The 72,089-nt window shown below is 36.4% G+C and overlaps 1 pseudogene; it reads right to left on the minus strand.

Annotated features, from left to right (window-relative positions):
• Window positions 1–29,446: 29,446 nt before the first annotated feature.
• LOC105856865 (testis-expressed protein 2 pseudogene) lies at window positions 29,447–59,775 on the minus strand (annotated as a pseudogene).
• Between the last annotated feature and the right edge of the window lie 12,314 nt (window positions 59,776–72,089).

Consider the following 72,089-nt stretch of genomic DNA (forward strand, 5'->3'; position numbering starts at 1 on the left):
CTGTTTTGCAACATGGTCTATAAACCATCCTCAAATACATCAAGGAAATTCTAGGAGGTGTTATGTGCTCCTACTAATTTAGTGTCATGAGCAGATGTGATGAAATCTCAATCTCTTCATCCAGGTCAGAGCTACTAAATAAAATCAGCCCGTGAGGGGCTCCTGAAGATCACTTTTAATGGGTGAGCTTTCAGCTTGTTATGCACGCACTACCAGTGGTTAGGTCTAGACTTAATCTTTTTAGCTTGTAGACAAGACTGCCAAGAGTTGAGTAAGTAGCGGTAGTGAGGGAGAACTAAAACCTTATTAAAATCAGTCAGGGTATGCCTATTTTCCTTGGTCTAAATGCAGCTCACCTCTCATATAGCATGAATGCAATATTTTATAAAATGACTCACTGCTAAAAGAACCATGTATCTTCTATCTAATACTTAGTGTATTGGAGTTGATCATTGGATCATTTCTAACAATTGAAGAGCCTTTTCTATTATTTTTTAGGTTGTCCTAGTCTATATAACTATTTTAAGAATGCTTCTATAACACTGCAGCAAAAATGAAGAAGTTTACAAAATAGTGGGTGAATTTGTGGTTGAACGCCTAAAGTGATAAATGATAACCACAAAAAAACCACATGTGAAGAAATCCTCTGTTCTTTTAGGAAAAGGAAAGGCACTAAGGGAAGATTAGATCTAAAGTTTTCCCAAAGGCTTATGCCCTGAAAATTGGAAAAAGACCAAACTCTGGAAACTGTTAAGATTTTTTTTAAGGGATTAGGCCTGAAAGCAGGCTGAGGGATAACTACTCTAAACCGAAAGATGGATTGTGCCCAATTGGTATCAGATGTCTGAAGTTAAACACCAAGTAATCTTTCCATTTTATGTTTCATGATAGTGACAGGCAAATCAGAATCTATTTTTGATGCTCTTTCATGGCAGATACTGGAGAATCTGTTCTGCCTTCATACATTTGGTGTTTATGACAGGTCATATTTTCTTTGAAAGCCATAGGAATTGAATATATACTAACCCAGGAAGTGGCATAAATGATCCAATAGAGCTGTTACCAGTCCCCAAATTCTATCTATAGCTTTGAATATCTACCAAAGGAAGCTTAAAAAAAAAAATCTTTTGATACAGCTGCATTTTCACTTGAAATGAAAATACTGTGTTGTTTTGCTCATGTTAAAAATCACAGGTATTCCATGTTTAATAAAAACATCAAAAATGAAAATTACAAAAAAATCATTTGATAGCTGTCTGGTCACTTTTTACGTGTTTGTAAGCATCCTTCTATCTCTATGCATAAATAAACATATATAAAATTATGTATCCAAGTGTATATATGTAGGATCATAGTATGCAATACATTTTCATTCCATAATATTAATATATTATGAATTTTTTGTGTCAAAAATACATTTTAAAATGTATGCATAGAATTATAATGGTCATATATACATGTGATGATTATTTAAATTGTTTTTAATTTTTTGCTATTGTAAATAAAACTTCCATAAATAACCTTCATCATTTGAACTGGCAGATTGGTGGAATTGTGTCTTTAAGGTAATTTATTAGACTTAGAGTTTCTGGGACAAAAGGACTGTTTATTTAAATTTTTGATACATAGTACCTAAATGCCCCCCAAAAGATCTTTATAGTTTATTCCCCAAACCATACATGATAGAGTTTATTTTGGTAACAATGAGTTTACTGTTGTAAACACCAAGTTCCATAAACTTTTTCATTGTTGTCAACTTGATAGGGGAAAATAATATTTAATTGTTGTGTTTATATTTATTTCTTTGATTAATAGTAAAGCTTAAAATATTAATGTGAATTTTTAGTCTTTTGTGAATTGTCACTTTATTAGGTTCTTGGCATCCATTTTTTGGTTATTGATTTTAAAGAGCTTTTTAAAAATATATATATATTAGAGATAATCAATTTTGTCTGCCATGTTTAGTTCAAATATTTTCCTCGATTATTACTTGTCTTTCAAATTTGTATATAGTATATTTTAATTATATAAAAGTTATAATTGATATAGACAGATTTTTATGTAGTCAATTTTACACTTCTGGTTTTTATAACATGCTTAGAAAAATACTTCGCCCAAATAATTTTATGATTTTACTTTTGCATGTAAACTTTGTGATTCATGAGGGATTGATTTCTGTATGAGGATAGACATAGAGATCAAGGTTTTTCTTTTAAGTTTTAAATGGCTAAAATATTGTCCCAATATCCTTTATTAGGAAAAAAAATCAATCTTTTGCTCAGATACTGCAATCCCTAACCCCCAGGCCTCGGACCTTTGCCAGTCCATGGCCTATTAGGGACAGGGCTGCACAGCAGGAGGTGAGCAGCTGGGAAGCAGGCAAAGCTTCATCTGTATTTACAGCCGCTCCCCATCACTCACATCCCCGCCTGAGCTCCGCCTCCTGCCAGATCAGCAATGGCATTAGATTCTGCATTATGGTGAGTTGTATAATTATTTCATTATATATTACAATGTAATAATAATAGAAATAAGGTGCACAATGAATGTAATGTGCTTGGATCATCCCAAAACCATGCCCACTGCCCTGTCTGTGGAAAAATTGTCTGCCGTGAAGCCAGTCCCTGGTGCCAAAAAGGTGAGGGACTGCTGCTCAGATAGAATTATTTAAAACACCCTTCTCATTATATACAAAGTTGTCATATGTACATATTTATCTTTTTACAGTCTCTAGTTTAACTGGCCTATCTCTTCCTGTAGTGTTAAGATCAGCTGTAGCTTTTTGATATGTCTTGATGCCTAATGAGGAAGGACTTAAACTAAATTTAAAGAACATTTCTAGTTCTCCTTGTAATATATTCTTCTAGATGAAATATTTAGTCAAGTTCCAAAAAATTTCCTAGACTTTTAAGTGAATGTATGGTTGAATTTAAGTAGAATTAATTTTTATCCTCTGGTGGTTTTGTGATGTGTCAACTTGGCTAGGGTGAACTACATTTCTCAGAATCTTCTTTCCTGCATGTTTACAGCTAGAGTGGGTTACAGAGAGACACTTGGATGAGATTCAGGGGTGGAGGTGAAGTAGCAGCCATTTTGTAGTTCACACTATCGCTTATCTGCTGACAATCTTTGTTAGTATGAAGCAGCAGCTGGGCCTATAACTATTACACCTTTCTCAGCTTCTCCAACTCCTGGGGTAGGTGTGCGTCACTCCTGGCCCATTACGAAGGTCCCTAGCTTATGCAGAATACCATACCATCAAGACCTGAGATAAGTCCAGGACTAGGGTTAGAAAAGCAAGGCACCTAGAGCATAAAAGTTAAGGGGACACTCACTCTTAGATTCACACAAGTAACCACCCTGTATTTGTACAAACCTGAGAGTGTATGCCTACTTAAATTTATAACCTAGGAACCTTACATACCTCACCCTAGTTCTAGCACAATATAATGCAATGAGAACTGACCCAGGTTTTTGTTAGTCCCAGTGGGTTGCAGATTTTTCTTGCAGGTTTCAGATTGATCTTGCTCTGTCTCACCTTATAGTCATCCTCTTGCTCTGCCTGCCTGCCCTGTGAATTTCAAGCTCCAGCATCAGACACAAAGACAATGGCTTTACAGAGACCATCCAGCTCCCACAACTGCATAAGGTCAAATCCCTATAGCAAATTCCTTCACATACACACATGCATGCACATGCCCACAATCCAGGAAACTACACACACACACACACACACACACACACACGTTTGGAATGCTCAACTTTATCTTCTGTAGTTTCCTCGATTGTGGGCATGTGCATGCTTTCACTGATAGCTTTTAATTAATATATTATTATATTAATATTATATTATATATATAATATTTTAAAATGGCACTTCTCAACCTTTTTGGCACCAGGGACTGGTTTCATGGAAGATAATTTTTCTATGGACCAAAGTAGGGGGAGATGGTTTCAGGATGATTCAAGCACATTACATTTATTATACAGTCAAACCTCTCTGTTAATGATAATCTGTATTTGTAGCCACAAATATACATATATATGTATTATAAATATATTAATATAATATATAAATATATAATTTTATATTAATATATAATATATTATGATATTAATATATACACATATAAATGCTCTTAAGAACAAATAATAGAAAAATGGATGACCAACGACATAATAAACCAACAATTAAGCATTTTACCTACTATAGGTTTTTATTTATAATAATTCAATATTCATTCTAGCCACCAGATTATAGTCTCCAATACTATTCTCCAGCCCAACGAACTAGGTGAGTATGAGAGTCATTGAATCCATGTTTCAGGTGAAGAATAAATTCAAATGGGTCTATAATATATTGTTATTTCCAGAAATCAAGAATACTTTTTTTTAAAGTGCTTAAATGACAAAGAAGCTACTTAAAGTTGTACTTGAAGACTGGTTCCACAATTTAAATACCAGAATAAATTATAAGTGTGTGGAGCAAGTTAAGTCTGTGAAAAGCCATTAGTCTATAATAAATTTCATACAGGAGAAAATGAATGTAAAGTATATATTTTTAAGTAGTCATAAGAAATAAAGAAAAGTGGCAAGAATAGAACATGATTACTTTTTAAACTTAATTTTAATAAATTTGAAGCCTTTGTTTCTATGGATTTTTTTTCTATACTTACATGCCTGTCTACAAATTATATTACTATAATTTGAAATTCTAACATTTGGACATTTTGACTTACAAAAAGGGCAGCTTTGTATGGTTCAACCAATAAATATGCATTTGTCTCCATCTCTGTTAGAAGCACAGAGTGTAAACAGGTAACTAGGAAAGCCATAAACACTAGAAACTATACAAAGAACTAAAAGAGGCTGGGCCCAGTGGCTCACACCTATAATCCTAACACTCTGGGAGGTGGGCAGATTGCTCAAGGTCAGGAGTTCGAAACTAGCCTGAGCAAGAGTAAGACCCCTTCTCTACAAAAATTAGAAAGAAATTCATTGGCCAACTAAAATATATAGAAAAAATTGGTCAGGCATGGTGGCACATGCCTGTAGTCCCACCTACTGTGGAAGCTGAGGCAGGAGGATCACTTGAGCCCAAGAGTTTGAGTTTGCTGTGAGCTAGGCTGATGCCACGGCACTCTAGCCTGGGCAACAGAGTGAGACTCTGTCTCAAAAAAAAAAAAAAAAGAAAAAAAAAAAAAACTAAACTAAAAGAAATGATTTGCTCTAGAAGCCACCCAAAATGACCAGTTAGAAAGAAAGAAAAACAGTGAGAGGCCAAATAATGGGTTAGCCCAATGTCCTAAAAGAGATTCTCACTGCACCAAGTTACTTCCTCATCCTTCAAATGGCCCTGTTTTTAATAACAAAATAGTAAGAATGACCAACAAAGTAAACAGGGAAAGAGAAGGAACATTTGCACGAAATACTTGATTGGGGTGAAGAGAGAAACAGCATCAGTTGTCAAGGAAAGATCTGGTTTAGAGTGTTCCATATAAGTAGCAACTGGAAATTGACTACCACATGCTTCAATTTGAGGTAACAATCAGGTCCTTGTCAGAGAATGGCTCCACTGTAAGAGGCCCTGGTGACCTTGCATCAGGCAAGGCTTGATTGAAGTGTGACCAGTCTTGGCAGAATGTCCTCCCATTTCTCATAGAGCAAAAAAAGAAAGAAGCCTGGCGAGGAGCTGCCAGGATAATTTCTAATCCGTAACCTGTGGGGGACTGACACAGGCTGTCATCCATCTCCCAAGTTCCAGCTGAGCACCGATCTTTCATCTCAGTGCTCCCTTAGGGTACAGCTGCAGGCTTCTGTGTAAGTCTCTAACACTGCTGGGCTGCAGTTCAGAGCCGGCTCCTCTACAGCAGGGTGGCCCACCACTCATACTGTATGTCATCTGGCCTCTCTGGTTTGATGCCATCTTGTAGGACAAAGCATGCAGGGAGCTGACACTGTGCTGCTTGCCTGTGCTGTCTGAATCCATTCAGGCTCATTGTTTTTTTTACCAGCTCAAGCTATGGAAGTGTGTGGCAAGCCAAGCTAACAGGTGCAGTAGTAATATTTGTGGCCCTGTTAGCCACTGGGCTGCTGCTTTGGGAATATTTGACTGTTTGACAGTCCTCTAACCCAACCAAGAGCCAATTGTTCCATAGCTCAGAAACAAAAATCTCAGCTGGTCTGAAACATTATCCTTTTTGTTTTGGATCTGGCATGATTATCGACACCTGGGAAAGGTAAAGAAAGAAGTACAAATATAACAAAGAAATGAAACAAACACATAATTTTATTTCTGTGAGACAGCATGAAAGAATAAATGTTTATCATTGTAACAATTTGTGTATAGGTTTAAAGTAGCAGAAGAACTTAAGAAACTCAGCATATTAAATCGTGTTATTTTGTTCTAATATTTAAGGAGGCATGCTTCAAGTCCACATCTAAATGTTTAAGAAAAATTTATTTATAAAATTAATACATTTTGATTTATTAATAATTTGTTAGTTGTGTTAGTAGTGTTTAAATGTTTATATTTTAAAAATTTAACAGATATATAAATTATTAAGTTGAAAATTGAAATATTTAACATTTGTAGCAAGGGCTCTCTTCCCCATACAAAGAAGCCCAGGCTTTATAGATCCCAGCCGCGTCACTCTCCTCTCTCTATCCAACCTCCTTACTCTAGTGCGCACGCACAATTCTTTGGCCTAACAGTACTTGGAGTCCACCGATCTCACTAATTTACACTGCCCATCATCCCCTTCATGCTCTCACATCTGTTCTTCTGGACCTTGAGTGCACGGTCCATCACCATAATTGTTCCTTTGCAAACATGCTGCATTTCCTTGTTCTCTTTCTATACATACTCAACTGGCAAAACGTGGGTCCAAGATTAACCCAATTATTTGCCTACTCCATGGCTTACCACAACTAGCTGACTAGTCATACATTAAATTTATGACCAAAATTCCAAAGCAGGCCTTCAGCATTGTTCAGCAGTCCTAGAAAATTCATTCTCTCTGAAACAACTTTATACTTTCTTCTTGGTTTCGAATCTCCAATATCCTCTCCTCTATTCTCCGTTTCAGCTGATGACCTTTTATTTTATATCACTGGGAAATTAGAAGCAATCAGAAAAAACTGCCTCATCTTCCCGCCAGCAAAGCTGCGAAACTATCTATTTATGTAGCCGTAAACTCTGCCTTCCTCCACTGTTAGGGATGGCCACTACATCCATTTATGGATTGGATTGCATCCTCTCTTGCCTGTTCAAGGATTTTGCTCTTGCAATGACCTGCTTTATCCCGCCTACAATTATGTTATGCTTTTTCTAATAGTATAAAAATGTGATAATTTTTCACAATGGGGGTGAAAAACACTATTATTGACTCCAAATCTTCCTCCCAGCTCCATCTTTCTGGTCTGTTTTTGCTGCAAAACTCTCCTTGAGGGTTTTCTATACTAGCCATTTTTCCTTCTTAACATTTAGTCTTTCCATTTATTTAATCCAAATCACTTCACCAGAAGGGTTCATGTCCAGGTTTTCCGGGCATTTTGGGAAACTTCTTTGCTCCTATGGGAGTGATTCCAGAAGCAGCTCTATCTCTCTTTCCCTCAGTGTTGCCAGCAAAAAACTGCTGTAGCCATCTTACCACAAGTCTGAGCATAAATCTATCACAAAGAGAAATTAGAGAATGGAGAACTCGGGGGAAATGGTCCTGGGCACACTTCAACTCAGCTTGAACCCTGCTCTGCCTCTGAGCTTCATTCGTCTTTTTCTTTTTGTTCAACAATATTTACTGAGCACCTCGTATGGGCAAGCACTGCTGAAGGTGGCAAGACAGCTATGAACAGAAAATAAAGTCTCTGCCTCATGAAGCTTACATTCCAGTGGAAAAGACAGATTTAAAAAAATAATTAAAGAAGTATAACCAAGATAGGGCCAGGGAAAATTAAACAAATTAGGATGAAAAAAGCTAGAGTAATGTGCATGGGAAGGTTCTACTGAAGCAAACCTCTTCCCACCGCAGCATCCTGAATACTGTCTCTGCCATATCTGAAGCAGTGATTGATAATAAAGATGAGACTGGTCTTCACTCAACCAGGAACATTCTTGGGGTTAATGGAGTAGACTTCATTGAGCCCCACTGGCAGTATTACAGGAGGGTGGATATCAGAATAATGTCTTCTAGGAATCCAGAAGAGAACTGGAACCTGGGCAGGCAATCAGCAGGATTCCCTACAAGGTCTCAAGTTAATTATTACTTTCTAGAAAGGCTTTCCTTGGCCTTTCAATTTGAATTATATCTCCTTGTAATACTCTGGGTCATAGTACAACAGACACTTTACTCATGGTATTTATTTCAATTTTCAACTAATGATTATTTGTGCAATTATTTTATTTTTGTGTTCTCCACTAGACCATAAACTTCTTAAAAGCAGGACAGGTATTGTATTTCTTTTTCTCACCACCATATACCCCACACCTACCACCCTGCTTGGAACACAAAAGGCATTAAATAAATACTTGTTTAATGAGTAAGTATGAGGTCACTTTGTATTTACTTCACAGTCCCCTCTGATTTACAGAGGGGACTCCAGAACTCCTCATTTGCCTAATTAGAAAATTGAATAGCAGAAAAAATGGAGCCATCTGACTTCACAATTGTTTCTGCAGCCCTGCCTCCATGGCTTATGTGTGGTGTGGTAACAATGGGCTGTTCCCTGTCCCCACTGTCCCCAGGCCTTCAGTCCTGTTCCAAAGCTGGGAAATAAGAATAAGAGTCCTTCTGAATCTATACTGCTGGCTCCTTCATTTCTCTACCCAAGCAGGAGAGCTTTGGCTCCTGACATATTCTTTACCCTGGATCAATTGTGTTGCACCTGAGCAAAACATTCAGAGGTGCTCATGCATATTAGTAGAAGGCATTTTTTATATCAGCATAAATGAACTCTTCTCACAAATTGTTGGATTTTGCTGTTTAGTCACGTGAGTGTCAAAAAGAGGGGTTTGACCTGGCGATGATTGTTATATTGCCCCATATTTTCTAGATGTCTTTTGGCACACTTTAAGCTAGAATGAGAAAAATTAGAAATTTTGTACAAAAGTTAATTCTTGAGGATCTTTAATCTTAAGTATAAGTTCATTGCTTTAATAATATGAAAGACCATGGAACAAAAATGAGTACCCAAAATATCTTTTACTCCTAAAGAAGTTTCCATGGCTCTGTGTTCTTATGGGGCAGTGGGGACAGGGCCACTGGGTGTCTCTAGTTGTTACAGGGTTGTTTTGGTGGGTGTTTACTTGTTTATTTCCTGACAAAATAGAAAACCTGTTAGGGTTTTCTAAGAGGAGCTCATGGCACAGGTAGAGAAACGTTTTTCATGCCAATACTAGGATAACAAGAAGAAAAAGTTTATTTTACTTTTCCAGATGGAAAAAGGTCAACATGACAGAGGGAGAAGGGGAGTATGTTGGCCGAGAAAACTGGTTGTTCCGATTTGTATTTAGGAGTCTAAAAGGACAGTGAAGATGATTTATGGCTATAGCCAAATTAACAGGGTACTGTGAATTGGTATATCTACTCTTTCCCTTTTTGGAGGGGCAGGTAGATAACAGAAGGGTCTGTCTTTTCTTTGGAGACAGACTTGTCACTTGATTGTGATCTTGTCATTGATTCTGTCATTGAGATATGGTTTCAGGCAGGAACTGAGGACTGAAGTTTGCACTGGCTATCTGCTCAGGCCCACTAAAGGCAGTTTCTGGAGACTGTTAAGAGAAAGATTTACATTTCCTTTCTGTCTGTTAGGCTCTTTTCAGTTGTTTTGAAAATGGAACCCCACAGGGTGTCTATCAGAGAGCAGGGAGGGAGGGAGGGAGGCAGAGAGAGAGAGAAAGTTCATATGATTGATTTTAGCCCTTCCTAAAAAGCTATGAGCTAATAGTTTTTCTGTTATTTCACTAGCAAGCAAGGCCATCCTTTCAGAAATTGTGGCTAAATTCTAATAAAATTCTATGTCAGCGTTCTACACTATTTGAAATAACCTCCTAACTTTGTCTTGTTGCCAACATTATTACTGGACTAAGATCCAATTTCCAAAGAGCAGCTAATGCAGTATTTCTGAAAGACAAACATGTCTACATTACCTGCAATTTACATGCTTTTGGTGAGTTCTCCATTGTTTACAGAAAACAGTCTGAAATCACAGTAAGACATACTAAACTTCTATGATCTGGTTTATACCTGCTCTTTCCGCTTTGTTTATTCATTTATTCATTTATTGGTTCATTAAATAAATACTTATTATACACCTATTTGGTGCCAGGAACTGTTCTAAGCACTAGACATATAACAATGAACAAAATGACCAAAATTTCTACCCTAATGGAGCTGACATTCTAGTTGGCAGAGGTAAACAATTTTTATGAATAGAATTCTGTCCCCTCCCCACGAGCATTATGGGGGGGGGAGGGAATACCTCTAACTCTTCTTAGGGAGAGGCAAAGATACACAATGTAACTAAAATGTCAGAAATTTACAATGTAACTAAAATGTCAAAAAAAAACTTGATCTGGTGGTGGGCAGGTGGGAGGGGCGAGGAGAGGAAGGGTGTATATTTACATAATGGGTGTGGTGCACACCACCTGGGGTTGGACATGCTTGAAGTTCTGGTATGGTATGGGGGGGTGGCAGTGGCAGGAGCAATATATGTAACCCTAACAATATTTGTATCCCCATAATATGATGAAATAAAAGGAGGAAAAAAAAATTATGTCCCTTCCAAATTATGTTGCAGCCCTAATCCCCAATCTGACTGTATTTGTAGATAAGGCCATTAAGAAAGCAATTTAGGTTAAATTTGGTCATAAAAGGGAGCCCTAATCTGATAGGTTTGGTGTTCTTATAGGAAAGGAAAGAGACTCTAAGAGCACAGACACACACACAGGGAAAAGACCATGTGAGGACACAGTGAGAAGATGGCCATCTGCAAACCAAGGAGAGAGCCCTCATCAGACACCAGCCCTGCTGGCACCTTGATCTTGGACTTCCAGCCTCTGGAACCATGAAAAAATAAATGTCTGTTGTTTAAGCTACCCAGCTTGTGGTATTCTGTTATGGTATCCTGAGCAGTCTAATACAACAGTCAACAAAATAAACAAATAAATATAAAGTATATCAAAATAATTGCAATTCCTTTGAAGAAAACTAAAATAGGAGAGTGGGATAGGGTGTGCAAGCAAGGGCAATTCAAGTTTAAATAGATTGGTGAAGAAAATAGTCAGTGAGAAGGTAACATTTTCATTAATGCCTGAGGGGGATGAGGGAGTGACGAAGTAGACACGTGGACAAAGAGCACTCCCTGCACAGGGAGTGGCAGTACAAGGTCCTGCAGGGTGTGAGCCTGGTGGCACAGTAAGGAATACAGTGTCACCACAAGGGGGAACATGGCAAAACATGATTTCAGAAAGGGGATAGGGGACCAAATTGTGTGGAGTCTTCTAGGCTATTGAAAGGACATTGAATTTTCTTTTGAGTGAGAGGAGAAATAATTAGAGAATTTTGAACAGTGGAATGACATAGTCTGAAAAAAGTTTTTTGACGGAATCACTTTGGTTGCTGCATTGAAAATTGCCTGAGGGGCAAGGTACAACACAGAGAGAACAGTTAGGAAGCGAGGACACACTGTTGCTGGAGAGCACCTTTCTATTCCGCCGTCCGGATGTTTTCGCCCATGTAGGGGGACATAATACTCCCGACTCCTCTCTATCCCCTCACCCAGTCCTCCTAAGGATGGTGGGACTGCCTTATCTGATTACTGAACTTGTAGGAAAAAAATTGTATATGCAAAGCCCAATTCCTTCTCCTTCCATTTCTCCAGCAAGCCGGCCTACCTGCAAAGCCCGTGTGATCTAGATGGCCACCTACGTTACCCCACATAATTTGACCCGTGGTAAGACTACAAATAAAGTTTCTCCCTCTGGTGATCTAGTGCTACCTATGATTAGAAGGGTAAGTCTTCCAAATTCTGCAGTTCACATTTGGAAAGCCCAGTATCCCAGACCTATGAACAATCTACCTCAATATCAACTCATCAGTAATAAAGGTGATATTTTGATTTCCCATACCCTTTGTCTGCCTTTTAAATAGTTCCAAATTCATGTGGAAAAAAGGGGTACCATTTACTGGACCTACTTAAATTTCTAACATCAGCAATTTCCTCATAATAGTTGAGTACGAAGCCTGTGGTTACTCAGATTTAGGTAGATTTAGCCATAAATACATTTGAAAGTATGAGAATTCCATCTATTCTCATTACTTTTACATTTATCTTGAAGTATTTGCATACTTATACCAGTTTGATTATTACTGCCAAGTCTTTAAAATTAGTCCACAAAAAGTGGACTGTAGGCAGAGTTAATGTAGATTACAAAGCCATGCAAAGTGCCTTAGGCTTACTATTTTATTACTAGTACTAAGTGTGAATATATTTCCTTCTGCATATTTTAAATTATTTTTAATAGCACCAGTCTCTAGGATATATTTACATGGATGATTATACATTAAAATTAAGCCTGCAATATAAACCAGATTGAATAATTTTAATCTTCTAGGCAAAGAATGAAGTTGTTTGGCATCTCACACAAGTCAACAAAAAATAGAAAAGCAGCTGTTTAATGAGGATTTGCTAATTTTTTAAATAATTAGATGCCAAACTGCTACCTCCACACCAATAAAGCTCTGTTCTCAATAAAAGCACATCACATACTAATGTTAATGGAAGTTTTATAAACACTGGCCCTTCCAGTCCGTCACAACTTAATGGTTTCAGTAATGAAAATTCATGCTTGAGCAAAAATAGTTATTTACAAATGCAAATGAACCTCCTGAAATAAGCTTTTCTGAAAATAAATTTTATAACTTCTCCAGGAAAAGTTATATTAGCCATTTGACTTCTGTTCACTGATTATGTTCTAATACTTATCTAAAAATGCACAATGTGAGCTTCACTTGGCATAACCTGTGTTTACTTTTAATAACTTGTTCTTTGTTCATTGCACACACAAAAAATCCTTATAGAATCTTATATCAGACATCAAAATTTTCATTCCATTTTTAACATTAGTCATTATGTATTTAATCATTTCTATCAGCTCTGACATCAAAAAGACAGTGGAACAGTGTAAAAATTATAGTATCTTTCCTGACTACTGTAGACAGTCTCTAAAGTGAATATATTTGACATTAAATTTAGAGACTCTGCAATTATATCTATGATGTGGAGATACAAATTCATCATTTAGAAAGCCTAAATAATTAAACTAATTAGTCAGCCAATCAAAAGTATCCATTCTTTTCAATAGGACTCTGGCTGTGTCCAAGCTAATAATAATATTCTGATCCTTGAATTTAAAATGAAGCCACATATAGAAAGAAGCAAAAAAAAATGAAGAAAGCCAATAGGAATTATGGGACATCATCAACACTGTCACTGTTTGCTGACAACATATTCTGGTATATAGAAAACCTTAAAGAATCTACTAAAAAACTGTCAGAACTGATAAATGAATTAATAAAGTTGCAGGATACAAAATCAACATGCAAAAGTCAGTAGTGTTTCACTATACTAACAGCAAACTTTCTGAAAAAGAAATCAAGAGAACAATCCCATTTGCAATAGTTACCAAAAAAATACTTAGAAATAAATTTAACCTAAGAGGTGACACTTATATACCCAAAACTATAAAACATTAATGAAAGAAATTGAATACATAAATAAAGAAAAAGATATCTGTGTTTATGGGTTGGGAGAATTAATATTTTGAAAAGGTCTGTACTACCCAAAGTGATTTAATGCAATCCCTATCAAAATTTCAAAGTCATTTTTCATAGATATAGAAAATACAATCCTAAAATTCATGCACAGCCACAAAAATTTCCAAGTAGTCACAAAAAGAATGAGCATTAAGAACAAAGCTGGGGGCATCACACTACTTGATTTCAAACTATATTACAAAGTGATAGTAATGAAAATATCATGACATAACTGACATAAAAATAGACATAGCAACAACAGAATAAAATAGACAGCCCAGAAATGAACCCATGCATTTATGGTCAATTGATTTTTGACAAAGGTACCAAGAATATACAATGGGAAAAGACAGCTCTTCAATAAACAGTGTTGGGAAAACTGGATATTTGTATACAAATGAATGAAATTGAATGCTTATCTCACACTATACATAAAAGCCAACTGAAAATTAATTAAGGATTTAAACATAAAACCTGAAAGTTTAAAACTACTAAAGGAAAACAGGGGAGAAATTACATGACACTGGTCTGGACTGTTATTTTTTTAGATTTGACCTCAAAAACCCAGAGAACAAAAGCAAAAATAAACAAATGGGATTACATCAAAATAAAAAGCTTCTGCACAGCAAAGGAAACAATTAACAGCATGAAGACAACCTGTGGATTGGGAAAAAATATATGCAAGCCATACATCTGATAAGGGATTACTATCCAATATATATAAGGAACTCAAACAAATCTATATAGAGAAAAAAATAATCTGATTAAGAAACGGGCTGCTAATCTGAATAGACATTTCTCAAAAGAAAACATACAAATGACTAACAGATACATGAAAAAATTCCTGATGTTAAGGAGATGCAAATTAAAAATCACAATGAGATATCACTTCATACCTATGAGCATGGCTATTATCAAGAAGTTGAAAGATAACAATTGTTAGTCAGATTGTGGAGAAAAGGAAACTTAAAAATTATTGGTGGGAATGTAAATTAGTACAACCATTATGGAAAAAAGTATGGAAGTTACTCAGAAAACTAACAATAGAATTATCATATGATTCAATTTCTGGGTATTTACACAAAAACTTGAAATAAGTATGTTGAAAAGGCATTTGCACGCCCATGTCTATTACAGCAGTATTTACAATATCCAAGTATGGAGTCAACCTAAGTGTCCATCAGGGAATGAATGGGTAAAGAAAATATGGTATATATACATAATGGAAAACTCTTCAGCCTTGGAAAAGGAAGAAATTCTGTCATTTGCTACAACATGGATGGAATTGAAAAATATAAGTAAAATAATCCAAACACAGAAAGACAAATATCATATGTTCTCACATATATGGAATCTAAAACAACTGAACTCATAGAAGCAGAGAGTGGAATGGTGGTTACCAAAGGCTACAGGTTGGGGAGAATGGAGAGATGATGATCAAAGGGTACAAAATCTCAGTTACATGGGAGGAATCTTTTATTTTTTTGGAGATATGTGGCACAGAATGGTGAATATAGCTACTGATTGAGTACTGTCCATTTCAATATCACTAAGAGAGTAAATCTCAAATGTTATCATAAAAAAATATTTGAGGTTATGGATAGGTTAACTAGCTTGACTTAATCACTCCACATTATATTAAAAAATCATAATGTCACTTTGTAGCCCATAAATATACACAACTATAATAATTTGTTATAATTTTAAACATATTATGATATTTTATGCCAATAAATAACTCAATTTTTGTACACTTGTATTTCCCAATTCAGCTTGGCTATATTTTGAAGCTTCATAATTATTGAATAGGAATCACAAATAAATGAAATGTGTTTGTAATAGAAATATTAATACTTTATTAGAAGTAAAGTAATAATAGGCCTGAGTACTGTGAGAAAAGTATTTCAAAATAGCTAGATATTGAAACTAAGAACAAATAGAAAATCTCAGAAAGATACAAGAATTTGAGGCAGTGAAGAGTGCTATTTGTCATATAATCTTAACAACACTACTCTTTCATCTGGTTGTCACCTGTTCTCAGAGTTGAGTAGTAGTGGATTCGGGTTACAAATCCCCAAGTTCTAAGGATACTAAGCATGCTAAACTTTCATCACAGACTCATATAATCCATCTCCATTAGGGAGAGTAAATGCACAGTGATAGCAGCAGTAAATGCCAACAATCTGCACTGGAGAACTCTATCAGGTTTCAGGGAAGCCAATTTCTCAGAATCATTCAAACTTGAATATGTGCATGTCCTTTGACGCAGTAGTTCCACTTCTAGACAATTGACCCACAGTGCTACTCATCTACACACACACACACACACGCACACACACACACACACATTAAGCTACATGCACAGGCTCATTGATTGTATCAGTATTTATAAAAGTGAACAACTAGGGGGAGGGAAGGCCAAACCTCTAGCAATAGAGAAGTAATTAAGTTATTATCACTACAGTTATCAAAAAAGATAAGGTAAATATTTTAAACTAATAAAAAAAGCTTTCCAAGATACATTGTTAGGTGAAAATAAGCAAAGTAAAAAGTAACATGCACAGTATAATTTCTTGAAAAATAAATTGTTAATAATGTATACATATGTAAATACATAGAAAAGGAACTGGGAAAAGACATCTAAATTTTTGGCATTCATTATCACTTGGGAAAAGAGAAAAACTGGGAAGAAAAGTAAGTGAAAGGGAATATTTTCAGTTTTCTGAATATTCTATATTGTTTGAATATTTTATAATGTAAATCAACTCCTGTTCTACTTATGTATTAATAATAAAAAGACAATTATTACACTAGGACATTTCTTTTTAATATCCAAAAATTATTAAAGCATTAAGGATATATATGTTTATGTGATGGATGCATGTGTATGTATATATGTGTATATAACACTTTTTAATTAACTTGATTTTTTTATCTGAGATATATTTATAGGACCAAATTTCACTCTACTTTCAAACCTAATTAATTAAAAAAATTTTTTTGTTGAAATCATGTGGAGATAAAAAAATGTATTCAATCCATGCAACAAATCAGATGCTGATATCAAAGTGCAAAAACATTATTAAAATAGAATTCCAGAACTAAAATATTCTTGAGAATGTATTTATTTCTTCATGATGGGATCTTGATTTTAAATAATAGCATTTATAGTTTTCCCACTCTGAGTTGTTAAAAAGAAGAAAAGTTTACCTGGGGTGATCAAAACTGCTGAGGTAGGAGGAAGCCTCTGGCCTCGATTTCTATTTAAAAGTTAAGTACAAAGACCACTTTGCAAGGGTGGCACTCTCTCAGTATGAGCCATGTTACACTCCATCATTTGTGCATAGTGTTGTATAATATGACGCTTGAACTTATCATTTCAACACTTGTGGTGTGGAAGGAGCTGATAAGAATTTTCCATTTCATTAATCTAGTGTTAAAGTGCCTAATTCAAATAAGAAACAGTCTGCACCTACACTTCACAGTTTCTTAGTGAAGAAGGCCCAATAATAGAAGAATTGTTGGGTCTGAACATACTAACAAATTAATTAACCTTTAAATATTGTGATGATGGACTTCAGTGACTATTAAATAGTGATAAAAATGCAACCAAAGACTCATAAATCTACAAGTTTATCATAAGATTCTTCTACCCTGAAATATCCAGAGCTCTCTGCGTTCTTTAACTTCTAAAGGTCAGACATGACATAACTTCTCTTTGCTGTTCACTCGCTGATTTTTTTTTTTTTGTTATTTCCATTCAAAATCTTGCCTGCATTAATCCAATTTTCTCTTATTTGATCCATTGTTAATAAGCAGAACAACTCAGTTTCCTTTTCAAATCTCCTCACATGTTTCACTAAGGCATAAATGATAATTTTTTCTCATGACACCCGAGTTTCACTATAGTTAAGCTGGTGTAATCTTATCATGATCTACAGTTCCTTTGAATCACAACCCAAATAGTTGTTTTCATTCTTACAAGAGATTTATTACTTGCATGGAAGGCCCAGTAATGTTGAATTTTTCCACCCTTATGCCTCATAAAGATTAAGAGTCCTATTTGTTTCAGTTCTTTTGGGGGAAGGGGAAAAAAAGGAAGGAATAAACATATTGAGTATTTACACCTTGCACTGGATATTTTCATAATTCCCTCTGTTTAATTCTTCTAACAAGTTACTGAAGTGGACATTATTGTCTTCATTTTTTAAGTGAGAAAACAAAAGACTTAAAGAGTTACGTAAGCTGTTGAATATTATGCAGCTGTTAAAAGGCAGAGACTGAATTTCAAGCCCATAACTCCATGAGTCCATACCATCAGTGAAATCCAACTCTCAGAATATGAAATTCCAGATGCATCTATTACACATTGCAAAATTGGTACCTCCAAAATACCTGTTCAATTTCCCTTGGATTTTTTTTTATCATTACACACCTTTTCTACTGTCAGATCCCCCTAACTCCTCCTCAAATTAGAAAAAAAAATCGATCCTACTAAACAGAAATAATGAGTGAAAGAACATCTGCAGTTGCATTAGTACATATATTCAAGGAAAAACAATATAGAAATGACTTATGCAAGTATTTTGTTGTACACTAGATCCACAATTCAGAGGAGCTTTAGACAATGACCACAGGTAGCATGAGATTTCACCGTAGAGCTAATATTCAATGAAGTGTGAACAATAAAATCCATAGACAAGACTTTCAGGAAGATTACTCTTTGTATGAAAAGTATTTGATAAGTGCAGGTGTTTGATCCTAACCTACACATTTCATAAATTTAATAGAGATTTTTGCATAAAGAACTCTGATAACAACAATGTTGGGCTGCATAAAATTGTAGCCAGGTTCTCCAACCTGGGTTGGGGCTAACTAAAAGTTTCCTATGGTAGAGGTGGGGAATTATAGATTTAGGATAATGAAAATGAGAAAGATGAAGTTAGCAAAGGATATGGGATGACAAATGACTATAGGTAAGGATGACTAACTTATGTTAGTGATATCCTGAATTATTTGAAGAACAAGGCAAAGAACCAATGAAGGACTTAATAACTCACTTTGAAGCCTGTGTGTGTGTGTGTGTGTGTGTGTGTGTGTACATCTCATGACATTTACTAAGAGAAAGTAACATGAGAATTCTGCTTCAGAGAACTTAATTTTAAAAAGAATGATGAGGCCAGGCGTGGTGGCTCACACCTGTAATCCTAGCACTCTGGGAGGCCAAGGCAGAAGGATTGTTTGAGCTCAGGAGTTTGAGACCAGCCTGAGCAAGAGCGAGACCCCATCTCTACTAAAAATAGAAAGAAATTAACTGGACAACTAAAAATATAGAAAAAATCAGCCGGGTGTGGTGGCACATGCCTGTAGTCCCAGATACGCAGGAGGCTGAGGCAGAAGTATCGCTTGAGCCCAGGAGTTTGAGGTTGCTGTGAGCTAGGTTGCTGTGTTTGAGGTTGCTGTGATGCCACAGCACTCTAGCCTGGGCAACAGAGTGAGACTTTGTCTCAAAAGAAGAAAAGAATGGTGAGATAAAGGTGGAGCACATTTGAGCTGAAACTTTTGAACATAAACTTTATCGGTTCTGCAAAAAAATTAATTTCTATTCATTTTCTGAATAGAGGATGCAATTTCACAAGCATTACAAGAATTAATAATTACATGTTTAAAGAATTAATATTAGCAAAATGTTTTTGAATTTCAGATATTTAAAAGGTAATATCAAGAATTGCTGGGCTTTTGATTTAGTTTAAAAGATAATGTATGCTTATCATAAGAAATTTAAGCAATATGAAAGAATATAACATAAAAAGTGAAAGCACCTCCCATATTTCCTCCCAGGTCCCTCATGCTTAGCCTCAGAGGTAACCACTGTTAACTCTTTGATAAGCATCTGTCAACATCATGAAAATATAGTTCTGCAAGTAGCTTTGTATTGCTTATTATTTTTCCTTCCATGTGAGCACATGCAAATTCTCTTTTTTTTAACAGCTATGTAACATTTCATAACATTTCATAACATATGCCATAGAAGTGGATTATAGTTTGTATATACTGATTATATACCAAATATATTTTAATCTCTTAATAAATATATTTTATTTCTTAATAAATATATTAACAAATATATTTTAATCTCTTAATCTCTCCATAATAAAGTACCAAAATATATGTGTATATTCATGGAATTTTATGTCATTGGAAGAAAAATAAGTCATAAGGTATAATTTTGGAAATTTTTCTTTGGTGCTATTTTTAGAGCTAAATTCCTTTGTTTTGGGCTCTGTTTAATAAACTTAATGACTGTGGGATAGTTATTTAGGAAATGTGGTGAAGTAGCAAGCAAGGGAGGCTTTCAGTGTGTGTGCATGTGAATGTGGAAATAAATTTCCATGAGAAATACTGGAGAATGAACTAGGTAGATAAGAATCATGTTTGGAAGTAAAACACACCAAAGTCTTTAGCTTTAGTTACTTACTGGGGCTAGCAGAAGAAATGATTGCTGCTGCTTCCTTCATGTCTTGATGGAGAGGGGAGTGTAGAGATAGATTTTGGTGCTTCTCTCCTTTCTCCCCCAAATTTATTCTTTTAGAATTATGAATTTCTCAAAAAAACACATTCATAGAATAATGTTTTAGACTCATACTCTGACACTCAATTGTTAGTAGGATGAATTTAATGTTCTTTTAAAGTGAAAGAGCATGAACATATTTGGTTATGTACCTAGATGTCTGTAAAAGTGCCTTTTAATAATTCTAAAACATTAGAACTGGAAAAAACTGTGTGCATCATTTAGTCCATACACTATAGAGAAAATAAAGTCCAGAAAGGTTAAGTGACTTGCCCAAGGTCACACAGCCAGTGAGCATTAGAGAAAGTAGCTGAATCCTGGCACATGTACCCAGTCCAGTGCCTTTTTGATTATTCCATTTGTATAAAAAGAATAATTGATAAAAATAAGCTAATTAACCATTGTTAGTTTCTTTGCACTCACAGAGTCAGATGCGAAGAGGAAAGTTGCTGAATCTTCGGTTTGTGTGGTTAATAATGAGAGACATGAAGTCTAGTGTGGGGCCTGGACTCTCCTGACTGAAGGGGCTGCCCTACCTGCCTGGGCTTGGCGCTGGCACCCCCACCCAAGGCAAAACACAGCTGGCAAATGTCAATGCCTTGTAACTGTTGGGTGGGCTCAAACAGAATGAGCAGCTGTCTAAAATATTTCTTAACAAGTGGGCTGCATGGAAGGTGACTGGAAGAGAAATAAATAAAGCCTGAGCCATTTGTGACTCTTGTCATTGTTGAGAGTGGGTCTGCTCTACAAGATGTCCTGTCCATAACACGGAAGAGAGGATCCAGGAACACCAAAAGAAATCCAAATTAACTTTACTTTAAAACAATGTAAATAGATTATTTAACAAAAAAAGTAATTCTATAGGCCACCATGATTGCTTTTGGGTCTCTCGTTTAATCCTAGGTCTTCCTCCTACACTTGAGGTGGAAGATTTTCTCATTTACTACAGTGTCCATTCTGATACACAAATGACACCTGAAGGCAGACCCCAGGATATTCAGAACGGTGTTTCTTAACTCACATCCGACTCCATCCTCTACTATCTAAGGTATCTACTATAAGTCCCAGAATTGAGAAGAGGACTAAGAAAGGGAAGGACATAGTACATAAAATCCTTATTGTGGGCAATGACAGTAAAATTTCTATTTCACTAGAGAAATCTTACTCATTGTTCAATGTGCAATTCAAATGTTACCTCTTGAGTGATAAATCTTTGACTCCCCAGCATTGTCTGTCAATCACCTATGATTTCCATTGTATGTCTATGTACATTAGGGTCTTGTTATATTGTATAATAATCGTATGAATCTCTATCCCCCATAATTGTACATTTCTAGAGGAGAAATGTACAAATTATATTTATCATTGAGAAATGAGAACGGTACGATTATATTTAACAAATGCCAATTGCAACTGTGTAGAATATGTGCAGACATTCCAGGTAATGCAAATGTCTGGTTGATGGAATGTTGGTTACCACCTGTCTCTTATTTGTTCTTCCTTCTATAAGACATCACTTAAGTATCCACTTTGACAATTGTTGGGCTTACCCATGAGTCACACGTGTGCTCCTTCATTCCTTATTCCTAAAAATCAGGGTAGGACGTCTGCAAGATTTTCTTATCTCTCTTTCTCACTTAAAATGCACCACCCCTCAGCACACACACATTTGTTCTCACACATGCTCCACAGCACATTTTAATATCCATATTCAGCTCTGTAGTTACTCATCATGTGGAAATGAAAGTGAAATGAGCCAAGTAAGGCTTTCCCAATAGCACTCAGCTTATGTAGTTTAAAAAAATCTAATGTTTTATTCAAGCTCTGTCTCTGGTAATTCCCCTCAGAAGATGTTAAAGTATATCCAATTACTAAGGCCATCTATACAAACAGTAGAGCAATAATCTGATTTTCAGCTCAATAATGTATAGCAATCATAAAGGATTCAAAATTTCAGATATCTATCATTCTTGATTTGACTTCCAAAATGGGAGGAAAAGTAGTATTATAATACAAAATTATAATTTAAAAAATTGGAGAGGTTTCCTGACTTAAAAAAGAAAAAGCCATCTGAGCCCTATCTTGCCAGATATTTGGTAACTTCTGAGGATAATGTTTTCTATAATTAAATAAATAGCTCTGATTCTTCAGAGAAAAGATGGTCTGCTTTTGACATTCTATGGTTACAGAACATTTGGGTCCAAAGCACCAAGAATCTGCCTTATAAATTCATAAACTAGATTATCAATTTTTAACATTATTAATTGCTGATTTAGTAATAATCAACAAATCCAGAAATGCTATTTCTCTTAAAAAAAACATACATGTGACAAATAAAAATATCTTTACAATATATATATAAATTAGAATTGCCAGATGTAGCAAAAAATAATACAGGATACCTAGTTAAATTTTACTTTTATACAAACAACAAATGATTTTTAGCATAAGTATATCCCATGCAATATTTGGGTGTTCTGTATTTATCTGGTAACTCCAATATAACTCTACTAAGGAAGCAATTTATCTAGTAGATTTTGTCTCAGAGAAGAAAAAAAAAACAACCTCAGGCTTTACTCAAACATATCACTTATTCCTAAAAACAGGGATAAAAATAAAACAAGCAAATCTATTCAAAACTTTGTACTTTTTAAGAGGTAGAGAGGTTCAACCATTGAGTACCATGTTTACTTTCCTCAGTCATAGCATTCTAAACCTCAATATGATTATTAAAGAGCTAGTGTGTGATTTTATTACCAACAATCTCCAAAGACTGAATCCCCCCCTTAAAATATCACACAGACTCTTGCTCATTCTTCTCATGAAGAATCCCAGAAATAAATTTCTAATCTTTCTGGAATTCAGTGTCTGGAGTGACTCATGAAAGATGGTCTGCTTTGGAATCAGGGGGTCTACTCTTGCTACTTAGGTACACTGGTATAATGTACCCTGGCCTGCCAACCTGGAATTAGAAAAAGGCTAGAGGAAAATTGCTTTCCAAATAAGATGGAAGTTCCTTATACCCAAGAGGAATCTGTGCCTAGGAGCACTGTTGGACTCCTATTCTGGCATAAGGGACAAGTGTCCTATGACCTTCATATACCCTCAGAGGTGGGAGGACAAAGGGCACTAAATCCAGCCACAAGGTCCCTTTATGCAAACCTTTTAGGCTGTTTGTTGCCTTTTCCAAATATCAGGGCTCACTGGATACAGGTTATAAATGAACTAAGAAGTATTTTGTGAATAATAAATTGATACACAGTGATATATGCTCTCCCTTGTTAAGTAACATAATAATTAATTTATAATTTCTTTCAGGGTGAGCACTGTTCAACATGAGACTGTTTTCCTGTTATATTTAGGCTTCCACAAGAGGCTCAACCTCTCCCAGTCACACTTGAATGGCTCATCCACTAACCAAGACCTGCTAGTGTGTTAACAAGTCATTTTCCCACTTTGTCCTTGACACACAACATGGGTGAAGAACTATTTTGCTATTCTCCTCCAAAAGATGTCTCAATGGTATCTATGTCTTAATGTTATTTATGGGAACTTTGCAGCCACAATGTCTTCATGGCCTCCATCACAGTATTGCACTGGGCTCAAAAATTTGAGAATAGTGATCCACCACACATCATTAAACACACAATGCCATCAAGTGTAAGACACACCAATACTTTACCTTCCACTAAGAAATAAAATCACTGCCATTAAACTATGATACATTCTACCAAAAAAACTTAGAACTGATTTAAAAAACTCATTAAAGTTGCAGGATACAAAATCAACATATAACTAGCAAACTTTCTGAAAAGGAAATTAATAAAAATATCCCATTTACAATAGCAACAGAAAATTAAATATTTAGGTGTAAATTTAGCCAAGGAGGTAAAAGACCTATATACTGAAAACTATAAAACACTGATGAAAGAAATTGAAGAAAACACAAACAAATGGAAATATTTCCTATGTTCATGGCTTGAAAGAATTAATATTGCCAAAATGTCCGTACTACCCAAAGCAATCTGCATATTAAATGCAATACCTGTGAAAATTTAATTTCATGTTTCACAGAGATAGAAAAAACAATCATTAAAATTGTATTGAACCAAAAAAGAACCTAAATAGCCAAAACAATCTTAAGCAAAAGGAACAAAGCCATGGGCATCACACTTCCATGTTTCGATTTTTGACAAAGATACCAAAAACACACAATGAGGAAAGGACAGTCCATGCAATAAATGATGTTGGGAAAACTGAATATCCATATGCAGAAGAATGAAATTGGACCCTTGTACAATTTACAAAATGAAACATATACAAAACTCAACTCAAAATGGATTAAGCTCTTGCATATAAGACCTGAAACTGTCAAACTACTAGAAGAAAGAATAGGGAGAAAACTCCATGACAAAAGAAAAAGTAAACAAATAGGATTATATCAAACTAAAAAGCTTTTGCACAGCAAAGGACACAATCAACAAAGTGAACTGACAACCTGTAGAATGGGAGAAAATATTTTCAAACTGTACTTATGATAAAGGGTTGATATCCAAAATATGCAAAGAACTCATACAACTCAAAACCAACAAACCAAATAACTCAATTAAAATATGGGCAAAGGATCTGAATAGATACTTGTCAAAGAAAACATATGAATGGCCAACAGGTATATGAAAAAATGCTCAGCATCACTAATCATTAGGCAAATGCAAATTAAAGCCACAATGAGATATCACCAGTTAAAATGGTTATTATCAAAAAGATGAAGATAACAGGTGCTGGCAAGGATGCAGAGAGAAGGGAACTGTTGTACATTGTTGGTAGAAATTTAGATTAGTATAGCCATTATGAAAACAATATGGAAATTCCTCAAAAAACTAAAAATAAAACTACTATATGATCCAGTAATCCCACTTCTGAAGTCATAGCCAAAGGAACTGAAATAAAAATGTTGAATGGATATCTGCACTCCCATGTTCATTGCAAAACTATTCACAATAGTCAAGACATGGAGTCAATTTAAGAGTTCTATTGACAGATGAATGGACAAAGAAAATGTGGCATATATACACAATAGAACACTATTCATCCTTTAACAGGGGCGAAATCCTGTCATTTGAGACAACATGGATAGAATTAAAGAACATTATCCTAAGTGAAATGAGCTAGGCACAGAAAGATAAATACCACATGATCTCACTTACATGTGGAAACTAAAAAATTTGAACTTATAGTGGCAGAGAGTAGAATGATGCTTACTAGAACCTAGAGGGTTGGGGAAGAGATGAAACGGGAAGTTGTTTGTAAAAGGGAACAGAGTTTCAGACAGACAGGAGACCTATTGCACAGCAGGATAACTATAATCAATAATAACATATTATATATTTCAAAATAACTGAAAGAATACATTTCAAAGGTCTCACCATAAAAAAATAATACGTAAGAGAGGTGACAGATATGATTGATTAATCATTTCACCTTATATACATACAGCAAACCATCATAGTATACCCCATAAATATATACAATTATGACTTATCAATCAAAAACAATATTAATAATTAAAAAATTAATAAACTGTCATAATGCTTTCTTGAAACTTAGAATTTTCATTTTATACTTATTGAAAAACATCTTGTATACTTCTTCAGACACAAATTTTTACAATGAGTTATTACTCTTCTGCATACCTAAAAAGAAAAAAAGATAAAATTATTCTATTAAGGCTCTTCTAAAGTATTTTCTTATTCAGACTTCAGTTCTTCTGAACAGACTAATATTGGTAGTGCCCAGGTATAAGCACAAGTGGAGGCCCACATGCCATATTTATAGTAGTTGGGAGTTATTCTGATTCAGAATTTCCAAGTAGTTTTCAGTGCCTTCCAAAACCATACCACCCAGCTAGGAGGGAGGAAGCTAGGACCCTGCTCTGCCTATATACCCACGCTGCATGATGGGGAGAGGCTGGCTTGAATCAAAGCAGCCACTCTTTCTCTAGTTTCCTTGAGCAAAATCCAGAATCCACTCACCCTAACCTCAACCCCACTTCTAAAAAGTGTGGGGGCACCAGCCATAGTTCCTGAATGTTCAGGTGCCAAACTTTCCAAAAACTTTTCTACAAAACATAAAAGAAATAAGACATGTTTGTGTTTCAATGTGTAAAATATAAAGCCCTCTCAAGTGAGTGGAGTATGGGACCAATTAGGGTGGCACATGATTTGGGAAAGTTCTTCTTAGCTTTATCAGTTTATATGTAGATTCCAAGTGAATGACTGACATGTTTTTTTTAAAATAAGCTCTTTAAAATATTTGATAATCTATGTTCAAAATTGGACATAAAGACATTTACTATAACTAATATTAGTATTTTAAAACCTAGATTCTCTGGTTAGATTTGTCAAAACTTGAGAGACCTCTATTGCCACTATCATATTCTAAAGTCTTAATATAAATCTATATGCTTAATAAGTTTAATGCAAAACGAGCATGGGATTGCCCTTAGTTTAAAGGTTTTATTAATAAATAATTATATTTAAACCCTGTTTTTAATTCTTTATCAACCACTTCCTTCTCCAACCATCCTCTGTGTTGATTGATATTTCAAAGATCTAGGCCACCTGTGAACAGAGTTTTAAATGTCACTTTCCTCTTGAATTAATTATGCATAAAGCTCAAAATAGGTTTGGAAGGCACCTACTGACACATAATTAAATCAGAAAGTGTATGGTGGCCACAAAACTGTGTTTATCTTTTTGTACAGCAGGCAATTATCAGCATTTTTATTACCAACTATAGAGATATACACAATTAAATTCAGATATTTTGTGCTAAATATATCAGTTCACAAAATGTTGATGTATAAATATTAAATCAATTGAATATATAAAAATACTTTTTATACTTATGAAGGGAGTATTTAGGCAATATCTTCTTTTTTTTCCCCTGACATGTTATTCTAATTGGTCCTAACCCTAGGCCCTCTAAGAAAATACATATTAAACTAAAGTAATGATCCTTGCCCTCCAGAAATCTGCAATGTACTAATATAGAAACCATAAATATTAAGGAAATGAAAACATATAAACCATAAGCATTTAATTAATTTAGATCCAACTAGTTTGTTTTTTAAGGAAATCAGACACAATATAACACATTTTTGAAAGAATGCTTTCATTTGAATTCATATTTTTGTATATCATTTTTCAAAATGTTATCATGACTGATTTTATTGAATTTTATCATAGTTTTAATATATGCCTTTATTACTTGAAATCACATTGCTTTTAAATAGTTTATAGTTATACTTTTCATGTCTTTAAATAAAATCTTATCCCCTCCAGGTATTCATTCATATTCAATCAACATATATTTATTGAGCTCACTGTGTGCAAGACATTGTTCTAAGAACAAAGATTAATTAGGTTTTATTTTATGTCCTGTCCCCTATATAAGAACACATCCAATTGTTAAATCATTCATGAGCCATATTCAAAACCCCCAATTTTTTTTTTTTTTTTTTAGTATTTGACAAGATATTTATTTTGTGAAACAATGCAAGTGATTATACATCCCCACATACTATTTAAGATGCAATAGGGTACAGTCGTGTAATCTCTTTACACAGTAGTGCATCTAGTCCTTTGCCTTTAGTTATTGCACAAAAATTATAAAGACCAGTGAACAGGACACTGACAGGCAAATTGGCCTACAATGAGAAATTAGAACAGTACATGGACTGGAATGGTCAAACAATTTAAGTCAAATGCTTTAATGGTGCAATTAAAATAATCAAATAAGGATTCAAATATACTTTTTCATTATATTAATTTCTTTAAGGTCATGTTCAGGCAAGGTGCTGCTTTAAAAAAACACTATTAGCTTTGTCCACAGATGTAAGTTATCAAAAATTACCCAAAGGTAATTTTGACATTGCAACTTAAATAACCAAAAAATGTATTAAGTTTACTTCTCAAAACAAATAATACAATTAGAGAGCCCCCAACCTTGTAAACTAAACATTCTGACACAAATGAATAAAATTAAGCCAGCAACATTAAAGAAAGGTCACATTAATTTTGAGTATGTAGCGTTGAGCAAACTTTTGGTCTTGACTTAGAGGGCAGTTCTCCCTTTTGGCCATCAGAAAAAGAAACTGCCCACAAAACTCTCCCCAACCAATTTCATTAACAAAGCATTTAGATTCCTGTATAAAAGCTGGAGCACACAGGAAATGCCAGATGGGAAGACTGTGGCTCTGGCTTTCTGGCCCCACTCCATGACAGAACAATCTAGTTGTGTGCAGTGTTGCTGTTTTCACATATGCTCCTGTCTCAGGAAAAATCAGAATTAGTTAGAAACCAGGTGATTATAACTCATTGGTAAAGAGTCTTGGGATGGTTTGATCTCGTGGCTCTGTCTAATGTTTACATAAATCCCACTGTCCCTACCCCAGCTGACAGTGTGTTAGTGTGTGTGTGTTCTATGGCTGCTTGCTTCCAAAATGCACAATTTAATGTGGAAAAAAAGTTGCTTAACACCAATGAAAAGGCTCACAAAATTCCACTCCCCACCCTCCACACATGTCACCACACTGACATTCTCTGGGAGTGTGGAGGGCTGCATACAAAGTGTAGAAGTGAAAAAATGTTCCATTGTGCATCACTGCCTGAGGAAAAGCTTTGGAGGAGTCGAGGAGGCAAGGGGAAGCCTTCTAGCTGTACAGCTGTGCTCTTAATGCACTCATATCCTTCCACAAAAACTGGTAGACTTAAAAAAGCGATGGTGTGAATCACCTGTAACTTTAGGATTCACCGTGATGATTCTTCCATAGTCTCCTTTGCCAGGTCAAAGCTTTGCAGTAGGCAGTGCAGACACCTCTGTCACTGGATGCAGGGAATGACACCTCACAGTGGAATGGGCACCGGCAGGCAGAGGGCAGAAGCAGTCCTTTAAGAAATGGTGGCTGTGACACATTAAAGGCCAGTGCTACAGAACAGATGGCAGCCAAGAAACCCACTCCTTGAGCTTGATCTCATAATACTGGGAACGTCCAACGTCATCATGGATGATCTGCTGCCTCCAAAGATGGGTCTTTCAGGAGGCAGGAAGTGGAACAAGGGTCCATGGCTGAGTGCATTGTGGGGATATAAACATCATCCATGTTTGGCATGACAAAAACTTTCTGAAACTCCTGCTCCAGTTTCTTCTCTATCCAATCTGTCATGTGAACTAAAGTTACTCTCCAAGTTTTGGCAGAGCTTTCAGCTCCACATATGGTGGCTTCCGGAAACTATACCATATTCGGTCAGTAGGGGGTGGTGGAATGTTGACCGCCAAGGTTCCTCTACATTCCTGTACTTCAACAGTTAGCAGAAGGAGTGTATTGGAGACTTCTTCAATCTTCTTTTTAATGAACTCTGTCTCCGTTGCTTTTTGGAAATATTTTGACTTGGTAATTTTATCAACAAACCTCATAATCTTACTTGTTCGATGACCTCCAACATACCCTTCAGCTCCTGGGAGCAGCTGTTTGTCTCCCCCACTGGGCTCATTTACTTACTTCTTTCCATTCCTGTCTTTCCTATGACTTCAAATTTTGCCTTTAAGAAAATGATCTCTGATTCTTTTCTTCATCTTTGATTCAGAACCACCTAAGATTTATTATTATCATGTTACCAAATACATACAGAACACTTCCCCTCTTGTTTTGCATGGTTAAAATAAAGAGATAATCAAAGTATGATTTCATTACTTACAGTTTATTGCCATACGAAGAGATTTTTTTTTCTTTTCTTTTGGTTCACAGTGCTTAAACAGGTGGAGAATAATGTGAACAGATGTCACAGGAAATATACTCGATAGACAAAATACGTTAACCATAGTGAGTCAGTGCCAACATTACTAAAGTCTAGTTAATAAGGATGAAAGCAGGCCTCTGTGGAAAGAAAGTCTAATTAAAGTTGAGCTGCACCTTTACCAGCAGTTCTCCTCAGGACATGTTAAGGTCTTACGGTCCCAGTGTGCTAAAGGGTGGAGCCAGTTATGGCAGGCGAGGCTTTGGAGGTTAGCTCTCCTCCTGTCAAAGGCTGAGCTCTGGGTAATCTGAGAGGCGCTAACAGAGCATAGCTTGCCATGGCCTAAGCTCTCAAAGTGTCTGTCAACCTCTTGAGTTTATATGTATTTTGAAGTCCAGTAGTTCAGGCCAGTAACTCACATATGAGGTCTGATAAGGTGCGGTGTCACATTCTCTAGGGGAGGGGAAGTATGTTCCAAGTTCTTACTATAGCAAAAATATATCATTCATGTAGTAATTTATATAAGTGTTTGGAACAGGTTCAAAACTACTTAACTCCCTCCCTAAGCTGATCATCTTCCAGAACATCCTTGACATCATTTGATCCATTCTTGACTTATCACTCTCCATCTTCCCTCAGGCATAGCCCTTCCACGAGCTTTTATGTACTACTCAATAGGAGCCCTCTGGTCTGCTAAGGCAGCCTTTGCTCTGTACCATTCACAAGCCATATTCACACTATCTACTTCTTTTCTTTATCCCCCTATTCCTTTCTTTCTTTAATTGTTTATTGAGCACCAGTATGTACCAGGCACTCTTCTAAGTGAAAAAGACCCCAGTGATCCTTGTGGCGTGGAGTTCATATTCTAGTGGGGCTCTGATACTCCATCTGCTGAATAAGTAATAATAATAGCTAACCTTTATGGACTGTGTAGTTATGCACTAGATGCCATATTGGTCATTTTGCATTCAATTCAACAAATATTTATCGAGTGCCTAGAATATTCTAGAATTTACTAGGTGTTTCAGATATAACAGTGAACAAAACTTATATTCTACTAGAAGAAGAAAGACATTAAACAATGGCCATAATAAATTACTAAATTATAGAATATATTAGAAAGTAACTGCTATGGGAACAAAAACATACAGTAGGATAAGCTAAAATAGGAGCTTCTGCCATTTTAAATATGGTGGTCAAGTAATCCTCATTGCAAAGGTAACATTTAAGCAAAGACAGAAAAGAAATGAGGAAGTTAATCCTATGGATACCCAGGGGAAGAGCATGCAAGGAAGAGGAAATGGTCTATATATAGACTCTAAGGAAATAATGTGTGTTCTAGGAACATGTTCTGTCATGTTCTGGGAACAACTAGGAGGCTAATAGGTCTTCTATAGGGTGAGCAAGCGTGGAACAAGTAGTTTAGTTCATGGGATCAGGAGGCTATTTGGGTCTTTTTTGACTGTGACTCAAAGTGAAATATGCAACCTTGGAAAGTTTCAAGCAAAGCTAGCATCTATTTTAGGATTTCAAAAGATCACTCCAGCTGCAGTGTTGGGAATAGATCGTGAGAGAACAAGGATAAAAGGAGGGAGATCAGTGAGGACTCCGTGGCAAAAATCCAGGAGGAGATGATGATGCAGCTCCTACACGTTGCAGGGGAGATGTCAGAGGGTGAAGAAAGCAGAAATGGTTTGTCTTCCAGGCTGACTCTAGAAGCTGAGTTCTTACTACTTTAAGCTCAGGAAATATGTAAGAAAGTAGATATTTCTACTAGTAAAAAGGCTGGTCATCTTACAAAGTAAGGCTTCCAGTTTTTAAAGGGAAAACTGCTTTTATGACCAAATTTCAAGTTCTGCCCACCCTTCAAAGCCAATACCCACTTCAAGAGCTACCTTGGCTCTTACTTGAATTTCTATTCTATTATATTTGATGCTACATGGTTTCTCTCACATATTTATGTAGGTTTTTATGATTCCTCAACTGTATTGTGTATCATTTAGGGCAGGAAACATCTGTAGGGCAAGAGTGCATCTATCCCCAATATTGCCTAGAATAAAATAGAGATGTTGAAATTTTAAAATATTGATTTATTGACTTTCACTGGCATCCTACTTTGCAAGTAGTCTACAAATACTGTAGATGTAAAATTATCTTAAAATTCTTATATAAAAAGGAGAGAAGATAAAATGTTTGTGGTATCTATATAAACCTTGACAATAATATGTGATACTTAGATAAAGAATTTATTATGAAAGCAAAATTCCTCATATTTATATAGCACATTACTGTTTTCTTCATCCTTTCAGTCAAATTATTTAATTTGTTCATTTAGTGCCCCATGACTTTATTTTCATGTTGATACTTTTTTGAAAAGATCAAAATTATCAAATAATGTCTGATGAAAGATACATAATGTATGAAGGGAAAAGTAAACCCAAAGTTAACATTTAAATTCCATGCATTGTACCTTTAGGGTTTATATTTTATAAGAACTAGTGAAAAGAAGAAAAGATAATTAATCAAGGGTACATTCTGCTGACCTGAAAGTAGTGTTAGTTCCATTGTAAATATTCCTACTTTCTTCAAATATGTTACACATACAGTGCTTCTCACAGATGAATTAAGCATATCCTTAAAGATGACCTATTAATATCTGTCCTCTTTCAGCACCTTATCATTTAATGTGGGCTTTAAATACTTACCAGTATATCCTTTTTTTTCAACCACACAAAGACCATTAATCGTGCTCATCTGTATGTAACATTGCTCCGAGTCATATTAACTGCTATACATGCCCATAGCTTCCGTCACTCTCAGATAGAATTACTACATCTAGGTTCTTAACCTTTCTTCAGATTTTCACCATGCATTCCTTCCACTGAACTCTAAATACCTTAATACAGCTCCCTCTCTATTATCTGTGCTAATGACACAGCAGGGTAAGTGAGAGCCACAGAAAACTTGTGATCTCAATTTAGCCTTTGATCTTCCCCTTGCTGCCCTTTACATGGGTGTCTAATGAGCAGTGAAGTTGACAGATTGAAATGTCACCTCTTTCTTCCCCCTGATACAAGTGTTAATGAAAATGAATATGACAAGGGGCTGACAGGACATTAGGAAGAGGAAAGTAAGGGCCTGAATGACCTATATGACGGTCAGCTCTCCTTCATAATTGAGTCTATTTTAGTTACTTCTTTTACAAATTACGCTGTGAGTTGGGTTGAATATTGCACTCTTTTTATTTCTGACTTTATGACCAAGTATGTCATTGAGTACTTCCAAATAACACATTCTACATCTGTTCAGATCAGTCAACTAAAATATTCATGGCAATTTCGTAACTCAAAAGTATCGGACATAGCTTTCCATTTCAGATTTGGTTTCTTTCAATTTCTCACTAATAAACCCATAAAAACACAGAAAAGGATTGCAAATAATAACAGAAACTCATGACTCAAAGCCATCTTATTGCCAGGAAATGAGAGGATTTTCTACTAACTGCATGATCAATAGAGCTGACTTCAGAATCCCACATGGTTTCTTGTGTATATTTTGCTCCCACAAATAGCACATACCTACCAGGTTAAAGACAGACAGAAGGAAAAATTGTAACCTCATAACTTCCTAAATCCTTCACAGAGACCCAGATGCTATACGAACAGGAAATGTAGCAGCTATTCTTCAGAACAGGATACTTTTGGAAACAACCTGCCTCCCCAATGCCTCTTTTTCTATTGCTCTTCAGAGACTAATTTCTAGAAACCAGTACAACAGGAAATGTGAAGTTAAGAAAGTGGCAATGATACATCACCATGTTAGAGACCTAGCACTGTACTTGTTAGAGTCATAACAACAAACTATAGAAATAGGAAGAGTCTGAAAATGGCATGTTTTGAGATGGAAAGTTATAGGGCTCCTCTCAGGAGAAAATACAACTAAATCTAAAGTCTTCCTAAAGCAATGCCTGTTGAAGGGTGAGAATCTGAAGAGAAACTATGAAATATCAACCTGTCTTCCACTTGAAGATCGGAGAAGGGAATTTTACCAATGCCCAAGTAGTTAGGGGACCAAGTAAAAAGAAGACCATTTACTCTGCCTATTAGTAAATATCAGGATGGGAGAGAACTCATATCATTTCAAAGAGTGTAAATGAAAACACGGAATCCTAAAAATATAGAGCAGCAGGAGAAATGGAAGATCATCCTGAACATTTAGAGTAAAAGTCACTTGTCAAAATAATTTACTACTATAACCAGAAGACCTTTTTTCTTTAAAAAAAAATACTATTATCAAAAAGATACAAGTCTTTCTTTCATGAAAGTAAATCATGAAGAAAGAACAAATTGATTAAATGACAATACAATAATTTATAAAGGTAATATGCTGAGATTTCTTGTTTGATCTGAGTGATATCAAATATTAAAAGGAATCAAAAATGCAAAATGAGAAAGAAGATGATACTGAGAACAGACAATAGAGATTCTGTCCCCAAGTGATATTCCCAAGAATATCTATTTCCTAAGAAATCAGGGTGACTGAAAATGATGTAACAATAAAAGATATAACTGGAGAAGGAATTCCTGAAACTGAAAAAAATTGGCTAAATGTCTCAATTGAAATAATTTGTTTTATTCCTTGAGAAATTATTGAGAATAGACCAATATTTAGATATAAGTATTACTTTAGTTTTTAAATAGAATATTTCAAATATACAGAAAACTAAAAAATATTATAATGAATCCCCTAGTACCCACTATGCATATTTAGCCAAAGCAAATATTTTATTGTATTTGTACAAGTACTTTTAAGAAGTAAAACTTTATGAGTACTCTTAAAGCTTCCCAATTTTATTTCCCTCTTCCACCAAAATAACAACTATTCTAAAATTGATATGTATTCTTCCTGCTTATGTTTTATAGTTTCCTAGATCTGTAGGAATACATAAAATATATATAGGACTGATTTTTATATTTTAAACATCACACAAATAACATCATCTGTATAGGGTCTTATAGGTTATCATAAGGATTTCAGTTTTCATGTTGTATGAGATAAGATACCATTGAAAAGTTTAGAGCAAAGGAATAGCATGTTTTAAAGGAGTGTCTGACAACAGACTGTACAAAGCTCAGGGTAGAGGTGGATGAGAATAGCTTGGACCAAGAGTGGCTCAGTGGAGTAAGAAGTGGATAAATGCTAAATGTATTTTCAAGACAGAGTCAAAAGGATCTTTTCTATTGTGTTCATTCTATTGTATTCATTGTATTTGTAATCCTATTGAATGCCATGTAGAACATGGCATGTAAGCTAAAGTTTATAAAACTTAGTTTTTATAGAACACTAAGAAATGACCAACTCAAATTAAACAAACTTAAATTAATTTGTTTAATTAAATAACTTAAATTAAACAAATATTGACAGAACAAGACTATAGCAAATCATGTTTTAAATCTGTAAGAAATAAAAAATCACTCATAATAATTGATCAATAAAAAAGAAACTTAGAAAAATATTAAACATTATGGAAAAATAGATAGTAAACCACTTAAAAGTATAGAAATAGACAGTAATTCCATAATGTCAAAGAAATTATCAAGAGATAATTAGATTAAATGCTGGAAAAACAGCACGTGTACATATTTTACATATGGAATTTCTAATATATTTTAATCAAGTGAAGGAAAGAGTGCTAATATTGTTTAGTAAATTTAGATACTGAGATGATTAGATTGAATCTATAAATACACACAATCAGGGAAGTAGAGATAAATAAAGGGTAAACTGAGTTTTCACTAGGATTAACTGTAGAGACTTTAAGACTCTTTGAGCCTTATGATAGGAAAAACAAAAACAAAAGCAAAGAACTTAGGGGAAACATTTGTTAGTTTGCTAGTGGCATTGCAAATAACCAATAGGTGAACGGATAATGGAGACTTCTCTGATGTATTTTAAGGCCAGGGATTTTATTTGTTGCTTGATTGATTTGCTAAAGAAAGGAACACAAGCATCTGGAGAATGGGAAACTCTTGCTGAAGACAGAATCATTGATGTAATAATCAACCTCTGGAGTATGGAGCATGTAGAAGAGAATAAACCTCTTTTTTTCCCTTTAGGGAATGTTAACTTACCAATTCTTCCATTCTGTAAATGAGAGCCCATTGGTGAGTCTTGCCTATGCAACAGTGCATTCATACTTGGTAATGGCAATAGCTAAATTGTTTGGCATATTAGATAATTGGAATTGAGTTTCTGGGCTATCCTGAATGAAAGGAGTGAGGAATTCCATGGAATGCCGAGAAGAATGATGTAAAGGGAGACAGAATTGAGAGTCTAGAGAAATATGTTGCCAAAGTCAGCTAATGACAGATTCTTAAGACCTTTAAGAATAGGAGTGTTCTTGTACCTAACAAAAATGAATGCATACGTTTATTATTAAAAATCATGAATAAAAATATTTATAGTACATTATTCATAATAGCTCCAAACTGGAAACTACCCATATGCCCATCAACAATAGAATGGATAAATTAAATGTGTTATATTCAATAATGTGATACAATACAAAAATGATAAGGAGCAAACTACAACTCCATGTGGCAATATGGATGAATCTCAGAAGTGTAATTTTGAGCTAAAGAAGCCAGATATAAAAGAATGCTTCCTGTATGATTCCTTTTATACAAAGTTCAAAAAATAGATAAAACTAATGTTGGTGTTAAAAGTCAGGATAGTGATTATTCTTGGTGGGATTTTGCCTAGAAGGGGACGTGATGGGGGACTTTGGGATGCTGGTAATGTGCTAGGTCCTGATCTTGGTGCCAGTCATGCAACTTTTTTCAGTGTGTGATAATTCATTGAGCTTTATAATTATGATTTAGGTATTTTTTCTAAATTTATGTCATATAATTAAAAAGGAAAATTAATAAGGATGAGAGCTAAGGGCTTTAGGAGGTGATTTGGTCCTGAGGCCTCCTATCTTGTTAATTGGAATAAGGCCCTTATAAAAGAAGCTTCATACAGCATTTGACTAGCTTGCTCTTCTGCTCTTTGCCCTGTCAGGACACAGTGTTCCCCTCTTGCCCTTCCACCTTCTGCCATGTGAGGACACGGCATTCCTTCCCTCCAGCAGAGACGGCAGTAAGGCACCTCTCACCAGACAATCAAACCTGCCAGTACCATGATCTTGGACTTCCCAGCCTCCAGAACTATGAGAGAATAAATGTATTTATAAATTATCTCATCTTAGATATTCTGTTACAGCAGCCCAAAATCGACTAAGGAAGCTACATACCTGGGCTGAGGGCAACCATCAGAAGGTGGGTGAGATGAGAGAATGCAGTTCTTACATATGAAGACAGAAATCTGGGCATCAGGTGGAAGCAGGTGACTATTATATTTTCCTGATTCTTCATTTTAATATATGTCTCTTATATTTTCTAAGTGGAAGGTTAACCAAATTCAACACCTAATGCAGTGGCAGAATATGCAAATTTAAATGTCCAAAGACAATAAATGAAATGTGTTTAGTAGAAACAAGAATATGTTATTTTATTTTTGTTTGAGTTTTGTCTTTCATAAAAACAGAAATAAAGAAACAATTTTCCACTTCAAACCTTTAAGGAGAATGTCATGAAATTAACTGATAGAAAAGAGTAGTCACAAGTTGTTGTAAATAAGCATTGGCTATTTTCTGGACAGGAGCAGCAGCCCATGAGTCAAATGCAGGGCTCTGAAATGAGGTGCATCTTAGAAGAGCAATTACAGAGGAAATGGATGTTCCTGTTGTTAAAAGAGAGAAGGAAATGCTAATTTTCCTTCTGACCTAACATTTTCTTTTCAAAACCACAGAGTTGCACCTACTTAGCATAATTGGGTTTATCATGTCCTATTAGAAAAAAAAATTTGGAAAGATCATATGTATTTCAGAAAGTAAAAACCAGCATAAAGCACTAGGTGGAAAATCCTCTGTCTTTATAAAATTTATGCCACATAATTTTTAATGCTTTTTAAAAGCCCAAAGAAATTCTTAGATATAATATCTAATTTGTGATGTCTTATTTAAAAATCTAGTGAAATGATTGATATTTTTAAGAGAAATATTGAAACTTTCTACATTTTGGGGTGCTCTAAATAGCAATATTTATGAGGCTCTTTTCCTGGTATTGTGCAACTTTGAATTATTACCTGTAAAAATGTTCAAACCACCCCAATAAATTCTTGCTTAGTCTTTTTCTTTATTATAGTAAAATATACATAACATAAAATATACCATTTTAATTATTTTTAAGTGTACAGTTCAGTGGCATCAAGTAAATTCACATTGTTCTGTAATACTCATCACCCACCTACCTCCAGAACTTTTCTTCTTCCCCAACTAAAACTCTGTACCAATTAAACACTAACTCCTCATTCTCCTTCCTCCAGTGTCTGGCAACCACCATTCCTCTTCTGGTTCCTAAGAATTTGACTACTCTAGGTACCTTATGTAGGTGGAATCACATAGTATTTGTCATTTTGTAACTGGCTTATTCACTTAGCATTATGTCTTCAAAGTTCCTTCATGTTGTGGCATGTGTCAGAATTTCTCTCCTTTGTGAGGCTGGGTAATATTCCATTGCATGTATATACCATATTTTGTTTATCCATTCATCCACTGACAAACACTTGGGTTGCTCCTACCTTTTAACTAGTGAGTAATGCTGTTAGATAAATAGGTGTATAGATATCTTTTTGAGCCCCTGCTTCAATTCTATGAACTACATACTCAGAAGTGAAATTGTTGAATCATGATAATCCTGTTTAATTTTGTTGAGAAACCACTATACTGTTCTCCATGCAACTATACCATTTTTTATTCCCACTAGCAACACGCAAAGGTTCCAATTTACCTACATCCTTGCCAACACTTCCCACTTTCTGGTTGTTTTTCTTAACAGCTATTCTTATGGGTATGAAGTAGTTATTAGTTTCATATTTTAAATCACATTAACATTATTAATATATCTATTCAATAAGTTTGCACGTTAAAATTTCTCACAAGATAGATGAAAATGATATTTTTAATATATAGAATTTTATAATTAACTTTAATTGAAAAGTTCTCAACATTATATATCACATTTACCTCAGCATAATTGCTATTCCAGATCTACCAATAAGGTTCCCAAGGCCTAAGCAGCCAAAAAAAGTATGCTTATGGCTGTCAGATAGTAAGGTCACTGGGGAATCAGTCCCAGAATTCTTGCTTTGTTAATCTGATTTAATAGTCAAGATATAATCAGGGTAATATTAAGCCAATAAAATTGTAATGTTTCCCTTTTGTGACATGAGAAAATTCCCAATGCAATCCTAATGACCGTATTTATTATTATATTTCCCCACTTGCTATCATCATTCATTTTTCATTCCTTTCCCAAACTCTTTCCACAGACCAAGTCTCAAATTTGACCAGACTTTACCTTATTTCTACCTTAAGCCAAAATTGTTTTTGAGCTAGAGGAAGAATGCTTGTGTCAGAGCTGTATTAAGGGATAGGTCTTTAAGGGGAAGTAAAACATCACTGAAATAAATTAGAAAGCTGCTGTCACATAACTTAGTTTCTTCATGCACCTACTTACATAAGACTGACAAATTGTAAATTGGTTTCTTTCCTATTGAAATATGTGCCACTCTCGAGTTAGGGGAGAGGAGATGGTGGCACTAAACTAACTCGCTGAACATGGGTAAGTTATAGGCTTCAATTATAAGCTGCAACATCAATGCTGAGACCCCCAAGACTCAGAGGAACAAGGCTTTGGTGCTAGGGGCACCCAGGGAGTGAGTGGCAGGACCCCCAACCAAGGCCTCTTACAGGCAGTGATGTTCCTTTCCAACTTTGTAAGAGTAACGAGAAGAGACAAAAGATTTAAGGTGATGGTACTTTTTGCTGCCACATTCCCAAACTTATCAATAATCTAAAACATGACACTAAAGTCTTACATATAAAGGATTTCACCTGTTATTCTAGAAATCAAAATAAATGGCAAGGATATTTAGAAGTAATGGTACAGACAAAAAGACATTTATCAGCTCTATCATCAAAAGGAAGATCTGAGTATTTGAAATTCTAAATTACAAGTTAGCCCACTTTCTTTTGCACAGCCTTACTTTTCTTCCTAAATGACAACATTTCATTTGTGAGGCCTCCTTAGGTTTCTCAGATGCACATTACAATATAAATCCTCTGTGGAACTGAGGGATTCTCCACTATGTCTGCTTCTATGTGAATGAGAAGAAAGAAAAGCAAGCCCAGGGGCCAAATGGGAAGTATACTTGAATAGTTGTCTTCACTTTATATCCACAGCTAACAGAAAATGTAGATTTCCTGTCTCTTGGATCTGTCTCCTTTCATGACTGACGGGTTCTTTCACTCCATAATCCACTTTCCCATTGACTAGTACTTTATTCTTCTGTCGCCTTTGATGACAATACACCCCAGCAGAGAATGGTCAACAGTGTTCTGAAGGAAAACAGTCTAGAATGTCCAAGAGGACAATGGCTGAGAACTTTCCAGAGTTGAAGTGGTATCAGCTATATATCATTCCGGCTCCTCCACAACAGGCTGAAAGAGAAAAGAAACTGCTCAAAAAGATGCATGAGTGAGGAGTGGCAGGGGAGTTAAGGAAGCTCTTGTGTGTATGGGTGTGGAGGGATAGATGGGTAGCACATGCTGACTTTGTCTAGGCAGGCAACAAAGTCCAAGAGGTGCCCATCTAATGGGTCAGGCAAAGCAGCAAGATCTTCAAGCCCTTAGCTGTACCAAAGACAAGCTGGTCACAATCTCATGACGATCCAGTGATTTGACACTTTGGGTCCACATTCAGGCCAGTTTCTAGGGTGAAGAAAACATCCAGCCCAGGGATGGGAACTGACCAATTAGTAGGCAGGATCAGGTCAGAACCTGAGACTTGAAAAACTCCAGGGCCACCATTCAAATCATACTCTCTGAAAGTGAACTCACACTAGCCAAACTGAGACTGAATCTAACTGATATTGAAGAAAAGCAGATCAAGGGATTAGACAAGCATAGAAGGGATGAGTTCCTGGTATTCTCTCACTCGGACATACAGGATGCCGGACTTAGGACTATTTTTGGAGACCATTGAGTCTTTAGTTGATCTAGAAAATTGAATTCAATATAAGAATCTATCAAAGATTAATAAAAAATAAATATGATATACACATAATAAAGTATTTTGGATCTATTAAAAACATATCAGCCTAATTCACAATTGCAAAGTTGTGGAAACAACCCAAGTGCCCATCAATACATGAGTGGATTAATAAAATGTGGTATATGTATACATGGAGTACTACTCAGCTTTAAGAAACAATGGTGATATAGCACCTCTTGTATTTTCCTGGATAGAACTAGAACCCATTCTACCAAGTGAAGTATCTCAAGAATGGAAAAACAAGCACTACATGTTCTCACCAGCAAATTGGTATTAACTGATCGACACCTAAGTGGACATATAGGAATAACATTTATTGGGTGTCGGGCAGGTGGGAGCGGGGAGGAGGGAATGGGTATATACATACATAATGAGTGAGATGTACAATGTTTGGGGGATGGTCACACTTGAAGCTCTGACTCGAGGTGGGGGGGGCATGAGCAATATAAGTAACCTTAACATTTATACCCCCATAATATGCTGAAATAAAAAAAAACATATCAACCTATGTTTAGTGACTTTCATTAATTCAACAAGTATGTATTTAACATTTATGATGGTTCCAAGAACTGTCCTAGACAATTGGATATAGCATGAAAAAGAAAGATAAGGGCATTGCTCACTTGAAGCCTATATTTTAGGGAGGAGACACTAAAAAAGGAATAAGATGATATTTGATACCAATAAGTGCTACAAACAAAACTAAACAGACTAATAGAGAATGACATTGTTCAGGGATAAATGAGATTGAGTAGTTAGGGACAATCTCTTTGAGGAAGCAATATTTGAGCTGAGACTTGAAGAAGAAGAGGGTGTCAGCAATTTGAAGATCTGAAGGAAGACAATTCTAGGAAAAGGGAACACTAAGTGCAAATATGATATTGAAGTAAACTTGGTGAATTTGAAGTATGGAAAGAATTCAGGGGTAGCTGAAGGGTAGTGAGAAAGAGTAAATGGTAGCCAATGAGGTCAGGGAGGTTGACATCTCATTGTATAATGTCATGTCCAATTCTAGTTTGGAATTTGTCCTTTATCCTAAATTCTTAAAGAAAATATTATAATTAAGGGCATGACATGCTCTGATTTATGTTTTGAAAAGGTCATTCTGTCTATAGTATGGAGAATTAGGAATCTTTGTAAGAATCCAAAAATGACTTAGAAGGGATTCGATGGTCCATGTTACTGAAAACTTTAAAGAAAGAAAGAGTTTTAGGCATAGTTTAATTGGGGATTTTATTCCATTCTCCTGAGATTCTAACGGCTTTGCCTCCTTTGGTGGCTTCATTCTCAGGCTGGCTATACCAAATTGTGCCTTACTACCTCATGCTTTCTCCATCATATCCAGGAGAGAACAGTACAGCTTCCTTTGACCATTTGACAAAATGCATAAGCTTTGCACCAACTAAACCACCTTGAACCAAAATTCTTTTGCCAGATAAATGTCAGGAGCCGATTGGGCTAGTTGTGGGTTGTCTGAACCGATTACTATCGCAACAGGGCTTGGATTTTCCTGATAGACTTCAGGTCATCAAGACTTTCCCTGGAGATGAGAGTATGATCAGCCCCACACAAACCATACAGCTGCCCCAATACAGAGAGATGGCTAGAGGTTGTCAACACAATCACCATGTCTACTACAGGGAAGAAGAGTAAAAAAAGCAGAACAAGATAGAACACTTTTGACTTGGTTGTCCATTTAAGAGGGAGAGTGACTTGACCTGGTGGTGGAGGTGGGAAGAAGTGGATAGACAATTTATTTTGAAGGTACAAACAAGAGGACTTATACATAAATTGGGACTGGGGAGTTCTTGTCAAATTTTTAAGTGTGAAACCAGGTTAGAAAATGCAGACTCTCCCACATCTACCCCAATTCCTCTTCCAGGCCAAATAAAGACCAGGAGAGCAACATGAGTGGCAAGCCCAGTGCCCAACCCGCTCACAACACAGAATAAGTTTTTGTGCTTTTCAACTCAAAGTTCCCTCTAGGCTGCAAGGTCAACAGGCAAGTCAGATGTGAAAAATCTTAATGATTGGCATTTTTTGCCATTTTTAAGCCAAAGAGAAACAACATGTGTGTTGTGCCCAGAAATTCTTGATCAAGCAGCCTCAACTTGACCCTTTTACACACAGCTCAGATTATTTTCCTAGTGATCTGAGTCTCTGTCCGAGGCACAAACTCCCCTGAGGGAAATGGGAGGAGTTTGTGCCTCGGACAGAGACTGGATATGATGGAGAAAGCATGAGGTAGTAAGGCACAATTTGGTATAGCCAGCCTGAGAATGAAGCCACCAAAGGAGGGAAAGCCATTAGAATCTCAGGAGTATGTCCCCTTCTCACTATGTTATCATCATAAGGTTGGAGCCTAAATGAATTAGTTACATTCCCTGTGCCAAGCTCTGCCCTGGGATTTATAGATATTGCCTCATTAATTTGCATAGTCACCTCTGTAAGATAAGTATTAATCCCATTCCAAAAACAAAGAAATTCAGATTGTGTGGGCTGGAGACTTAGAGTGAAGGAAACTAGATTCTGAAAGCCCATGTGCTGCTTCACACATTCTGTGTTACACAATTGATATAACAATACAATTGTTACACAAATAAGAAAAACAAGACTTAGAAAGATTCAGTACTGTGTACAGGTCACCAAATTATGGGTGGAGTCAGGATTCTAGCCCTATATTTTTCATTGTTTTGGGGGCTTTTGTTTTTAGTCTTTTCACCACAGCATAATGCCCTGCTGCATGGGGAATGCCCACCACAGACTCGGATGGGAAAACGTGGAGCTGGGCTTTGGTGGACAGAAAGAGGGAGTGGGAAGGCTACTCTAGGAAGTCAGTAGGGTGGCCCTCATAAAGACTTTAAAGTATTCCAGGCCTTTCTTGGGAGATTTTCTGACCCCAACAAATAAACTTTCATCTTTCCTCCACCCATGTGTGTGGGTCATATACAAACATATGGGCTGCAGGCAGATACTAGTAATAATACATTTTGTAGCATTGCATATACATTCACTCTCTCGTTTGATTTTTCAGCAACTCTGAGAGAAACATAGTGAATATTGTGTTTCCCTTTCTCTTTATGAGGAAACTAAATCTCAGAGAAGTGAAGAGACTGATCCAATACTGTTTGGTGCCAGAAGGGATACATTTTATCCAAATATATGCAAATATATGCTACAGGGTGAGACTTCCATGTAAACAAAGAAATTGGGTAATTTAAATTATTTTTCCTCCTCTAACAACAGCATAATGAGTTAGGTAGTTATTTTATGAACAATGTTTTAGAGAAAGATGAGCATGTAAGTAGCATTATAATTATCATAAAAACCATCTCAAGATCCCCAGATTTCCCATCTGCAGGCGACATTGGAGGAGGCAGTGCTTTGATGTGGGTGGCTCTGAATGCTAATGTAGTTATTGTTTTCTACCCCCCTGTACATCCTGGGACCCGCCACCCCAGTGCAAAGGTGCTGGGGAGGCAGTGTGAGCCTCACACTCCCGCTGTTTTTCAGGGGCAGGCTTAAGGTCACAGTATTCTCCACCAGGCTGGCACTGCTTTTCTTCTCACACTGCAGGGCCCCACACTGTCATCTGTCAAGAGCTTCCTCCAAATTTCAATGCAGATGAAATTCACCCAGACCATGTGTGACAGCAATTTGAAAATAGCAATATGCATAGAACAAATTTAAGTTCATTTGTGCAAAAGGCATTTATTGAGCGTCTACCATTTTCTGTACAAGATGCTTGAAAGATGGTTGATTTAAGGCCATGGATAATGAAGCATTTAAGATAATATCCCCCAAACATACACATATATATTTAAAAAGTGGAAAGTGAAAGGACGTATATCAGCATGTTTCCCTTATTTTAGCTATTAGAAAGTATCTTCCTAAGCAGGAAATATATTTGCTACTTTTTAAATTTTTTTCTCAGCGTCTAATGCAGTAAAACCAAATAAATGCTATTTGCTTACTCAATACAACAAAGCATTCTGTTTAAATGAAAGGAGAATTGATTTGAATTGATGCTTATGCCTGCTTTATTCAATGCCAAAGAAATGCACAGTTAATTCCCTACCAAGAGTAACAGAAAATGATAATTGTGTAGAAAAATTTAATAAAATTAAAAATAATTCTTTTATCACCCTAATTAGCTTTTATTAGCACAAATAATAATTATCACGTGGTGATGTGTCATTTTATTTCAAATGTCAAGTGTACTCACATGTTGAAAACCTAAATTAAAGTCATACTTTAAATGTGTAAAATTTTTATTTTCAAATGTTCTTATAGTGCTTCATAAATTACTTGATGGAAATCTTACCTAATGTTTGTGGAAAGGAGAAATTATCAACAAATTTTAAATGATTAATTTTTCACTGAAATAACTGTCTTTTTCCTTGACCATATGGAAAGGAGACCCTCTGTCTTATACGTTAGATGAAATATCTCCTCATTCTCTATGGCTGGCATTGTCGCCTAAAGATTCAGCCCCCTATAACATCCTTGTCTAATAAAAGGGACCTTGACCACATGTTCTTAATTCACTTTATAACACTTTAAAAACCAAAAAGTAGACAAATCCTGAATGTAGGACATTCTGTAAGACTCATCAAAAAAAGTCAGCAATGTGAAAAATGAACAAAAAAGAAGGCAGTAAACTGTTCTAGATTAAAAGAGATAAAAGAGACATGGACAAATGCAATGCATGAAACTGCATTAGATACAGGATTTTTAAAATGGTTATAAAATAACACATTTGGAGGACAACTGGGGAAATTTAAGTGCATGTTAAACAATATGAAATTATTAATTTTCTTAGATGAAAGAAACATAGGTGCTACTTATGTTATTCTTTCAACTTGTTTTGTACAGTTAAAAAAATTCAAAAATAAAAATAGGAACCCAGAGAGGAAGAGGGAGAGATGAGGAACTCCTCTCTGCAGCTGTGTCCGCACCATTCAGCACTGGGACTGGGTTGACCCAGGTGTTAAAGGTCCATATACCGCAAAGAGGAAAAGCATTGATGTAAAGTTTTGCTGCTACTTACTTTTCATTAGTGGCGACACCTCTGAAAACTCCAGAGGCCAGAATGTACATCCATATATTTATCACTTCAACAAACATATACCAAATATCCCCATGCTGGATGCCAAAGATGTAACAATGAATAAGGATCTGCTGCCTGTCTATAGGCTGCTCAAGGATATCTACATATTGAGTGACCATAGAATTTATCCACGTGAGAGCATGCTTGAGAGTGAAATGGAATGTGCTAACAATGATTAAAATTATGTAATTTTAAAAATATTTGCTGAGCAACATGATGTTTTTACTATATTGATTCTACTTGATTACATTGGCACTTTAGTCAAAACTTTTTAAAAATAAAATTGCTTCTAAAAATTAAAAATGATGTACATTCATTCACCTTCAATATTTTTTTAAAAAAGCACTTTGCTATGTTGGTTTTCTAAATGCTTTAAAAATGAAATAATCAGAACAATTATTTGTGGTACATATTCAGTTACTTGGTTGCATCTGGCTCTAATATGTCACTAATATTTTCTTGAAGAATGCATTTGTTCAATAAGGTATTATTTTTAAGTGTTCTTTAATTATAATCTACAAATTGTTATTTTGTTGGTCAATATATTTGAAATTGTTAACATCTGAAAATAATATATTATACTAATATAATATTAAAAGGATATAATAATATTATTTTATTTGATAAAATGCTCTCTCCATAGTTGCTGAGGTCCCTGGTAAATACAGAGCCAATTACGTAGAATATTACCAGTTCTAATTTTTTCTAATTGAAAAGTATAAATATTTAACCTCTAATATTGTCATAGGCACTGCTTTTTACCTTCATTCAGAGTACATTTCTTTGACAAATTATTTCTGTAAGTAAAAAAGAACTTGTGAAAAATACATAGCCTGTATTTATTTTTTTGCTAAATATAAATCTTGTAAAATCTACGTTTTCTCAGTATTTTTCAATTCCAGTTGACAATATAAATTATCTATTTAAAAATAGAAGCTTCATAAAAATACTTTCCACAAGTCAAGATAGTCAAGATTTACTCCTATGCACATCATTTGAGTTCTCCATAGTCTCTTCAGTTCTTCATTATTTTTGTAGGATAAATTTCAATATCTTCCATATTACAGACTTTCTTTATTTAAATAAACTTTTTTCCTTTAGAGTAAGAGTTTCATCCAGTTTCCCCTATTGTTAACATCATGCTTTAACCATAGTACACGTGTCACAGCTAAGAAACCAACACCGGTATATTACTTATTAACTAAACCCCACTCTTCATTCCAATGTTATTAGTTTTACCCCTAATGTACTTTTTCTGTTCAAGGATCTCATCCAGGATAACACATTACATTTAGTCATTACGTCTCCTTAGTCTCCTCTAGACCATGACAGTTCCTTGGTCTGTCTTTGTTTTTGATGGTCTTGACAGTTCTAAGGAGTACTCATCAAATATTTTTACAAAGCGTCTCTCAATTTTTGTTTGTCTGATGCTTTTATTATGATGCACTGGGGCTATGAGTTTGAGGGAAGAAGACCACAGAGGCGAAATGCCTTTCTTGTCAGACAGTATCAGAGGGCACACGCTATCGACATGACATATCACTAGTGTTGTTAACCCTGATCACTTGCTCATGGTAGTGTTTGCCAGATTTCCTTATAATAGAGTTATTATTTTTCTTCCTTTTCATATTCCATTCTTTGGAAGTGAGTCACTACATACAGCCCATACTCAAGGAGGAGGGAATTAAGCTTCAATTTCTGGAGAGGAGGGCTGTTAGCTACATATATTATTTGAAATTCTTCTGTAAGGAAGATTTTTGTCTCTTCTTGCCCATCTATATATTTATTCTCAACATATGTATAAATATATGTGTATGTATGTTTATATATTTATTCATTATATACTTATAATATATTTATATATATGTGTGTGAATATACAATCAGATGTCAATCTGCCATCAAACTATTCTGTGACTATAGTGCCAAACAATCTGCTTTGGAAGACTTTATTGAGTTATAATTATTAAAAAGAAAGCCTGCACTCAGGTTCAGATTCAGATTTCGGTTTTTAAACACCATTCTCTATCAAAATCATATAGTATATATATATTCTGTATATACATACACACATTAATATATATAAATCAGTACATACATATTCAGTGCAGACTTGTGTATAATCTTATTATGTTTTCAGTTATAATCCAATATTATTATAATTTATTTTGATTTTCAAATTGTTCCACTGTGGCCACTGAGAGCTCTTTCAGATTGGCTCTTTTGTCCCTTTGGCATTCCTCCATCCTTTTGTTTTTGGGAGTTCTTCTTTACATTCTGGGGCTACAAATATTTCAAACTAACTTATATTTTCCCTGCTTCAATCCTAGCAGGAATTGAGAGTTCCTAGCATCAACCATTTCTCCAAGGATCCTGGTTCCTTTCATTAGAGGATGGTGTTTAGAAACCAAAATCTGGGAGCTGAGCATAGGCTTTAAAAAAAAAAAATATATATATATATATATATATATATATATATATATGATTTCAATTCAGTAAATACTACCAAAACTGAATTTATTGGGAGTACATTCACAGAATAGTTTCATTATAGGTATATTTATAGCTGATTTTTTAATGCAATACAAGGTTAAAACATTTACAAAAAAATGTTGATTGCTGTTGTAGAACACAGGTTGATTTGTAAGTAGTTTTTCAAAGGCTCAAACATTTCTAAACCCAATTGATGATGGGCAGAAAAGAGATAAAGTGCAATCTGCCATTCAACATCAACTTCGTCTCAAAGACTGTATGATATTATTCATGTAATATATAAACTCTTTAAATTGTGACAACTGTAAACTCTAACAGCTTAACGGATGTATCATCATAGTTCATTTGGACACAATTATGGTTTATCTGTACACCACAAACAACTACAAACATTTTTTTCTCCATGGACTTTTATGTTAATACAAATATTATATTTACCACAAAGCCATGCTCCACCAAAATTTGAATTCATATTATTACTACAAAACAAATATTTTTCTCTTTAATGTTAAATGTTTTATCCAAGTTTCTAATAGTTTCAGAAAGTTGTCCTTTGTTTCACTTTTGTCAGAATGAATTCCAAAGGTTTTGGTTTATGCTGAATACTATAAGGAACCACCATAAATGAGATTCGGCAAATCAGATTCCCTCACTTGAAGTTTCCTCTTGCAGCCGATTGGAGAATGGGTTTGTGGGGAGAAGCAGCGAGAAGCTGATTTGGTAATCTAGGGGAGAAAACTGATGAGAGCCTGAACTAAAGTAGTGGCACTGGGGTGAAGCCAGCCATCTCAGTAGATGTGAAGGCATTACATTCAACCACATTTGGTGCCTGTACACACACATATTTTCTATTTATTCTATTTCTTGGGAGAATCCTGACTAATAAAGAGGAATTTCAGGATGGACCATGGATCCTGGACAAAATTAAAGAATAAAGAGCAGAAGAAGAGCTCAAGAGATGGTGGTCTCTGAGAAAATACACCTTTGCAGCAACAGTGAAGAAGGAGAGATAGGTGTTTGTGGTCAGAGAACAGTCTAAGATTTTAGAGGTGGAGGAGTTCGGGGTAATAACAAGTTATGGATGTGGCCTGGAAAGTGTCACTGATGTGAGAAGTGGTGGTAGAGATTATTAAAGGGTACTGAAGAAATTTTCTTTATTTGTCTGTTTAGGTGTCACCTAACTATGGGCCTGATCTAATGTCACAAACCAAAGTAAGAAATTTATTAAAAATTGTAATATAGCCTCTTTTTCAGTAAGCAAAGTTTATCTCAACTCATATGATTGACCAAAATCCCTTTGTAGGTCCTAAAATTTGAATGGATAAAGAGAAGTTAGGGGTCCTACGGCTGTGTGTACCCTGACCTCTTAGAGTTGGCACTTAGTTGTCACTGCCACCAAGTGGCCAGTGGCGAGAACTGCATTTGGTGCCAGAATCAATTGTCAACGAGGTATCTGTCTGCCTTTCTAAAATCCAACTCTCAAGCTCTGGAGGTCTACCAACTCTCCAGGGGAATATTTGTGTGACGGCTTCCCAGGAAAACATGCACTCTGTCAGTCCATTAAATTAGAAATTACATAAAAGATATAGCTTGATAGATTATCTAATCTAGCATATCCACGATTTTTTCTTTGACAATTTGAGAAAAGGTTATTATCACAATAACTGTACTGATTAAAAATAGAAACTCTAAAACATTGAAAAACAGAAAAAGTAAGACTATTTGATGATACCATCTTTATAGAAAGATCTGAGCTTTCATATCCTTGCAAACTTCTCAATGTGGATGGACATTGCAACACGGCAGACCGCATGGATATACACGGGGAAGCACCCTGAGCACAGCTGGCTCATGCAGCTTTGGCCTTTGTCCTGCATATGGAGCTGTTTTTACTCAATATGTGAGGACACTGTGTACCTTTTTACCTAGTTGAAAGACAAAGAGGTGAAAATGGTCAAAATTGAGAAGCAAATACTCTACCGTATTGTGGCTTTTTACTAAAACTTAAAAAATAAAATGAAGATTGGTAGATGAATAGCTACCTTCATTTATTCAACAAATTCAACAATTATTTATTGAGCACTTACCATGGGTCAGGTAAGTCTTTACTAGGTAAAGTAAGGGCCATAGTGTTTACCATGTTCTTAGTGATGTTGACAGAGTGATAAACTAAAGGGGCCCAAACCCTGCCCTTGTAGAGCTGCATGCCAGTAGACTGAGGTAGATATTGCCACCCTTGTGTCACAGAGAAAGAAGCTGAAGCTCAGACATACAGCTGACAGAATGAGGTTTTAGGCTGTGGTCTATCCTACAACAAAATCTGTGCTTGCTGTTTTCACACTACAAGCAGAGAGATGTAAATTCTGACCCATTGTAAGTCCTGAGAATTCTGCCATAATGGTCATTACAAAAGGCCTTCTGACACACACAATATCCTTGGCACCTAAAATCCCTCTTTAAACTTACCTTGTGAGAGTCAGACTTAGCTAAGTGCCTCCGCACTCCTTTGTGACTGTTTTTTTATTATGCTGTTTATTGCATTATGTTGAAATTAATCTATATGTATGTATGTCTCCCATTCTGGGTTGTGGGCTCCTTAGGGCAGGAGCCATGTCTTACTCATATTTATAGCCAGCACCAAGCACAGGTGCTGGTAAGAATAGGTACCAAGGGTATAGAATTTGCAAAGTTAGCATCTTTGAAGTGCACCACTGACTAGCATCTTCTGCCCACCCCACGCCCATTGTTATGATCTGATAGATTCTTAATGAGACTTTATCGGCCTGAACTTGTTTGACTTCAGTCCATAAAGGGGAAGTGGAGTTGCCAAAGGAGAGAGAGTGACAGACAAAGAAATTTCATCTTTTGGATGGATATATTTTCTCTCTTCTACGAGAATAATACCTCCAAATAGACTGAAGGGCAGACCCCTCTGCTACCACCTATCTTCACATGGCACTTTACAGGTAAAGTATTTTAGGGCATTAAATTTGAAATGTCCGTTTTCAAATCAAAAGTGTAGTTTATTATGTCTCAAACAAGAAGCACTACAATAAATCAAAATATACACCTAACCTACTGACACAGTTTTGCCATCTTAATGGTAGCTTGTTTATGCCAGCAGCAAAGAAGCCTAGAGAGCAAGTGGCAATGATTTTGTGAAAGGTGTCTTCCACAGTTTGTTGAGAATTGAATACTTTTCCTTGCAAGAAGTGGTCCAAAGTCTGGAAGAAGTGGTAATCAGTTGGTACAAGGTCTGGTGAATACAGTGGGTGACAGAGAGTTTCCAAGTCCAGTTTCTGTAGTTTTAGCAACGTTGTTTGTGCAACATGGGGTCAACCATTGTCGTGCAAGAGGATTGGCCTGTCTCTATTGACCAATCTTGGTTGCTTAATCGCAAGCATCCTCATCATTTCATCCAACTGGTTGCAGTAGACATCTGCTGTAATCGACTGACCAGGTTTCATGAAGACGTAGTGGATGATACCAGCTCTGGACCACCAAACAGACACTCTTAGCTTTTTTTGTTGAATATTCAGTTTTGGACTGTGTTTTGGCACTTCATCTTTATTCAACCATTGTGCTGAACATTTGTGATTGTCAAAAAGAATCAATTTTTCATCACACATAACAATACGGTATAGAAATAGTTTACCTTTAGGTCATGACAGCAAAGAAAGGCAAGCTTTGAGGTGATTTCTCTTCTGATGCTCGTTTAATTCATGTGGTGCTCAACTATCCAGCATCTTTACTTTGCCAATTTGTTTCAAATCGTCCAGTATTGTTGAAGTAGTAACATCAAACCTTGCTGCTAATTCCTATGTTGGTTGAGAGGGATTTGCTTTTACTATGGCTTTCAGCTCATCATTAACCACCTTGGTCTCAGGTTGCCTACATGGCTTATTTTCAAGTTTAAAATCACCAAAATAGAACTTCTCAAACTATCAACATACTATGTGTTCATTACCCATATCCTTCCCAAACACTTTGTTGATATTTCAAGCTGTCTGTGCTGTATTGGTTCTGTGACGGAATGCATATTCAAAAATAGTATGAATTTTTGACATATCTGTGGTTTCACAAAAATTGCTCTAAAAAAATTTGAAAGACAATCACAAGACAAACCATGCATTTGAAAGACTAAGGCTGTACCTTCACATTAAAAATAAAATAAGAAGTGTCAAAGTGAAATGTCAGAGGTATCAACTGTCAGTACTTAAGGAAATTGGACATTTCATACTTAATAACCTAATACTTTTAGATATTTAATTACATTTGTTTGCCTTATGAAGTGGGAAAGGCAAGTTTTATTTTCCTCATTTATCCATGATGAAGTTGAGGTTCAGAAATATTAAATGACCTTCTCCAGAGCATACAACTTATACAAAGGTCTTCAGACTTGATTCAAATTCATAATTAGACACATACATAGATGTGTCTTCCTCACTGTGCTTCTACTATTGATTTTAATATTAATTCTGCTGTAAACATGGAATTAATAATAATCTGGAATTTGTTTTTATAATCTGGAATTTGTCAAATATATTATGCCTTTTTTATCATATAATGGAGCTATTTTTGCTCAATACACAAAGACTCAGTGTACCTTTGAAAGAAAGAGATGACATTTGCCAAGACTGAGAAATAGTAAACCAGTGAGTTCTCTTCAATCTCCCCTTGGCTTTATGGTGGCTCTTCACTAAAACTAGGTAAACTAAATCATTTTCTGAGTATCTGTGTCAAGAAAATGAAGGGCATTTATATATTATTAAAATGATAATTCAAAAAATATCAATGTTATAAATATAAAAATGTAAGCATTTAAACACTTAACTCCCAGAGAGTAAATCCATGTATGTGTAGCAGTAGTGGGGAGATGGGGGTGGGTGGGGGTTTGTGAAACTCATTTGATGGGGTCATGAAATGGCAAAACCTTAGAATTCTGAGCTACTTACCCCAAAAAAGATATTTATAGTGCCTCATAGGACATATCATGGCACCCACATTTCTGCTCTGTTTTTAGCTCTTGCCTAATCTCAAAGGCAAAGGGAGTGAACTGTAACACTCCCATCCCTTCCCACAGGATAAGCAGGACACATAGGAGGCCACCCCAGGAGCTCATAACACTAGTATTGGACATGATTAATAATCACACTGGAACACTAGACATTAACTGCAATTGTCCAAGGTAAACTGAGATATATAGTAACCCTAGTAATAAGAGCATGCATTTCTCAGAGAATTTTGACAGGCAATTATCCCTATAAACTGTGAAGTCAAAGTGAAACTTGTGCAAATGAATTAGATGAAACTGAAAATAAGTCCTGGCATTTCTATCTCAGCCCAGGAAGCATTGGAGACATGGCAGAGGGCTATTGAATCTGATGCAGCAGGAGAAATATAAACTGGATTAAACAAAAGACAGTTCATTTAAATTTGCTTAGTTGAAGATTTTCATAACTCTTAAGAATGGAATTTAATGTTAACATCTACCTTCTCTTTTTATATTATAATACATACATAGTTGATTATCTATAATTATGCTGAAGGTAACTGTTTAGAACATAATAGGTAGTTCTCATTCCAAAGATTAAAGTCAGTAGTTCACAGTGAATCTTTGCGGTCATCTTTCTTAAAACTCAAGGTAAAGCTCCTCTCAATTTTTTTCAAGGATAAAAGCTAGACTGTATGCCCTGACTAACCAGTCAAAATTCTGCTACTCAGCATGAGCAAACCCATAAAAATAGACCTCCTATAAGAATATTGAATTAATATGTGTTACTTCTATTTGTAAATGCATACCATATTTCCATTTCATATTGTACTGTGATTTTTAAATTTATTTTTACCACATGATTACAAAGTCCTCATTGGCAGTAATGATATCTTCCTCATCTTTGTACCCTCTGTACCTGGAATAATGACTGGTGTGAAGTACATGGGTTAGCTGGTTGATTGGCTGGTTGGTTGGTTGAATGGCTGATTGGTGGATGAGTTGGTTGGCTGGCAGTCAAATGGCTAATTGCTTGATTGACTAGCTGGCTCACTAGTCATTTGATCAAATGAATGAATGAACTCTGGCAGTGAAGCAAAGTTTTCAGGGTAAATTGAAACCATTCAACCCATTAGCCTCTGGATGAATTATCCTAGAGAATGATTTTTATGTTATGGGTAGAATTCCAAAAAAAAAAAAATCAAATTTCTTCCTTAATATAATTTGTTCAATTCCTAAATACTTGAAACTAACTTTTGCAATTATTGTTCATTCTAAATATTTCAAAAACTTTGTATTGGCATAACTATTATACTACAAAATCCCAAGAAAAGCAAATTAAGGTTAAGTAGCTAATTATAACCCTCTAAAGGTTATAACTCCTTCAAGGTGTGAAATCCTAATTTTAGTACAGACCTGTCCTCATGAGTCATTGCCAGGGTTTGCCAACTGCGCACAAGATATGAGAGACTGTCAGTCAGAATATTGTCAATATTGTCAATCTAATCATTTGTCTTTCTATGCTTATAGAATAGTTCATCAAGTCTCTGAGTATGTTGGTTTTGGGAATGGATATCATTTAAAAAGTACCACTAAAACACAAACAAAAGAATAATGAGGTTTTACTAACAGTTTACTTAACAGATGACACCTAACCATAGACTAGCCAACTAGGGGAAAATATAATGAAGAAAGAAGTCCACTTAAGAGAAGGAAAAAGTATAAAACATCAAGTGATTTTTCACTTTGTTTTAAGACATTCCATGTTATAATGATTTATGCTTGCTGAGACAGTTTATGTGATAATCTATGAATATTCTTCAAAAAGTGAGAGAGAAAGTAAAAATTTTTGCACAGACATCATTGCCAATGACAGCTTTTGAACACAGGCATTGCCAATGCTGAGTTTTGAACATTAGCATCTGTGAGTGTTTAAAATAAAGTTATAAGCCAAAGCCCCTTAGAGAATATAAATGGATATCAACAATGACTCATAATTAAGCAAATTAAATAAAAAATGAGTTGTTTTCTACTTGTTTCCTGAAACTCCTGTGTTTTCTTTTGTGCTTGGGAAGCAGCCTTAAGCCTTGACACTGGGACTAAGGTTGAAAAGAGTTTTCCTTTATGTGCTCTCCATTTCTCAAAAATGAGGAGAAAAAGGGGTTAAGCAGTGTTTCAGATTATTTATTCTCATTTTTAACACCAGCATGGCTTCCAAGTGACTTAAATAGTAAATATTAGATATGTGATTAAAAAATAAATTTAATTAAAATTGATCAACATAATTCATTGGCCATTTATTTTAAAATATTAATAAATGTTCTAATACTGATTATAAAATCACTCTGAAATATGGCTAGCATAAGAAGTGGAAAATAACTTTTAATCAGTTAGAAATTTAGAGCCATACCAGACAAATCACTGATGTGAAATTCAGCAGCCATGAGAGGGCAAATGGGAACATACTTAATAAGCAAATTTTTAGAGTCTAATTGATTGGTAAGGCTTCAAAATCATTCAGTTGTTCTAATTGGTCATCCCAGGTTTCATACTAGCAAGTTAAGGATTTAGGCATGTTGGGTCATAGTTATCTGTTCTTGGTTCTTGTTGTGTTCTTGGCCAAAGAATGACCAGCCACACCAAAAGCAAGGGTGAACAAAGTTTACTGAGGACGGACAAGATAGGTTTACAGAAGAGCAAGAAAAGTATAGGTTCACAGACTTAAGAACAAGATATGTTCACCACAGATAACAAATAGACCTCTCGTCATAACAAAAGGGCCTTAGTTATGGTCTAGGGACTTGTTTTATAGTGTCTGGATTGGGTCCTCCTCGTGGTTCAGATGTCACCATCAAACCACTTTGATGGACAGTTGGGAGATATATAACTTGAGCTTACACATGCAGATCTCCCATAAGCCTCTCTGAAAGCCCATGGAGGAGGGTGAACCACAATGTAGATTTAACCTAATGACATGATAATTAGCCTTAAGTTGTTCTAGGTCACCTTCCAGACACTATTCACCCTGTGCTATCTGGCCCTCGGCTAGGGAATCCTCTGAATTCTTTTGCAGTTGGCATGCCAAGTTCTGGCTGGCAGATTGGTAGGGCATTCCCTCCTCCCACAGGTGTGGCAATTGCTGGAATGCCCACCTATGTCCCAAGGAGGGGCCAGAGGTTCCTCGCTGTCTAACATTCCCACCAAAAATCCTTCAACCAGATGAAAGTTTATCTGATAAGTATAGTCAAAAGTCTGCATCCAGAGTGGGACAAAACCAGGTCAACAGAAGCTCCTCCCATCCCCACATCACTGGTAACCTGAAGTGGTTTGTCTCACCACCTCCACAACCCCAACCAGTCTCCCTCCTCCCCTGCACCCCTCAACCTGTCTTTATAGTTTCCAGCTGAGAATATAAGGCCCGGATGTTAGAGGGGCAGGGGTTAATTCAACATTCTAGTTCCCCTAGTACTCTCTGAAGAATGTAGACTTCATAAAACATCTCAAGGTTCAGAGTGATAACTGGGTGGGATTCTATTTCTGGTTCAGCCTCTATTTCACTATGATTTATTTTAACTTTTACCTCAGTTTCTTCGTTAATAAAATGGAAGAATACTCAACTATGTGCCTTCCAAAGTTACTATGAAAATAAATACTGTATCAATATTTTTTAAAGTATATATAAAAGTGGCACCAAAATATAAGATGAGGCCACATATCCTCCATCAAAATCTATGGAAATCATCAAATACAAGCAAAGATGCAATTAAATCTCACATGATAATATTTTCCTGAATAGTGATTCTAGCACATGTCTTTTAGCTACAAATGCACTGTAAAACACAAGTCAACATATTGAGCTAGAAATATTGGGCTACAATGTGGCAACAACAACAAAAATCTTTTTTTTATCTTTCATTTAAACAATTAGCTATAATTTGGTTATCAGCATCATCATCCTCATCATTATCAATCGCTGGAACAAAGAATTAAAGTAGCAAAAACTAGCACTGCAGATGCCCCTGTCTTTTTAAGAAGAATTGCCTACAAGTGAGAACTGCAAGACAAGCCACCCTGAATTTACTTGGAAAGGACTCAAAATCTGGTCAGAGATAGATAATTGAACAGGAAAATAAACTTCAAGAATTTAACCTGGAAAAAAATGTAAGATGTATGAATTCATAGTTGACTGCATTTTTATATTATCAGAGAAATAGAAAATGGTTTCCCATGAGGGTATTGTAGAGGAGGTTTAGATAATCAGTCTAAGAGATGGGTCAACTGTTTCTTGTTTTGCTTTCCTCAGAGATGCTTTGAAATCTCCCACTTTGAACTCCAAATTGTCTTTAAATTCCATCTCCTATACACATCTCCCTTGTTTTTTATGAAAGAAATTTTAGATCACATAATCATTTAGAGACAACATCCTTTTGCATGAACACTAACTCTAAGGCACCTTCCAGTTCTGAAATGTACAATCATTGACTCTATATATTTGGTTTTTAAAATTCTGATTTATTGAATTTTGGAACCAATTTCTCCAACCTTTCATGTTTTTCTGATTTCTCTAATTTCATAGGTCATTTCACCATGCCACTATGACTACTCATGTTATATATAGGTGGAGGAAGGATTCTATAATAAAAGGTGTTATAATAACCATAATTATCATAGGAACCATTTAATGAGCATTTACTAGATGCCAGGCCTGGTTTGAGGACTTTTGCATGTGTCAAGCCAGGGAAGCCTCCTGAGATGCTTAGAAGGGAAGTTTTACAACTCTGGTTGTATGAAAGGAGCAACTGAGGATTAGCCACGTTAAAGAATCTGCCCAAGGTCATATGCATAACAGTAAATGATGATGCTGGGATAGAAGGCAGGGTAGACTGTCTTCAAAATCCTATAAGCCTCCCTCCGGTAAAAAGCGATCCGACTCTAGCTAAGCTAGTTTCATCATTTGCTAAGTAGCAACTAAGGCCAGTTTTGATCAAGGGGAAAGCAGGAAGCTCAAGGCCATTATCAAGCAGTTTTGCTGCATTGAGTTAGTTTTGTGGGTACCAAAGAGATTTAATCAGGCTAAGCCAAAGTTCATACAAAACGAACAAACAAAACCATAACACTGGTGATAGTACAGGTTTCTTTTTCCTTCTCTCTTTCCCGCCACCCCAACTCCCTCCCTTCTTTTTAACCTTTGGGACATCAATAAACATTTGTCGATTTCATAAAAAGAAGGTCAGATTTCTATTTCTTAACTGCTCAGCCCAAAACACCTACAAATGTTCACTGGAACCTACGTTACTACCAGAGTCAAGAGAAACACTTGAAGAAAAAAAAAAAAAGCTCTGCTGGAGCAGGGATGTTTTAACATTTTATTCCTGAAGGCATCCCAAGAAGAGAGCTGGGCACACGGCAGGCGCTCAATAAAGACGAGCTGATTGGACGAAGCCCGCTTTAAGTGGCACAGGTAACCCCGCAGTTTGGGGTGTCTGGCCTTTCCTTGCTCTTCACTCGCTTTAGAATTGGAGCCGGGCTGGCTCGGGACGTGAGCGCGGCGCGGCAGCCCTCCCACTCCCCGGGCCGCCGCCGGGAGGCTTGCGGAGCGGTCGGCTGCAGCCCGGCCGAGAAGAAGGGCGTCCGGGCCGCCGGCCCCCGCGTCACTGCGCACAGGGTGAGGACGACCGGCACTCAGGTGACGTTTCCGCGGGCCGGTGCTCCGGGGTCCGGGCGAGCCGGGGAGCCGCGGCGGGGACGGTCGCGCGCCGGCTCCACCCGCCGCTCCTCCCATGGGGCGGGATCACCGGGCAGGCTCTGACTGCTGGGCATCCGTCCCCAGGAGGTACAGAGAGAGTGTGGTTCTGTGGAGGCACCAGCGGGACGGAGCGGGGCGGGTGGCCGGCCGGTTTCACACTCTGCAAGGAACACGGAAGCACAGGTGGGGAACGCAGGTGGCAGTGGCTTTCGGGGAAGCGGCGGCCGCAGCTAAGAAAGCCGGAGCGCGCGGGGCTCGTACAGCCCAGGTTTTACCGGAGTAAGGCGCGGAGCGCTGGTGAGGACTTTCTGACCCAGCGATCAGGATGCCTTTTGTGCACTGGAGACCGATGCAGTTCCTCCCCCTGGCAATTCCCCCTCTGCCCAGGCCCGGAGTTCACGCCCTCGGGCGGCCTACTCTGAAGCCCCTCTCCCGACGTGGTTCTGTCACATGGCTCGTGCACGTCCCATCTGAACTCCTCAGAAGTCCCAAGGAAGTTAGCGGCTGTCCCGGGACTGGGGAGAGTGGGCAAGAGGAAGCATTGGCCCTTTGCAAGAGCCTTTGAGAAATGCTCTCCTTAAAAGTTTTTTCTTTAGCAATGAAAGGGAAATGTGCTGCTTGTACGTTTTAGTATGGCTTCTCCCCAAAGCCTAATACCTTTACTTGGGGTGGAATCTTCGTATTAAAATGCCCCCGAAACTACTACTAAAGAATCAGGCATAAACATAAAATCATTTGGATTCAAGGAATCTGCAGATATTTTAATAAACGTAGCTCGGTGAAAATTTGGGGGCCATGTGTTTTCAGTTTTTTTAATATTGAATTTTCTACTTAAATAATAACCTGTTCGTTATTATAATTTAGTGGGTAGAGATGTAGAGGGGGTGCTGACCGGTTGGAGATGCCTGGGTTGGGTTGGTGGCACCATTATTTGTGTTTTATTTGGATCATGACATCTGTTTAATGTCACAATTGAATTGGCCTTTTGCAGAGCAGACATGCCCTCATCTATTGTCTTGTGGCTATGACGAGATAATTACAAGGGCAATATTGTTCAACTCATAGCATAACACAGGTTGTTAAACTGCAAAAAGCAATCCCATTGCAAGAAAAGAGTTTTTCCAGCCTCGAGAATAAAGTACCATCAATGCACAGGCCACCTAATGCTTCAGAAATATAATGTAGATTGTTTAAACAGAGAATGAATAGGGAAGGCAAAATCACCAGGCACTTTTAAAAGGACCCAGGAATGGTCCTTTGGGTCCAAAATGGTGTGAGGGAACCAGTTCTTAGTATCAGCTGGGTTCTCCTCAAATACCAGAAATGGATTTTGAGGGGAGGTCTGTTGCAGTAGAGTGGTAAGTCCAGTATCTGTTTTGAGAGACAAGCCCCTAGCACTTAATGCAAATGATGGGCTAAATGTGTAAGGGGCAGCAAATGTCCTACCAGACACCCCGCCCACCCTCCCCAGCTTACCACATTAGTTCTTGCTCTCCCCCATAGGACCTTTGGCCCATGGGACCTGATTGGGGGGGAGGGCAGCAGTATTGATTCAGAGGCCTTAGAAGCACTGTGATGGACAGTCACAACTCCGATTCCACATGGAATGGGAAGTGCTCCTGTGCCCTGAAGATGCCCAGGTGCCTCTGCCTTCCACTGCAACACTCCTTCCCCCATCGTGACGCCCTCTCCTTCAGCCCAGCTGGAAGGAACCAAAGGCTATCATTTATTTAGTCTCAAATGTACTCACTCCCAATCCCTTGCATATTTATTTCTAACATTCTGATCCTCAGAAGTGAAATGAAATAACTACAAGTGGGGGAAATTGAGCCAAGCTGGAGATGGGAAGGAGAACCTTCGTCATGCTTCAGGGCTGAAGAAAAGAAAAACTCTTTGATCAAGAGGCTATTCTGTTTTGGGCAATGTTTGGGTGTATCATTTAATTAAAATTCTCACAATAACTATGTAGAGAGTATTATTCCCACCTCATCCATGGGGAAACTGAGGCTCAGAATTCGGTTGGTGACTCTAAAGTCGCATAGCTAGAAAGTGGCAAGGCTATAAGATTAGGCCCTAATCTTTTGAACTCCCCTAGGAAAGTAAGCATGCTTTGCTGGTGAGGGCTACAGAGGAAAGCCTGAGAGCTCCGTCCATCCATCTCCCAGCTTCCCTGAGGAGGAGGTGCAGGGGCTGAATCTTCCAGAAGCTATGCCTCCAGAGCATGAATACACGCAGGCTTTCTTGCAGAGGTACTGTGCACTACAGGCTGCTCTGCTCCCCTCCTTTCCCTAGTTGTCATCTCCACTACTGCACCCACTCATTCCTTTGACCCCAACCTGTCAAAGGCTAGGGTTCCAGAACCATTACCTAAGCCCTTTCTCTCCCTGCCTCATGCCTGAGTTTCTTCTTTCTATCCCACTTCACCATGATTGAGGCTATCACAAAGACACCTCAAGAGAAACCAGGAGATGCACATTATCTAAGGGTGCATACTAAGCATGGCTCCAAGGTCTGCAAAATCCAGGGCCTGGTGTTACCAAGCAGTTGGATCCCCTGATCAGGGTGGGAAGCAGGAGAGGTAGATGAGTGGGAGTCCTGGGGCAGGGTCCAGGATTGGGGCTCCTCATTCTTGAGGAAAGGCAAGAGGAAAGGGAAAAAGAGGAGACAGAGAAGAGGACAGAAAAGTGTATAGATGACTCCTATCCAGGGAAAACTTTATGATTATTAAAAAGTTTTAAAAAATAGATTGTGTAAAATTAATGCTGATGAAATGACAGTTTTTTGTAAATTCTTTATGACTTACAGCTAATTACCATGCAGCACAGTAACAATTGTGTATTTTATTAAATATAGTTCAGAATAACTTCACAGTACATTTTAACTAAAATGAAATTCTTAACTCTTTCTATACTCTCAGGACTGATAGAGTTTCTCTTGGATCCAGCATTTGGCCTATCATATCACCCATTGTGTAATCACACACACACACAACTGGTAGTGTGTTAATCCTGTGATTCTGACATTCTGAGAGACCTAGATGGAAACTATGCTTTATGAGAAGGAGTTTTATCTTTGGAAATTTATTTTAAGCATGTAAAACATTGGCAAAGTTTTTGCCATACTGAACTCAAGTCCCATACATTTAGGAACTCATTACCCCAATTTTGAAGTATATAAAATATGTAAGTTAAATACCATTAGGTTGCAAAGCATTGAAACACTGAAGTCTGATCATCTGGGTCCCACCTTGTCCTAAATATACCTGACATCCCAAATCTTCTAAATAATTGAGCTACTCATTTTATAATGCTATCTATGATCACTCAATTTCATAAGACTAAGAGGGAATTTAGTTTTTGTTTTTTAAAGCCTATAAACTTGCAAATATACTTGCATGAAAATTTTTTAATCTTAAAAATAAAAAATATTGCTACTCCTTTTAAAAATCTAGTTGAAATTTTTCTCTAACTAAAATTCTTCAGAAATTTAAAAGAGAACCTGCTTTCTTTGGGGGCCATTACCTCACAGAATACATACAAAAATATCTTTTCTAATAGAAATGGTATAAAGTTGTAAGCTATTAAAGCATTTCATTGCATAAAATTTGCCTAAAATTTTATATTTTCAAAAAGTAGGATAATTTATACTTTGTTCTTTAAAAAAAGACTCTATATCAGAGAAACATGTAATTTTCTCAAAGTATAACTTGATTAGCTTGATCTTTTTCAAGCAGCAATGATAATCTATTAATGCAACACCCACATAGCTCTTCAGGAGTGGTTAGGGACACTAAAGAGAGAGGAAATATTTCAGGGGATCTTTATTCCCACCATTTCTTCAAGGTAGAGGCCAGAGGTCAACTACAGAGCTTAATGGCAGTCAGAATTGGGTTCAAATTTTGGCACCATTACTGATTCACATAGTGACATAAGCAATGTCCTTATCTTCTTAGCCTCTGTACCCTCTTTTGCAAAATGAAGATAATAGTAGTAGTATCGACTTTTGCATGTGATTGTGAGATTTAAATAAAGCATTTAAGGGGCATATTCCAGTATCTGGCACAGTACAATCTATAAAATTTGCTTTTATTATAAGTGATACTTTACCTCTCTATGTTAGCTTTTGTGCCTTCCTTTTTTCTCATGAAAATCTAGGCAGTATATTTCTAGAGTATATTTCTGTAAATAGGATCTCAGGCTCTCTTCAGCCATTGGGAATGCTTGTTTTTACCCTGTGCCTAATATTAATTTTTCCCCCTGGAGTCACAGGTGTGTTTATGAGTGTGACTATCTACATGTGCATGTGTATACATCCATCTAGCTCATGAAGACATTCAGGCTGGTTTCTTCATTGACTCATCAAGATCTTAAGATTTTAATATTAGTCATGGATAAAATCCGGTGTGCCATTCATTATATAGAAGAGTTATATGCCTAACGCTAGCAACTTGTTACCAATAACAATCCACTCATAAGATGCATAGAAAAAAGATGGAGTGATATGTCCCCTCCCAGCACATTCTGGTCCTCCCTGGTATTTCAGAATGGTCAAAAGTGAGAAGCAGACAGATAGAGGATAAAAGGTAGGGTCTTTCTCTTATTTGTCTCCTATGACAAATGCTGTTGGTTGATTGTTCTCTTTTTCCTTGCATTGGGTTTGGGGGGCTGTGTGCTTCAAGCAAGTCTGTTTCAATTTCCAGCCATGAGAGGGATGGGGAATCTAGATTATTAGACCAATCACTCAAATTGCACTCCTCCTATCAATGATTGCTTCAGCAGTGAGCATGTGGCACAATTCCAGCCATTGATACTTGTGGGGAAGTCTGAAAAAGAGGCTACTGGGAAAGGATTGCACATTCTTTAAAATGTCCACCAAGAAGGGATGGTCTCTCCTGGCCTTTGTTGTGCATATATGAGGATGTGGTGTTTAGAGCTGCTGCAGCCATCTCGTATCCCTGAGAGGACTATCCTTGAAAAAGGCGTATATAATTAGGATGGCTGCAGTGGAGAAAGATGGAAATGACCTGATGTCACCATGAGGTCACTGAAATAAGCAGTCTTGGAACGAACACTCTATTTTCCCTTACAGAAGTCTACCCTATGGACCTCTCTATTATATTTAAGCTGTTAGGGGCTGGGTCTTCTGAAACTGGCAGTTGAAGAATCTCAAATGATTTACACACCAGCCAAAAAACCAAACCAGAAACCTCTTGCAAGAAACCCATACCTTGGTAGATCAAATGGGTTCAGTATTCTGCTGGAGTCTATGGCTGACTTTGTTCCAGGGATGAAGATTATCTCTAATGATTTCTAACTTAGCCTGTTGTCTGTTTTAATGCCTTTTTGAAAGAGATTAACTCTCCAGGTTTATTAATCTCTTGTTTCTTTTTATTTTATTACTGACTTTCCAATATCTTATCAAGAAATATGTAATTGTTTGTACTCACATAAACATTTTTAAATCACTTCTATTTTTGCATGCTATATGCTAATGAAGTGATTTTAGTATCTTTCATATATTCATCCATTTCTTTCTTTTTTTTATTTCAAAAAATTAAGAGGGCACAAATATTTTATATTTTATAGATCACTTTTGTAATGCTTGAGCCCTGGCTATTGCCCCAGTTAGAATAGCTTTTATTAAAAAGTCTAAAAACAGTAAATACTGGCATAGATACAGAGAGAAAGGGACACTTACCTATTTATTTCTATTTTATTATGTTTCCTTTTTACCTCTTAGTTTTTATATTTTACTTACTTTTCCCATGTACTCTTTTGATCTCTTTTGCTTTCAGTATAGTTTACCTTTTAAATATGTGCATATAGTTTTGGAAGAGGCATGATGTGTAGAACAAGTATGAAATTTTGTGTCAAACTTTGGTTTAAATTTTATCTCTATCATCTACTTTCTGTGTAATTTTTGGAGAATTACTTAACCTAAAGCTAAAACAATGGCATTGACTATCAAATGTATTTAACTGTAGAACCAATCCTAAAGAAGCAAGTGTAGGGATTAGATGGCATGTTATATGCCCTAAAATTTTTTAATTATATTGCTACCCAAAATTGGAAGAAGAAGAGAGAAAGAGGGTGGGAGGTAGATTAAGTTCACTATAGTTTCATGCATAACAAGTGTGAGTCAAAGGACTCCACAACAAGCTGACCAAGTATTTAAAGTATAAGAACATCAAAGTGTACAAAGCTAAAAGCTAAAAATATATGTTAACAAAAATTGAGCAGTGGAGAGCCAGAAGAAAAGGAGCAGGGAAGGAGAAATATGATAATGTTATCATTTCACATAGTAAAGAACTAAAAGATAATCTCTAAAGAATTAAGTCTAAAACTGGTATATACAATTAAAGATAACCTGTAGAACAAAAATACACATCTTTCTAAATGTGTTAACAAACCATAACAAATGAACAGATAGGAAAAACTATAGAGAAATAGATATGTTTCTCTTTCATATATGTATATATAAATATATATGTATATATGTGCATGTATGTGTGTACCTATGTGTGTACATATAACAGAATATAAAATATGAAAGACTTCTGGACTTCTTTGTTATGCAAGACAATAACTCCCTTTATGTTTAAGCCTTTTGTGTTGGGTTTTTGAAACTTGTAGTCAAAGGCATCCCAAATGATTCACCTATCAGCTAAAGGATACTTAACCAGAATTCTCTTGAAAGGAACCTAACTCTTCTTTCCAGAGCTAAAACCAAACTTACCTGTTTCATTATAATAGATGAAGTAGAGTTAAATTGCACCCCTATTGCAAGAAACGAATTTCAAATTGGCTTATAAAGCAACATCCAACGTTATGCTGTAGATAAGAGACATACCTTAAAGTGATACATAAGGGTTGAGAAATAAAGATACAATACAGGCAAAGGTATAGCAGATAAATACAAACAAATATGTACTTTTTTAATAACAGGAGAGTGTGATGTCAGGAAATGCAAGAGAAAAGACTGTTTTACGGAAGAAATTTACAATGATATTAGATGTTACCAGGAAACCAACTAAAATAAGAGCAGGGAAGAATTCCTTGAATTTAGCCAGCAGTGAGATTGTGTAAACTTTACAATAGTTTCATTGGAGTGGTGAGGTAAAAGCTAGTATGTGATGACTTCAAAATATTTTTGGAGAATAAGTTAAGAGTAGGGAGCAGCACTATCTAATGAAATAGTATAGGGCCCTAGTAATGATAAAGACAGCTGTTGTGCATTTTCTGCTAACTTAGATGTCCTTTTGAGATCTAATTCTACGCATGACATTCTCTATAAACAAACATCTAAGTATGAGGACTCAGGAGCAAAAATAGTTCTTTTCCAAGAGGAGTAACTAATATCATAGCTGGCAGGAGCCACATACACCTTACGAATGACTACTCTTACCAACAGAGCTCCCTGGCTTGAGTCCATTGGGGAGTATAGGAGCACCCAGTGCCACTTTCTACTTGTCTCAGCATCTAATAAGTAGGTTTCTTTCCCTAACATCTATTGAGTGCTCTATTTGATCAGCCCGCATTGCAGGTGTAGGAAGGAATGGAAAAAGCCACTTCCCCATCAAGAGTTCATCCATCCAACCCAGATGGCACCCATAAAGGCATCCCAATTGCAATTGTTCAATTGCTTTTATACATAGATGTTACATTTCCGAACAGTCATCCTGAGCAGAAATGGGAAAAGGTGGGTTGATATGAGTCAATAACTGAGGCTTAACTTAAGGGGCAGCTTTGAAAAGGACCATGAAAGACTGAGAAGAAATTTTGTTGACGTAGGAGAGGGGGTTGCCATAGCTGCAGGGAGAAATCCTGAAGGAAGTGGTGGAACTCTGAGGAGGAGACCCACAGAAGGTCCAGCTGAAAAGAACATAGAGATGGTGGGAACAAGGGCTTTAGGGAGTGGTGAAATCACAGTCTGGAATATGGAATCAGGTGCAAGATACAGGGAGTTGTCAGAAGGGGTAAGGATTAGAGAGACAGTTCACTCGGGCAGGTGCTGAGCTTATGCCATGTGTTTATCGTGGCTTACAGTCTGAGGGAGGTGGCATGCAAACACAGAACTAATCATGAGGTATGCATAAAACCTAGGAGTATGCAGGAAGGAGAGACTCACAGCACTGGATTCTTAGAGGTGGGCCTTTCTGAAAAGAAGAGTTTTCCATATCAACAAGGAGAGAAAGAGACTTTCATGGAGAGAGAACATGAGCAAAGGTACAGATAAGAAATTAATAGTAACAGTAGTAATAACCAACACTTATTTCATGGTTATTGTGTACTAGGTGCTTTACTGGCACCCTCTCATTTCCCCACAATGACCTTATGCAATGGGTTATATGTTCTTGTTAAACAGATAGGAAACTGAGGTTACAAGAGGTTAATGAATTTACCCATGTTCTCACTCCTGGTAGGTTGGAACCTGGATTCAGTCCCAGCATCTCCATGCTTAACCACACACACCACTGGCCAGATCCCTACAGAGGAAGAGGATTTTCTCAGAGGCCAAGTTCAAGTTTTCAGGAAAAGAGCTCCAGTCACAAGCCACTGCCCAGCAGTAGAGCATTCTTTTCTTATGGCCACCCTCTTCTTTGTTCTTGAAACTTCTTTGTTCTTGAAACTCTTCACTCCCACAGGGAAGTGTTTAGCAGAGAAAGACTGGTCAATTTTATCTCAACTCTATTAAGACATCTTTGTTTGTTTTTGATCTTTAATACAGAGTGTTAAATAATAGATACGGGAATTGCTAAATTTTTGTTTGGACCATAGCATAAGACAATCTGTATTTTAAAAATTGAAAATAATAATAATAATAAAAAGCACTGCCTTTGATGACAAGTTAAAGATTAGTGACAAGATGACCTCTAGATGCTTATTTTTACTACAGTAGATTTCTGATTGTCAAACTAAAATGCCTCATTTTATGAGCATTTGGTCTATTTGAAAGAAATGCAGATTATCTAAGGATTTTTCCATTGTTAAACTTGCAGCCCTGTCTTAACATCCACTCAAATATGTAATAACTTTTTATCATAAAACCTGCAGCAGAAATGAATACTAAAATTTTCATCCAACCCTTCTGGGATTGTACCATCTGAATAGATATATCTTTTCTTTGATGTTGTTGAAATTATTTTTAGGTAATCAGTACTGTCAGTGGAACACTGAATATTGGCAGAATAAAAAATTCTTCCACATTCTCATTACTATTTAATGCCTCACTTCTAGTTTTTAGATCATCCATGGTTTGATTCAGCCCTGAAAATCCCTATATAGATGGTATTTTAGGTTGCTAGTAATGTCTAATCCTTAGAAAAGTTATATCTAGAAAATTCTCTCTCTCACTCACCCACACACACACACACACATACGCACAGAGTTTCATACAAAGTTTCCAAGTCATTCCCATGACTAACTGGACAGCTCTTCCCTGCCTCTCAGAGGGCCAATGGATGACCTGTGTAGTTCTACACAATTGTCTTAACCTCCTATAGCTTCCCCCAGGCTCTCAAAACTGGACCTGACCAGGGTATTAGTAGAAACAGCTTCAGTCTCAGCCTGTCCTGACCTGGTAACCAGAGGCTCCCAGGTAGGATTAATTTTACTTACAGTGAGCATGGTTCAGATTCAAAGGAGTATGCTGGCCCTCCTTCGACCCGCATCACTCACCCCCAGAGACAAGGCTGTGGTACTGACAAAAATGTATATATGTACCTGGAAACTAGTGTTTAACAACTCCATAGTTGATTAAGTGCAGCCTGCTGGTGTGCTTTCAGACTATTTAATTTCTCATTAATTTATAGGCAACTTATTAAACAGAATAATCAGTATATAAGTTGAAATGATCAAATTAAACCAAAATCTGTAACAAACATGAACATCACCATGTTCATATGAGACTACTTAAATAACACTAGCAAATTTTCAACAACTCACTTCTTCAAATAAAAGCTTGTAGATCAGCTGTGCAAGATGCTAAGCGCTAAGCCATGGAAATGTTTTTTTCCTTTTTAACTTACTTATCTCTGCCAAAAGTATACATTTTTCAGAAATTTTCTTCTTTAATCAATTTAGGATTTTTCCTTGTGTAAGTCTTAAAACAGATATGAGATAAATTAGAATTATATTAATTATATTAATTAAAGGACATTAAATTAGCAACAATATAAATAATTATTTTATAAATTGTTATCAGGGACATTTTCTATAGTCAACCTTCCAAGGCAGTTTTGTCTAACAGAAATATGAACCACAAGTGCAAGCCACATACATAATTTTAAATTTTTTTAGTAGCCACATATAAACAGTGATAAGAAATAGGTTAATATATTTTATTTAACCTGTTCTATTTAAAATGTTATTTCCATATGTAATCAATATAAACTAATTAAGGATTTATTTTACTTTTTTTATATTTAGTCTCTAAAATTGAGTATGTATTTTTTAGTTACAGCACATCTCAATTCAGGCAAGCTGCATTTCAAGTACTCAATAGCCACATGTGGCTAGGGGCTACCATGGTTGTAGGGAAAGTTCAATGTCACATGCATACTGTGCTACTATATTAGGTGATAGAAAAAAATAATAAAACATGGCTCCTGCCCTCAATGAGGTCAAAGTACAGGGATTCTTTCAGACAGGGTACCTTCCTTAGGTGTGTGGGGCTACTTATATGCACCTTTATGCCAGTTAGAGACACTCTGTTCCCAAGTCACCTGACTCCATCTGTCAGAAAATGGGCATAATACACTGATTTTATTAAAACAAGGTATTCTATTACCATCAACCAGAAAACTTTTTAAATAAATATACCAACTTTTATGAGATCTACAAAGTAAATGATCTGTCTTTACCTACCACCCACCCTCACCACTTGGATGTGGTGACTTTGAGCAGTGAATAACCTGCACACTCATACCAGGACATCTGCTTATTCCCTTGGCCTACTCCTGGCCATGGCACCTTCTACTTCCCCAATTCCTTTCCTGCCCAGACCCCAACCAACATCAGAACAGGACTCTCTATTTTATAATCCTGCTTCAGAAAGTCCACTGCCCCTGATTACAGCGCAAATTGTGAAGCAGGGTACATATTTTCAGTGTCCTATCCTTCTTTTTCTGTTCTGCCCTACCGCCTGCACGCCATCATCCTCTTTCAGGGAGGGCTAATAGATGATCTATCCTTCTAAAGAACAATCTTGACCACTCATAGCCTCTTCCAGACTCTAAAAGCTGGGCAAACCAGGAAATTTTCTATCAACACAATCCACTTTCAGAGGATTCAGACAGCAGTCCTTAATTCTATGTTATATATTTAATACAATACTTCATGCTTCTCAGGAGTTTTCACATTAAAAGCACCCTTGGTGCTATGGAGATGAAAGTCTACATTCTCAGTTAAACTAAGTTCAAGCCTCATCAAGCAAGTAAGAGGAGCATCATCTTCCTGGAGCTGCTGAAATGTTGCTAACGAAGTGAAAGCCCACCTTGGCTTCAGTGTGGCCCTGCCAGAGAGGCCCATCAGTTGCACTTTCTTACTTCATATTCCTCTATACCTTTGCCACAGCGTGGTATTTTTTTTTTAAGTTTCATTTATTTTTAACAGTAGTAACATTCACTGGATGTAGGGCAGGTGCAGGGAGAGGAAGGGATGGCTATATTCACACCTAACTGGTGCAGGGCACACTGTCTGGGGGATGGGCACACTTAAAGCTCTGACTTGGGTGGGGCAAAGGCAATGTATGTAAACTAAAAATTTGTACCCCTGTAATACGCTGAAATAAACAAAAATACAAACAATAATTGTATATACTTCTGGGGTACAATGTGATGTTTTCGTACACATGTATATTTGGAATCTCTGCTTGATTCTTTTTCCCTCCAATGGGAAAAAGAACCCACATCTGCTTGATTCTTAAAGTGCTTTTTGTCTCACTTACTCAATTTTAAGGCATAATTCTTGAGTTTACCATATATTAGAAGTATTTATATTCAGTTTGTATTTATTTCCAGAAATGCAACGATATGGCCCAAGATTGAATGTTAACATGATAAATTATGCTTATCATCTAGCACCCTTTATGGTTGAATTAACTAGCAATGGCCTTGTTTTTAAGTAATTAAAGTACTTAATTAATTCTTAATTCTAAAGCTGAGAAAATAGCATGGCATTTTGAGTTTCTAATACTTTGCTACATTTTTTAAAACAGTGTAAGGATAAGGGAAACCGATTTATCCATTAGGCACAGTAGCCTCCATGCTCAGGGCCCACCATACTTATAGGGAAATGGAAATGTTTTCCATTGCCAATGGAAATGTCTTAGTTTTTTTTAAAATTCAGAAG

This window comes from Microcebus murinus, chromosome 5, assembly GCF_040939455.1.
Source record: "Microcebus murinus isolate Inina chromosome 5, M.murinus_Inina_mat1.0, whole genome shotgun sequence".
NCBI classification, from domain to species: domain Eukaryota; kingdom Metazoa; phylum Chordata; class Mammalia; order Primates; family Cheirogaleidae; genus Microcebus; species Microcebus murinus.